Source organism: Nansenia antarctica, assembly GCF_963989245.1.
Source record: "Nansenia antarctica genome assembly, chromosome: 5".
Classification (NCBI taxonomy): domain Eukaryota; kingdom Metazoa; phylum Chordata; class Actinopteri; order Argentiniformes; family Microstomatidae; genus Nansenia; species Nansenia antarctica.
The window spans coordinates 56,302,689-56,361,984 of NC_137690.1; the positions used below are offsets into that span (position 1 = coordinate 56,302,689).

The window sequence follows — 59,296 nt, forward strand, 5'->3', positions numbered from 1 at the left end:
ACTTCCATAATGTCTGTTAACCTCTGATCTCTTTTTCCAGTTTGCTCTTCACCTGCGTTGTCTGTTGAGGGTGCAGATGTGGTCCTTGTGTGTTTCATCCTTGTGTGTTTTATCTTTGTCTCCGTCCTCCTGACCCCTTAAGTGCATTGGGTGGTATTGCATCTGTGTAAAACAGATGCAGAATGTTAACCCCATGTACAGTGGTCTTCTTTATTACTACTGTGGATCTGGATGTTGAATGCCCAGCTAGTTACTGCTGTGTTTTAGGGACCTCCGGGGGCTGCCAACTCAGAGGGGAGTGGGGAAACTGTGAGTTTTTCTTCTTCTTTTCTTTTTTACAATCTTTAAGTGGAAGGTGGTGAGAACGCATGGGGAAGATCAGTCACCTCAGCTCTTCAGTGGCAATGAGAAGTGATACCAGGGGGATGCAGTGAGGGTGTAGACTGATGAGCGCACGTCTGTCTGTGTTTATCCTCAGTGTCTTGCTGTCTGCCCAGCTGGACCACAGGGGGGTCCAGGACTGCCAGGGATGAAGGTGATGATTCTTAACAAGGGGCTCTGTCTGCACACCTGGCTTTGGCAACAGGACACTTGACCATCACAAGAGCTTTCACTCTACAGTAGTCATCTCAGTCTTAATTGGTTCGCTTTTTTGCAGGGACACAAAGGTTTAACAGGCAACTCTGGAGCGGCTGGGGAATTAGGAGTGAAGGTAATAGCAACATAAATAGACAGCTGATAAATGTCAATGATGTTTCGTATGCTCACATCTGAATACAAATTACCCTCTTCTATGTCAACCACTAATTCAGGGCTCCTTGAAGGATAATTATTTCAGCATATGAATAAATATGATTATGTTTGCTTTTATTTCTTTTCACCCAAAGGGAGAGTCAGGAACTGCAGGTGTAGCGGGCCTTCCAGGGCGGATGGGAGATGATGTAAGATTTCAACTTGCTCAGAAAATGACCTGCACCCATTAAGACCTGTTAGTCACTGCCTGATCATAATGATTCTAAAGCCTCTTGATTTGGTCATGCAACCATTTATGACAGATTATGGCTTTGCATCATTCTACCCATGACAAATCATTCTCAAAAATGAGTTTCATTAACAATGTATGTATTCCAGGGACAAAGAGGGCCTATTGGATTCCCTGGTACCATTGGAGAGAAGGGAGATAAGGTAAGTGTTAAAGCATTTCTACATGATAAGTATCCATATGCATCTGGAATCATGAAACATACTGTATCTCCATGGTGATGGTACAGGTTGTAATGATGTTATACTTAAGTCTCATTGTCTGTTGTCTGCTCCTGTTTAGGGTCCCCCTGGTTTCAATGGCATCCCTGGACCCACTGGCCCACCTGGATCTCCTGTAAGCACTCAGTCATTTTCCCTCTGCCATTTCCAATCAATGTCCATATGGGAATTCTGTTGAAATCTGCCTGACTATCCACATCCTGGTTTTTCTAAATGCCTGCATCAATACAGTATGATGTTATACCGCCATAGTGAACACTTGTCTCTGGCAGGGTGTCGAGGGCATTCGTGGACGTCAGGGTTTGGAAGGGCCCCAAGGCGAAGAGGTGAGTGGCCCTGTCATGGCCCTTGGTCATTGTGTTCTCTGGTGGTTCTGTGACTTTTTTCTCAAAACGTAGTTTGAAGTCGTTTCTACACCAGCAACTGTTTCATGTTTCATTACATGTGTATTTTATCAGGGAGCTATTGGTCCTCAAGGAGAGAAAGGCCCAACAGGCGCGAAGGGAGATACTGTAAGCCAACTTACAATACAACTTGAATTGACCTCCCTGTTGACCTCCCTAACCATTAAAATAGTCTTCTGCTTTGTTGTTATTATTATTGTATGTATGTATTAATGTTAGTATATTAGTATGCTTATATGCGTGTATCTAAGTGAAATCTTCTCAAGGGTTTAAGTGAGTGTGATGATGACGTTGTCCTGATGATTACAGGGAGATACAGGGAAAGACGGTATGGATGGACTCCCCGGGGTGGATGGCGCTAAGGTCAGTCGATGCTCAATGTTTTGGTATTTTCTTATTTTTGTCTTACTATACCTGTCCAATAACCACAAAGTAGCCTGCTCTGCACACTCATCTCTGTCATCTTTCCAACAGGGAGAAGCTGGGGTGTCTGGCAGTGTCGGTATCAGGGGTATTGTCGGAATTCCAGTGAGTCTAGCATTTTGGGGTATTTTTCATCTGGGAAAGATGACAAGATTTAGTCATAGCCACACTGTTGTTTAAAATGTAATAAGCTTTGTGCAGCATCCTTACACTCTGTAATGATGTAAAGGAAAATCACTATCAACTATCATCTATTCATCAATATTGATTCTATGTCTTGACTCAAATTATTGTTTGAGTCACTGTAAAGTAAATTCAATCAAAGCAATGAAATACAATGATTGTAGATTAGATTTCCTCACACAGCTTCACTGGTATTAAAAGGGAAGCCAAAAGCAACAGCTGAGGAAATCAATACAGCACTTGCCTTCCATTCCAACCACACTGCAGCCCAAGATTAATAAAACATTTACAGGCAAACAACCAAGAGGAGGGAAAAATCCAATATCAAAACCACAAACGTCCCATTACCTGCAATGTTATGCAGGGCAGAGGCCAAAGCTGGGAAAGTAGTATTGACAAGTAGCACAGAAAGGAAGCAGCCTATCCCCGTTATCTTACACTAAAACACAGGATAACCAGGATGAGATACTCAAGTCCATTTTTCCTCTGATAAATGATTAATGAACAGTCAAATCAATCAGCCCACAATATCTGCTACCTCTGATTTAAACCGAGAGAAAATGGAGCAGACTCTTACAACACAGATGGGTACTATTGACATGAAATTGTTTATTCCAGAGAAAACAAACTGTACAATGTATGATACGATAAAAACAGGATTAAAATGTTGTAATGCTTCTCCGTGTGATCTGTACACAATCCCCCCAACCCCTCAAACAGTTATACTGTTAGAATGCTGAATTATGTATATCCAGAACGCTGAATTATATATATCCAATATCATTATCAGTTTATAGATTTCCCATGTTGTCTTTGCTCAAGATACCTCCTGTATTGTTTCTATAGGGGCTGCCAGGGAAGCAGGGGCCACTTGGTCCTGCTGGTGCAACGGTAATGTCGTCAGTTTATTTACACAATTTCACACAAAGGTATTGAATACATATTGTGGATACATAAAGGTATCCACATATTAGGAAGCCTAACCCTAATGTGACAAATGGAAATACAGTATCAATTACTCAATAGCTCAATAACAGCATAACTGTGTGTGTTTGTGTTTATGTATGCATGTTTTGGGTTCTTTGTGTATTCCTGTGTATTCTGTATGTGTTATGTATGTGTGATGTGTTTTTGCACAGGGTGATACCGGAGCTGATGGAGCTGTAGGACCAGTTGGACTTCCTGGAAAAACTGTGAGAGACATACAGTATATCTCCCATGTTTCTGATACTACTGCATTTCTTGTCCTGTCCTCTGTAATCATCAATGTGGCAAACTGTTCAGTGTGTTTGTTCAGTTTGTCTATAGAGCAACTGACTCATTGAATCAATGAATGGAACGGAATGAGGAATGTCGTCGTCGTCCCATGTGCAGATCCATATCTACTGATGTTTCTACTGAAGGTGCTGCATAATAAGAATGTCATATTAATTATTTGTTTAGGGGGACACTGGACCAGCAGGAGAGGATGGCATAAATGGAGACAAGGGTGCAACTGTACGTTTGTAACGATTTATATGATGCATACACATATACATATACACACAAGTATATACATTTAATCATACTGTATGTAACATGCTGATTTTGATGCAGATACTCTAGCCTACAGCTAATCAATAATGAGCCTACTATGACCAAATATCTGACAGCTGTTACTGCATAGTAAACCTCAACTGTTTGTCAAAGAGTATCTGCAGTGATAATAACTATGAGTATTATGTATCCCCCAATGCCCGCTAGGGTGAGGCAGGAAAGCAGGGGCCACTGGGGGCTGAGGGGCCTGCAGGTATCCAGGTGAGCATCTCCCTAATCATTCAATCAGGTCATAAATGTGTATGTTCTGAGTAGTCACTGGAAGTCAGGTGAAACTGTGTAAGTTAGGTTGTACACTAGGTGCCATAGTGCAGTCATGCCATGCACTATACTCCAATTCTGACCTCATTAATTATGTATTGGGGGTATTTACAGGGTGATAAAGGAGACAAAGGTGACAGCGGTGACAAAGGACTCAAGGGTCACACAGGACACAAAGGAGACCAGGCGAGTCCAGATAGCCTAGTGGATTTGCTTCACCATTATTGTTACCAGTTTGTATAACGGTGTCTAATTCCTGGTGTCCTATTGCTTGTCTTTGTTTAGGGTCCCATTGGCCCAGTTGGCCCAAAAGGAAGTGAAGTATGTGTATTATTTCATATCCATCCATCCTTGTTTTGTGGTTTTACATACAGTATAATACAGTAATAATGCATGACTACATATTCAAACAACTTGATGTACTTTGACATCAATTGTACGTACCACTGTAAACCACTGTAATTTCTGAAGCCCTTGAAATATCTATATGATGAGAATCTTACTTCTGTACACAGGGTAATCCAGGTTCAACTGGGGATGCTGGAGTTAAGGGAGACCAGGTATGTGTTGACCATAACAATTCATTTGATCATCAGTATTCCCCCAAAGAGGTATGGTGCTGTGTATTAGAAGTGATTATGATTCCTTAAATACCCAGCCTATTTTATCAGTTATGTTTGATGTTTTTACAATGTAATGACTATGTTATTACTATGCAAGTATGCAGTATTTAGATTAGATTAGATTAGATTTGGTTAGATTAGATTACATTTTTGGGTCATTGCAGAGTATAAGTACCAGACAATGAAATACAGTTTAGCATCTAACCAGAAGTGCAAATAGTGATATAAAAACATGATATAAATACATGACAATGATATTGATAGGTAGGTTTAGAGGTATATATAGTTATGAGCTATGTACAGTTGAGGTAGTTTATGTACAGTATGTAACATACAGATACTGTATATAAAAAAGGCTATATCAAAGAGGTCATTGTACCCCAGTGTGGGGGGGGGGATACTGAGAGACATTGTCAATGTACCCCATGGGGGGTGGCGGCGGGTGGGATTGTTCAGTGGAGTGTGTATATTTATATATTATTTACTCAGCAGTATGAGATTCTTTCCCCTTAATGGTGCTGTTGTAATTAACAATGATGTTTATCTAATCTATAATACTGTTTTTCTAGGGACCTCCTGGTGTTCTCGGAATTAAAGGAGAGGTAAAGAATAAGTAACCGTTTCAGACAGCTGTTATGTTCCTGCAACACTTGCACGGCTAAGGCTGATTGAACCTAGCCTGAAGACTAATGATGGCTGTTGTGCTGTCCTCTCACTCCTAGGCTGGAGAGAAGGGACAGAGGGGAGCCTCGGGGGCTGATGGCAGACCAGGCCAGCCAGGTCACGAGGGTTTGACTGGCCCCATGGGCTCCACTGGACTGGAGGGCGAGAGAGGGCTTGGCGGACCACCAGGGCCTAGAGGCCTACCTGTAAATATCCTTTGCCAATATGCGAGCAGTAACAAAAAATAATACTGCATTGAGTTTGCATCGTTATATATATTATTTATTTTTTCTTCTTCATCCAAATCCAATAGGGTCCTAAAGTGAATGACATTAAGCTACGTGAACTATGCTCAGCAATTGTTGAAGGTAAGTGAATATTGTTTTCAGAACATTCAATAGTCAAATGGTCAGTGTGTTTAAGCATAAGGTAATAAGACAGTTCAAGGTGGACTGCCGTGATGTTGTTAAGTAACCTGTATTTAATTCCCATCTAGAACACTTAGAAGAGTTTAAAAAAGAGCTTCTTAAGAAGCCAGCGCCTCTTGCAGCCCCTGGTGCCCCAGGGCCAGCGGGCACAGCAGGTCCCCCCGGAGCAGCAGGGAAAGCAGGAGAACCTGGATCCAGAGGCCCGCTGGGACTGAAGGGACCACCTGGTTACTATGGGTTACCTGGCGCACCTGGCAAGAAAGGTACTGTAGGACTGACAAAGCTGCTCTGTATGCTTCAGGACTCAAATTGTATACTGTAATGGCTAGCAAGGTTATTGTGAAAGATAATGTTTTCTCAATTCATTTGTTTGACAGGACCAAACGAAAGTGAAATGAATGAAGGCATTTAAAAAGGTCCAAAGACAAGAGACTAGAACTCAAAATGACCATTTAATTTTGTAGTGCAGACAAACTCTCCTGATAGAGCACAGCACTGCACAGCACTGCTCACTGGTACAATAGCCTTAAACTTGTCCTTCTTGCATATTGTTGGAGAGCATCCAAAGCTGTTATGGTGGATGAAATCTGTTTCTTAATTAAACCTAGAGAAAACAGCATTGTCTGCCTGCCAATAGCTGGGACTATACAATTGCTCAGCGCTCTGAAAGAATTGCACTCTGTGTTCTCTGGATAGAAATGCGATGAGTCAAACATTCACAAAATAGGGTTGAATCAGGACACTACATAAAATCATCTCTGCTAAATCTGTTGACAATATTTTTAATTAATTTTATTTATATTTATAGTAAGCAAACATATTCTCTGTACTACTACCATAAACTATACTGTATAGTACAATGTTTTTCTGCTGAGTGAAATTCTTACAGTTTAATTACTGTTTGGTCATTTAAAATTAAAGCTGGCCAGCCTGCAATGCATATTGATGGTTATAGTTACAATTGGGTTATAGTTATAATTACACAATTACTGTGTCATTATGAAATTAATGATGGAATGATATTTTAATTACTAAGGATACTGTTTTGGTGAACTGATTTGCTCAAGGAATCAAGAAAAACTGTAATTGCAGTCCTGAGATAAAAGCCCATTTCATTGTACACAGTATACTGTAGTGTTTCTGGAAATGTGCCTTTTGTCTGCAGGTGATGGTGGCGAGAAGGGGGATAAGGGAGGCAAGGGAGAGGATGGAGTGGGCATCAAAGGAAGTGCAGGCGAGGCAGGCCCACAAGGTAACACACCTCCCATGTTCTCATGTGTCACCATTATGACCCTCATAACTGTCTGTCTCTCTTTCTAAGATGATCTCATTCAAATGTATCTGTGTACAACAAATGTGGTATTGTAGATGGTGGTGGGGCTGAACTTGTAGATGGTGGTGGGGCTGACTGTATGTCACCATCCTGACCCTCATCCGTTGTAATCCCTGTCTCAGGTGTGGCTGGGGCTCCTGGTGTTGGTAAGGATGGTAAAGATGGGGCCCCTGGCGATACAGGAGCTTCTGGCATTCCAGGTGCCGCAGGTCCCAGGGGGCCCACGGGAGCCCAGGGCCTTTGCGACCCCTCAAGCTGTATAGGAAGGCCCCCACCCCTCTATTTGATGAGTGGAAAGAAGTCCTCCAGCTACAAGGGCCCATGAGGAAAGAGAAGCTCAGCAGCACATTCCTATCTCCATAATCAGTCACAGCAACAACGAAATGAGGTCTTCAACCTCAATTGAGTGGTGATCCATCGGAGTCTTCAAATGTCTCAATTGGACCCCGGAACACAGAGAAACCAAAGGAACAGAAAGAGAGGCAAATACTGTAGAATACTGTATAGATCTTTCAAACTTTCATCTTTGGACTGATGCATCAGCTTGTAAATGGTTAGCTTATGTGATGGTGTTGATTCAAAGACAGCTGCTACTGTTCTATCTAAGAAATCTATCAAATGTTGTTCAATTAATGCTTTAGTCAATACCCACAGTGTCAAGCTTACTCTTTTACTCAAATACCTTCTGAATGTTTGGCAGAAAAACAGGGCAATCGTGTTGGCATCACAAATTTTATTTTTTATTTTATGCATGTACTAATGTCTAATTCCTTGTTAGAATAAGATCATAGCTCTATGTACAGTATGATGTCTGAAATACAGTATGTCAGAAACCAACCTTTTCTTTGATTCATTAAAAAGTCCACTACCATCATGAGTCATACACACAATTGGAAGTTCATGTTTTGATTCAATCTCTTCATCTTAAGAACATGAAACTATGTTTTACAGACGTTGTATGACGTGTATGAGGCCATGGCTTTGGAATACAGAAATGAACTAATATTTTCATTTTGGTATTAGACATTTGGCATTTTTGGCATTAGACACCTCTAACATTTAAGTGTTTTTCACAAATATTTCCCCCGTTCTTTTCTTAACAACGTAATAAACTGTTTTTGTTTTGGAAATATTTCATGGGTCCCATGATTGTTTTAACATGTAACAGTTCATGTTACCGACAGTTGATATGTCTTCTTATGAAACAGGTTGAAAAAGGCATTATTTAAAAGTGTACAGTAGTTATCACAGTAAGTACAGTATATTGATCTGTCATCAACAATAGATGATGTATACAGTATTACCACAGCAGCAGATACAGTACTGAACATTACCACACATCCCTGTTGTCATTACAGAGCTATCCTGCTTTGATTGGTCGAGGCTACAGATGTCTGCAGGGTCGTCCACAGTTGCCAAGTTACTAGAGGGAGAGTCAACATCCTCTGCACACCAGACATTCATTCATTGGACAAGTGTGACCTTTAGCATGCTGCTTGTTGGACCCAGTATTTTAATCCACTCAAGGGCATCCCTTTTTTACAACAGGTCCCTTCATGTTACAAAGGTTAGAGGTTGGCCATAAATACTTATTAAACAGTATATATTCAGCAAGAGCTGTTCGGTGGATTATCCCAGCAAAATATAAATCCTAATTAGCACTAAGATTGGTATGCTATTTTACTGAAGCACATACTGTATAGTGCTTGCTACAGTATGCTGATACTATGTCAGATACAGGATTCATACTTAAAGGGTGCATACTCACTGGTAAACACTACTGTAGTATCAGACTTTAGACGAATAAGGAACCTGCCAGCTGTGGCCAGCAACATCCCAATCCATAACCAAGCATGGTACCATAGAGTTATACCTTTTCTGTTCATTCATAAATGCCTTATTATTGAATAATACACACCACCTAACTGAAATAGCAAGTCATGTGTTAACAGTAAGCAATCTTTCTTTACAAGTGAATACAAGTAAACTACAAGAGAAATAGACAAAATAGATGTTGCACGTTTCAGGCAAGTATGAGCACTCACATGAGTACTCACAAATAAAAGGAAAAGCCTTTTGTATAAAATGGATCTGTTCCAGTCTTTATTACAACATACAGTACAGCATATACCTTTCCAATACTTACACATATACCACTAATTTAGTTTAAGCACCAATCTCTCCAGCACAAATCTATCCAGAATCCAGGATACACAGTTATGTTTTTACTAATTGCTCACATTGCATATACTCAAGGTATAGGTAGGTCAAAACTGTGAATAATTTAACAGTATAATTTAACAAAAACCCTCAATCAGTAACATACAGTTAGTTATTTTGAATAATAAAATGTAAAAATGTATATGTAACGAGCCAAACAAAATGAAATTATAAAGCCATATATATGTATTTATTATGTGGAGCACAGAAACCAAACCTCAGCCATGCTCCTACTAACGGGGTAAGAAGTGTTGTCAGTTACACAATAGGAATCTCCATTTTAGAAATTCATTCAGTCAGGTTATGATAAAACCTGCTCCTACTGCTCCTGCACTTTCCTATAGACCTGAAATGTGTCTACACTCATGATGCTTAGGTATGTACTGTTCTATACAGGTAAAAACACCGTAGCTGCTCTGTTGCTGCTCTTGGGCCTACTGGCTTCAATTGCACAATTATCAATAGTTATTATTGATGACAGTATAGTTCATACATCATCACTGTCGTGTGGGAGTCACTGTATGAAAGTCAGTGAAGATTACAGTACATCCGTTTGTCTGCAACAGATCCAAACAAGGGCACAATTTGGCAAATAAGGCACTGTCAAATTTTTTATTATGTCAAATATGTGAGAGAGTACCTTCGATAAAGTGACCTGAGTTGCAGATGGCAAAGTACATTTGCACTGTAGGTGTCTGCCTGTGTTCTATAACTCCAAGTTGGATTCCTGGAAGAGAGCCATTGTCAAGCATTGCACTCAAAATAATACTGTAATGCGAAAAATCCAGATTCATGTTGTGGCCCCTTTGAAGATCTCTTCTTAATGTTGATGCATTGCTTTTCCTTGCTCTATCAAACCAAACCTTTAAGTGAGCTATCCATGGTTTTGTTACAGGCTCCCAGCTCATGTGTTTTAGGAAAGCTTTAATTGGTCCACCAGGGACATAGGGAAGATGCCCTTCAAACAGTCTACTCGGCGACCAGAATACAGGAAGCATTCACACATTTGCAGTTCACAATATGGGCAAACAAAGCTAGACAGGCCGCAAAGGAATTGACACGTCGAGAGAAACTAGCATGAAACTAGCAGCTTTGGAGGAACTAGGGGAACAAAGGCTCTGATTTGACCACCTTCTCCCAGACGGTTTACTGACAAACTCCATCCAGGGGAAAAGAAACGGACGCAGAAATCACCAGAGTCATTAAAGCAAGAAGCAAGAAATGAGCCAAATTGCTACTCTGTCAACAACACTCAATCAATATATTCTCGGAAAAGATTCAGTCACATGCACCTATCGATTGGTCTGTGAGTTTCAGTTTGTTCTCACATCTTATCCTCAGTCATGTCTACTTGATGGCCTTTCAAGCCTAAATGAAGTTTGGTGTGCTAAGGAGGCGAGTCTTTAGGTATAGGGTATAATACACAACAAACAAACTGTACAAATGGCACTTAATGCCTAGCAAATGGCTTCCATTATTGAATCAGCACCTTTGTTTGTAGCTTTGGGACAAAGCTACAGCATAGTCACCATCTTTACATGGGCTACTGTATACTGATACACATAGAATCTGAGTGATCAGTATTCACCCTGAACAGTACTTAGGACAAGGCTGACTATTATCATTCCAGATAACTGCCCTACTAAAAACATACAGGTAAAGAAAATGTTTAACAACGATCCACATGCCTATCATCAATCAATGAAAGATCAATGAAGCTCTATAGATTTTTGCAATTGTGCTTCACACACTGTTTTCCACGCAGGCAAACCCTCCCTTCAATAAAGATAAAGTACATTATTCCCTGACTGGATAATAATGAGTTGACTCCAAAGGAGCTCCCCAGTAATGGATCAATTTGGTGAGCAGTGATTGAGTTGAAGTTAAATCTACAGTACCATTATCATGGCTTCATTTGGAGGCAGTGAATGGCCATTCTTTAACTGTCCTTGATCAAGCCTGACAGTTAGTCTTAGTTAGACTAATAATATAATCCTTGATGTAAAGTAATTATTGAGGATGACGTTATCAACCGCCCCCCTCCCCCCCCCCCCCCCCCATCCCCCCCCCCCACCCCCCACCCCTCCTAACCCACCTGCACCACCTAAAAAAACTCGCCCCCAAAACAACAAAGCAGAAATAAAAACGGCAATCTGACCGGCAGCACACATTGCTCGAACCCTCCAAACTGAGGTTATTACCACCTTTATAAAAAGGAAAAAATAAAGTTGATTCATTCTGACAAATCCGAGTTCATAAATAGCTGGACTTCAAGCTCTCTGCTGGGTGTCTTAAGCCCCCTTCACATTTTTAACGTGAGGTCTTGATGCCAGGCTGGCGTAGTAGGCACACTGGGAGGGATCACATTGACCGGTGGGTCCAGGGGGCCCAGGTTGACCGTGAGGTCCAGGGTTTCCTGGTTCACCCTGAGATCCACTTGCTCCTGGCATGCCGTCCTTCCCATAACCTGGCATACCGGCCGGACCTGGAGGGCAGAGTGGTAAACACTATCAAACTGGAGCCACTGCTTATGTTGCCAAACTGAATACTGAATACTATACTCCTAGACTTTGAATGCTGCTTTTATTATGGTTATATATATATGTTTTATTTTTTTTTACAATTTTTGTAATTGAACTTTTATGGGTTTTATGCACTTGAATAATGAAAAGCATTTAATAAATGTAAATATAATCAACTCAATTAGAATGCAGTTACAGTGAAACTTTACCTAAGGGACCAGTTGGACCAAGCTCTCCTCTCTGTCCAACACCAGCATCTCCTTTCTCTCCATGTGATCCTTTTTCACCTGGAGGGCACATGGGTATACAACAACAATTTTTTTTTATAAAAAGGTATATTATGATTTTATGTTTTATGTTGTGGCAGTGTGTGTATGATATGACCAATACAAATGGATGCCATGAATTAACTGAATTGTGGGTGAATTATACTGTAAACAGATACGCACCTTTAGGACCCGTAGGTCCTCTGATGCCTTCTCCTCCGTTCTGGCCGGGCATACCTGGCTCTCCAGGGGGACCAGGTCGACCAGAGTGACCGTCTTTACCTGAAGGGCCAGGTGCTCCTGGTCGACCCGCTGTGCTCTTCACATGGGCCGGCTGGAACTGAGCCATGAGGTAAGCCATTTTGGCTGTAAGGGAATACACAGACATACAGTTCATCATTGACTTAACCCGGCATGACCTATTCCATCGAAATACAAGTGTGCAGGGTTTATCCTACTGGTACTATTATTGATATTCAGGGTAGAAATCTTCATCACCATCTAATTGTTTTGCTAGTTCTTCCTGGATGAGCCTTCTCATTTGCTCCAGTGATGTTGACTCTCCCTGTGTTGGGGAAAATGTGCATGTTAAACTGATCCGTACATTTGGGTTACCATTTTTGAATACATGTTAAGCGTCAGTGGGGGGAACATAGTCCAGTACTCACCCTTGGGCCTGGAAGACCTGGGTTTCCTGTTGATCCTGTTGGCCCGGATGGTCCTACCTCACCTGGGGGCCCTGACATACCCATCATCCCTGTGTGGCCCTTACGGCCCGGAGTTCCAGGGTTGCCAGGCATACCTGGGTCTCCGTGGGGTCCTTTATCGCCCTTGGTACCCGAGCCACCCTAAGATAGGTTACAGTACTTGTTAGAGAGCACCATCATCAACATTTACCTGTTGCATCTCGAGTTCTCCCAATGAGTTGCACTTCCTGACGTGACATGGCATGGCTAGAGTTTGTATACTGAGTGTGGCTCGGGTTTGTCTGGCAGGGTGCTGTTGTACTCACTCTCTCTCCTTTGACACCACGGTCACCTGCTCTGCCCGTCATCCCCTGTAAAAGAGAAAGGAGGTTTCCATAACTACGGCATGGTGAATCTATGTCTTCAATAAAAAGGTTTTTAGAGCCAAGGGCTTAGTGTACCTGCTTCCCCTCAGGTCCAACAGGACCAGATGGACCCTAGAGAGAGAGACAGAAGGAAGAGAAATTCAATAAACTAATTTGACAAAATACATTGGAAAAAGCTTCAGCATCAAGTCTTATACAATCCTGTTATGAAAGAAAGTTAACTGGAACTATTGAGGCATGAGGGCTAGACATGGCTAAAGCCCTGGTGGGTGATAACTGATAACATTTACATCCAAGGAACTTAAATCCCAATTTACCGAAGGTCCTTTAGGGCCGCTAAACCCTGGTAATCCTGGGTTTCCAGCCTCTCCTTTGGCTCCCGAAAGGCCCTGTAGTACACAGGGAGAACATTGGAGACTTATCACATGGCGTTCACATGGCATGCTGTAGTTGAATACTCACAGCCCCGGACACATTAGAGGACTGGGTGAGATTAACGCTCAGCTGAAATTGTTACTGTATGAACATAGCACGGTCTGGATGTAAATCTCATTAAAAGATCTTGTGGCGGGACATGCCAGCTGGAACAGATTAATATTCATATGTAAAAAGGCCTGGTGTGCCTGGTGTCTTGCTGGCTATACCTGCCACAGGGCAGAATCATTCACTAAGCTTGCTAAATACAAACAGCATTTTACTGCATATGCATGTTTGACACTTTTCAAGTGTGAACGGTCAGGTGAGGTGAAATGATGAAGGTCAGTGACGACAGGACATCACTGTATGATCAACTCACTGGAGTTCCAGGAGCTCCTGATTTTCCTGATGGTCCTGGTTCGCCGGGTTTACCCTGGAGAGAGAGAGAGAGAGAGAGAGAGAAAAGGAGAGAGGGAGAGAGAGAGAGAGAGAGAGAGAGAGAGAGAGAGAAAAGGAAAACAGCTTGTGATTATTCCTCTCATGAGAGATTAGTGTCAATTTGAGTCCATATCTGCTTCACTGTGTCAAGTGTCAGGGTAAGGCTTCTCTAATGTCTACAGTAAATTGTCACTCACCGATTCTCCTCTTGGGCCACTGAGGCCCGGTGGTCCAGAGGGGCCTTTAATACCCTTAGAAAAAACACATAAAAAAAACACTTTAATACACGGTTGCATGTTGATGACATGGGGATTAATTACATGCAATCACGGCCTCACTTACATCCTTCCCAGACATGCCCATCCTCCCAGGAAGACCAGGCTTTCCATCTTCACCCTGTTTGGCACAATACAGGACACGTATCAATGCAACAAATCATTTTACGTCTACATTGCTCCAGTGCTAAGATAAAAAAAGATTTATTCATAAATCTCTTCAGTGGTGCAATCCAAAGCGATTAGGATAAATCCCACCCTTGACCCTTTTTGGTGTGGCTTCATAGAGACATAGTGGAGATGGGCCACACTCACACCCGATCCACCCGGTCTCCACGAGATTGATATTAAAGTTTGATGCCGCCTGAGCAGCATGATCCTCTCGTTCCAAGAGAGATTTGTTGGTGATGCACTTCACCGACGACGCCAGGAAGTAACTATAATGAGTCTCCTGCTGTCAGAGAACAAGTGGAGTGTGTGTAGTAGAGGAGTACAGGCTAGAGGACTGAGGCTGCCCTCCTGCCCGCCTGCCTGCCTGCCTGTCACCGTTACTGAGTGACTCAGTGGTGTACATGAGTCATGCTAATGGTCACGCCACTGGAGTAGAGCCGCTTCCCGAGGGACCGGGTCGGGTGTGAGACGAGTCAGCAGGTGAGACATGATTAGAGGAGGGACCACATGTGGAGGTGGCCATGTGTCACATTGTTATGGTGAGATGATTTCCTCCTGAAGTCGTGGAAGACACACTGTACAGGATAGGTCAAGCTTTTTGGATAATGATATGACGTGATGTCCTCTCTATGACACTGACCTTAGAACCTGGTTGTCCTGGCTCTCCTCGGTGGCCCTTAAAACCCTGTATGGATAGAGGAAAAATGTCAATAAGACTGATATCTCCATAGGCTTTGAGGACCACAAAAGATACAACAATTGTGTCTGCCCACACAGTTACTTACAGGAAGTCCTCTGAGTCCATCTCTGCCTGGTGGACCTGTCTCACCCTGCTTACCCTGAGAACACAGCAAAAAGTCAGTGTACAGTATGGCAGAAGTTTCATATTATGCCACAATCTTAAATAAGGTCTATTATGTGTTATGTAAATCATGTATATTACAGGATAAACAGTATGATCAGGTAATCAAATGAAACAGAGTATATACTCACAGGTTCTCCTGATTCCCCTGGTCTTCCATCCTTTCCAATTTTACCAGCCGTCCCCTGAAGAACAAACACATGCAAGGATTAACCGTTGTTTTAAAACTGTTCACATACAGTATGGTCCACAATGACAACCACTTACTCTCAACATATCTGAAATAGACTGAGGTGAAGGTTACAGTGCATGTCATTGTCCCGTACCGTTGTAATATGGCTATTCCAAAACGTTATGAACATAGTTTCCTTACCATCAAGCCCGGCAGACCTGGTGGTCCCTGGATTCCTTTGAGTCCCTCTTTTCCCTAGTGAAGACAAAAACAAACAAGGGACCATAGATTCAGAAGTGATTAATGTCGCTGCCACCACCATACACCTCAGCCCAGTTGACCTACATGCCAGTGGGAGGAAGGACGATAAATGATGACACAGGGGTAACAGTGTGCTGTTTTGTAAGCATATTGAGTACAGCTTCACCTTCTCTCCAGGGGATCCTGGTGGCCCAATGGGCCCAGGCTGTCCATCTGCACCCTGAACAGAGATAAGGGAGAGTCAATGCATCTCAAGAAACTGGGGTGAGAGACAGCACATGAAGCAAACATATTCTCAGTCGATTGAGGGAATAAGCCTGAGGTCCTTCTGATAGCATTTAATCTATTTACAATAAATGACAGCATACATGTAGAAAAGAAAATCACTGCGCAAATGCTCAGTTCATAACAACAATAAACCGCTGATAAACATGACTAAACGGACACAAGAGCCCAAATTCACTTCCTTGAGTCTACAGTAAACAGCAAGAGAGCAGAATGATGCATGATGGGATACGGTGGCACTAGATACTTACAGCTTGTCCCATGATGCCAGCAGCACCTGGGTGCCCAGGTGGTCCTTGGTGTCCCTGTAAATACACACAATGGCACAGTTCCGCTGAATCCCATTACTACGCAATTACTTATGTTTTATGTCTATGTATGTAGCGTCATGTAAATGCAATGTTGTGAGTATAGTAATTACAGAGTAACTACACAGGTATGTGTACTTAAAGTGTAAAGTTACTGTAAAGTGTGACCACCATTCAAAACAACTGAAGTATAGTGAGTTGTGAGAAGCTTACCTTTTCACCTTTGTCTCCAGGCCCCCCCTGGGGTCCTCTGTCACCTTTTACACCCTGTGGTACAAACATTACATGTCATCTGCAGCCTTGATAATAATTGCTTATGAATATGTGACCATTAAGTTGCAAATTAAAGATATATAGCCCTTGATTCTTGAAGAATATAACTTACAACTGTCTAGACGAATAGTTCAGCTTACACCATCAGAACCCAAAATATAAGCTTGTTTCAATCCATTGTTTGTAAATAACACAACTTTAAACAAACACTGTTTAGCTTAAAACATGGTTAAAACTATAATTTTTAACTCATGGACGGTCAGTCCTTGCATCCATCAACATCATCTATTAAATTGAAAGCGGTTACATTTCTCCAGCCCCATACTGTACTTCAGCTGTTTACCAAAACAAGGAGCCTGCTTTGTTGTTGTTTGAATGACAGATTGCACCTTTAAAGGTGTAGGACATGCATATTCCTGTTGCAGGGGTCTAAACCTGACCCAATGTAAGTTTTCATTGGAAACAAAAGGGTGGTTGCTTTTGATGTCATTCAAGGGTGTGGTGCAGGACTTGCCTTTCCTCCGTCAGCTCCTGGGGGTCCCGGGGGACCGGTTGGGCCTGCCTGCCCCTGTAATGACACAGCACAACCATCAGTCTCTAGCCAGCTAAAGGGTCCCTCCAAAAACACAATCAAGAATACTGTCACCAGATTCTAATCAATCACTCTTTACCCCCAAAGGAAGCCTGCCTCATGATGCAGACACCTTGTTACCTTTCTGTCACTCAAACCAAGTGTGATTGATTGCAGAGGTGCCTCACACTAGGCTATTATATGAGACATAGATACTACTTTCTACTTTTGAAATAGCTAAACTTAAAACTAGTCCATAATAGCAAGTAATGTGTGATTAAGAGAAGATCATGTAATCACATTAATGAATAGGCCGATCGATGATCAGTTAATAACATAAATAAATAGGCATGTTTCACTTCCAGAGAGGGATACTTTGTCATTGACTTTTGTCCTTACTTGGTAGCCGTCTTGTCCGTTTTTCCCGTGTGGTCCTGTGAGTCCCTTGTCTCCGGGTGACCCTGGCAGACCAGGTGATCCAGCAGGCCCTGCGGGGCAGTCTGAGCACACATCCTGAGGAAGAACAGCAAAACATTAAAGATCAATCTGTCTCGGGAGCGAACACAAAAGACAAAACTATACTATGAAATCTTACCTTGAGATCCAATAGAGACAAATCCGCTGCTTTCCCCTGAAAAAGATGATGTCCATTATTATCCAGTACTACAAAGATGATTTGGACTACACATTTCAAACAGATTATCAAGTGTTATTGGTTCAATCGTTTGAAATATATTTCCTGATACTTTCGACCAACATGACTGAAGACCCATTTCTTCAGGCTACATCTTCACTGTCCCTCCTAAAGACGTCTTCAACTTCCACTACCACTCTATACAGTTCCTCTACTGTTCTTTTTTAAAAATTATTATTCTGGCATTGTGACTACCAAGGGCACCTGGTCCTAGCAAAGATTTGCTCTTCTCTTATGATGACTGATGTATAGATGATTCACTTACTTTAGACAAATGTACTTTGGATAAAAGCATCTGTTAATGTCAAACATGTAATGTAAGTCAATGCAGTGAAACACATTTTTCTGTCTTCCCGACAGTGGATAGTGCCGATGTTCCAGAGGCCATGTAAAGGACTGTACTCACAGGCTCGCCTTGGGATCCTTTCTCTCCTGGTCTTCCTGGCATGCCCTGCCAACCAAGACAATAGAGAGGTGTCAATTACAGCTGTCACCATTTAACAGCCACACACAGTGAGTTTTTATTGGCTAGCTAGGTGATTTAGAATGGACGGATTGTATTGCCAATTTGGATACTTTCACCTAATTAGAGATGATTGCCACTAGGTCAGCAGAGAGTAACTGAGTGATAATGAAAACCCTTTGTGGAGCAACTGTCATGTGTATGGAGCCTAACAGTGGTTTATTTAAAATGTTTCACTCATATTTGTCATTTTATTGGACAGAGATAGTGAAGACAGACAGGAAAGTAAGGAGAAGAGGGCATGTCAGCAGGGCATGGGCCGGATCCGAACCCATGCCAACATGGGCATATGTGTGCACTGTAGACCGCGGTGCTAGACCGCCTCAGGCCACCAACAGTGTGTTTTAGCGTACTTACGTTGTGTCCAGCTGGACCCTGTGAACCAGCTACCCCTGCAGGACCTCTCATGCCCTGACATAGGACAAACATAGGACAATAATGTAGGTTGGCTCAAAACATTGTCACTGTCTAAATTGTCTCAAATGTACAAAGAAAAAATGTCATCACACAAATGCATACCACAGGTCCAACTTCACCATTGGGCCCAGGAATTCCCTGTAAAAGCCAAAGATGTTTTCAGACATGTGGAAAATATGCAGCAAGGAGGTTTAACAACAATGAGTGTGTGTGTGTGTGTGTGTGTGTGTGTGTGTGTGTGTGTGTGTGTGTGTGTGTGTGTGTGCGCGTGTGTGTGTGTGTGTGTGTGTGTGTGTGTATGTCCATACCGGGGGTCCGACTTTGCCCTCTCCTGAAGCACCCCTATCCCCTGGCACTCCCAGCAGTCCCTGTGGACCAGGCTGGCCCTGAAAAAGACCAATAACACATTATTGTGTCCTCTCAAAACAAAATCCGATACTTCTGTCATTACAATTATACCACTTGAATTATGTTTAGCTCAGAGTATTGCTGTGCAGGGCAATAGGAGCTAGTGAGCCAAGAAAAACAACATTTGTGTTTATTTCTATACAGAGAATCCAATCTAAAACTGTGTATGTAGAATGTAAAGGTGAAATACTAGAAATAGAAAATCAGCAAATTCCCATGCATAGCCTTTACTATGTCATACCCTCAATATCGCTTTCTCACCCACACAAAAAGCTATTGTTAAATCAGTGTGCTGGTCACAGTATAGTGGTCAGAGAAATTGCTTTTACGGCTTTCAACGAAAAATGGATTGCTTTTCTTCCCAAGCTCTAAAAACAGAGGCGGTTTTCACTGTCTGGAGTGCACCTGTGCATACAAAAGGACCACCTCCAGTGGTAAAGGTATTAATGTTTCTAGTGCTTCTTCAAGGTAAACAAATTTACCTTTGGCCCATGAGGTCCTTGAATTCCCTGTGGTCCAGCTTCCCCCTGAAACAGATGACATGATGATTAACCCCAAAGATTGGCGATATCACTTGGCCTTTAACATTATATCATTGCCCCCCTTCCCTGTAGGGTGAGAGGAATTGGTTTAACTGTAAAAGTGTCATAGCGTGTACATTGTACACGTATTCTATGCTGTAGTATTGTACTGCCACGTGCCTGAGGGCTATAGGTTATTGGCGTGCAGCTGACGGCAGTAAAACACAACTGCTATGAACCCAAACACCTGTACACAGGCCTGCTGTGGTCTCTCATTAGTTTAATGTGATATATTTAAACAGTTTTCTGTCTATTTGTGTTTTTGCTTCATCAGCACTGTCACCATATGGCTGGCAAAAAAAAAAACGTACAGTCAACATGTGCTGCTGAGAGAGCAAAGTATGCCCACTCAGGTAAAGTCTCTGGCAAGACTGGGGTGGGCACAACCAATAATTACAAACAGTATTATGGTTACATTTTAGAGTACATGTAGATATACAGTATTTTAACAGGGTGTTAAAGGGACACTTCAGCATTTTTCATATTCATTATCTCCAGAACCATATCACTGTATAAGTAGGTCTTAATTGCTTGAATTTCCTGTTTAGAGCGTGTCAAGGAACTCATGCTCATATTTCTAGAGTTTGGGTGGCATGTTAGATGTGTGCTGATTAAAACATACGTATGGAGAGAGTATATTGAGGTTTGGACAACTTGATTTGACATTATCTTACATTCTGTCCATCTTTCCCCTTCCCTGGTGGTCCTGGGGGTCCGGCTACACCACCATCTCCAGCACGTCCAGGAGGGCCAGGTCGCCCCTCCTTTCCGAATTCTCCCTGTAACAGATCACACAAAGGGAAGTTAGCACCAAAGAAATAAGAGTAATACTCAAATGCCCTTCTCAAATGTCCTCTCATCTCGTGGCTGCACTGATCTGAGACCAATCAGAAAGTTACAACCCGGTCACTTTATGAGCTGCTATTAGTTTGATCAATCACTGGAATGCAAGGTTACAGAAACACGCCTTAGGAACATCCTTTCCATAAAAAAAATGTTTTGCTCACTATCACATCCAACAGCATAATATGGTATCTAGGTTATATTTTAGTCCAGTCACAACACTTGGTGACTTGGCCCTGTTCTATCTTAACATATTCAACTTCCTTGTTTTGTTCATACAGGTGGATATAATGGATGCCGACGAGGATGATGGGAGAATTGCCAAGACTAGTGCATTACAAATTACACCCCACCCCCTCTCACTAGCTAGAAACTAGAAACCCAATTCAAAACACCTAGACATGAAAACCCTGTGTGACGCTTATTACAGATTCTATAACCATCATTAACCAGCTAATGCACCGAACTAATTGAGGACATATGCAAAGTGGCTAATCTATTATTCACTCTTGTGAGCTCTCTCTCAGTTGTCCATAACCTTTTTCGAATGCCCCATGAACCAAACATTCTAGGTGACATGTCTTTTGAGTCGTATAAGAAGACTAGGTTACTGACCTTGTCTCCTCTCTGTCCAGCTATTCCAGGTGGTCCAATGGTTCCGGGGATGCCCTTCATATTGTACGGGGAGAATTTTAGGCCACATACTGTATTGTTAAATTTCACATTGGTCACATTAACAAAATTGGCTGTAGACATTTTTCAAATAGCTGTAGGAAAATATATGTTGTCCATGTTTTAATGAAAATGTGATAATATAGTCATACCGTACTTCTTCTTACATAAAGTGAGCCAGACTGTCCCACTGTTCATGTTCTCCACTACTGACATTTAAACATATTTTCCATATGTTGCATTTGTTTTTGTTTTTCCTTTCCCACAAATGGACCTACCACATTGCCTGGTAATCCACGAGTACCCTGAGGACCAGTCAAACCTGGTGGTCCCTGTAAGCAAAACAACAGTCATTCGCAACTGTCTGTCATGACCAATCATAAGTTCAGAGCATAAACAAGACCTCAGAACTTACAGGGTCTCCAATCCGTCCAGTCTCTCCTTTAGGGCCAGTGTCACCTTTTGGGCCCTGATTTTAATAGGAAAAATAAGAGGAAAATCATCATAAACAGACTGACATGTGAGAGAAAGAAAACTGAAAACATGTAATGTTTTTCAAATCATGACAATGGGTAGATATTAAATCCTTACCTGTGGTCCAGGCAGTCCCCTAAAGCCTTGCTCACCTGGTAGTCCTCTTTGACCCTTCGCAGACAACACAGGGGTCAGTTACACTACAGAAATCCTCCGCAATTTAACTACAAATGAATCATACTATATTGTGTTTATTGTCTAAGTCCATGTGATTCCTTCATTCCTACATGTTCATTCCAAAAGAATGTTTTCAACGAGCAGTAGTGGTAATTTGATGGTGACACAATTTCTATTAGATTTTATTTAACCTTTATTTCACCAGGGGAACCCATTGAGACAAAAGTCTCATTTTCAATGGTGCCCTAGTTACAAAGCATTTTTAAGACAATACAAAAACGTCATACATGAATACAAAATCAATACAGAAACATCATACATTCACCCATTAAAACTAATAAACATTATGACATTGACAACACAACAAAAACATGCACAGACCGACCTCAACTTCACTCATCACTTTTGAACTTGCCCAAAGAGACTAAGGCATCACATTTGAGGGTCTCTTGACACCTATTCCAAGCTCTATGGGCACAGTAACAGCAGTTTTCCCCAGCTCAGTTCTGACTCGAGGGACCTCAAGAACTAATCTATCCTGAGATCTTACATGGTGATGGCTTGCTTGGTGATGAACAGGTAGCTAGGTAGCTTTTGTAAGATTGCTTTATAAACATACAGGAGCCAATGCTGTGTTCTCCTAGCAGCTGATTCCAGCTGATATGGATGTACCGTAATTAACAGAGGCAGTACATAATAATCACAATATGAGTGTACAACATCCCAATACTTTTCATTAATATATCAGCCATGATATGTTGGATGCTGTTACAAAGTGTCAGGAGCAGAGAGAAGGGAGGGATCATCTAAGCACCAGAGCAATTAACAAGGCCAGACATCAATTAAATTAAATGTAACACTGGACACATAAAAATAATTTCCTTGGAGACATTATCAAATTACATTGATAACACTGAAGTATCATAAAAAAAACACTGAGCACAATTAATACATTAGTTGCTGTGGGTTGCTCAGTTTCAACTGAAGGAAGTAGTTTACTTTTAGTTTAGAGTTTAGGTTCCAATCTCTTCTGACATCTAGTGGAGAGTTGAGTACATTGTTGTATTTCCAGCAGGAAAACTCACCAAATCCCCTGGTTTCCCTTGTTCTCCCCTTTCTCCCGGCTCTCCAGGTTTCCCCTAGGGAGAGACAAGAGGGTGATGATGCTTCTGGAAACAATTCATGTAATGTACAAATCAAACATTACTGCACATCACAAGCCATTTCTATAGGTGTTAGGTGCATTCGGCTGCCAGGGCGGTATTCCATCAACATCACTTAAGGAAAATCCAGGCTTATTTTTGATAACTCTCGTGAGATTTATCGAAATAAGCCTGGATTTATTGATAATTCTCACGAGACTTATGAGAATAAGCCTGGCATTTCCATTAGCGACATTGATGGAATACCCCCCTTGGACTAATGTAGTCATGTTAAAGATTTCACAGAGCAGTTGAGCAACAAAATACTTACTGGTTCACCAGGCTGAGGGATAACATTGGCCACCTAAGAGAAAAATAAAACACATATTTTAAAAACATGCACAATGTTTTAGATTTGAATAATTCCAGGAACAGTACATCATTTGGTTGTTTATGGACAATTTATGTTTTTGCTTTTATGCAGATTACAGACATCGCAGTGCTGCATCATGTACTTGTTGTGTGCAGCAGGGGAGGCTAGTGGAGGTAGGAATCGGAGGAGGGGCTCTTTGTAATGCATGGAACGGACTGAGGAATGGTGTTTGATACCATGTCTCATTCCATGCACTACAATGAGCCATCCTCCGATTTCTACCTCCACCAGGCTTCACTGGTGTCCAGTATTTCACAGGTGTAATTCTTATTCGCTCTTTTCAACGTGTCCCAACTTTACTCACATTTCCTGGTATTCCGGGAGCTCCCTTGGGTCCCTCGTCACCCTGAGGCAAGACAGAGACATAGTGCACTCTCACTGTCTGAATGCTAATGAGCTACTTACAGCTAATTTCCCCTGGTGGCCATTAATGTGACAAAGTGTTGAGGAAGAGTCCATGACCAACATGGTCTGGTACAAGCAGCTAATATGTCTTATGCAAATACCATATGCTTATCCAATCTCTATTAAAAAAAAAAAAAAAAAAAAAAGTGTGAAAATGTAATAGCTTTTTTGTTGACACCTGACTGACTATTGGTATTGCATTGTTACAGTGAGCATAATTAAAAGTAAAAGCACCCAAACACATGCTAAGAGTGGCCTAATAATGTTGTCTCCATCAGGATGCTTGGTTTCATATTTGAGTCTTACCTTGCCACCTTTATCACCCTTTGGCCCCAGAGCACCATCTTTTCCTCTTTCACCCTATAAATAAGATGATGCAAAACCAAAACATGAATCTTAAAAAGACATCAGCATAGTAAATGGCCATTGGCAGTTTTAATAATCTATTCAGCCAACTGTTTATGTTTCAACACCAGTACAGCAATGAGGGAAAAGTTGGCCATTACACCATAAACATCACTTAATCTCTCCCCAATGTCTTCTGCTTAGCTGTGATGGAGTACAAACCCACCGATACTCCTTTCTCTCCTCTGAGTCCAATAACACCTGGTTGTCCACGCAAGCCAGCTTCTCCCTGTAACACACCGGCACACACACACAAGATAGTGTGAAACATTTAGAGTAAACTTTTGATTTGAGTATAACCATAAAATGTGATTCAACTCACTCTGTCGCCGGCAGGTCCTCTTGGACCAGGAGGTCCATCCTCTCCCTAAGGGCGGCACATTTAGACTGTTCATCAGTTACTGAAATTCAATCCAATCCCCAAATTGAAACCTAATAAACTGTACCATTGATTTTGCTTTACTGGCCCCATCCCAATGTTAACGATCCCTCAAGCTCAGGAGGAATAGATACTTTAACAGTAACCTTTATAGACTCCATAAACTTGACAAATCGACTGCGTCACTTTTATTAACTGCTATTGGTGTGGAGTGTCCAGACACCAGTATCACTGTACCTTCACACCAGGTTTTCCAGGGAACCCATCTACTCCAGACTCGCCTCTAGGCCCCTATGGAGAGAAAAGAAAATGATGTCAGCCATAGATAAACATAACTACTTTGCATAAAACAAATCTATAATTGACTCAGTGCTACAATAGGAAGTACAACTAACCTTGGTTCCATCATTTCCAGGAATACCATCCAGCCCATCATTACCAGGGATACCCTTTCAATGATAAAAAAAAAAGAAGGATGATGAATTGACATAAGGCATAAGAAAAGAGAATGAACTGCTATGACACCTTATCGTTACATAACTGAATCAAACAACTTACAGATTTTCCTGACTCTCCCGGTTTGCCTGAAAATCCAATTTCACCAGGCAGACCCTGTGTAAAAACAGAAACATGTAAGATTTCATTTTCTGTCACTTCCATTTGCCCATTTTGTTTGATGTTTCCTTTGAATGAGCTTCATGAAATGTGTTGTTCTGCCTTCATTGTATATCACTCACTGGAGGTCCCGTTAGTCCAGGATTTCCATGTTGGCCAGCAGAACCCTGAGAACCCTTAACAAGTGATACAATATTGTCAATAAATGTCAGATAACCAGCATGCACTCACATACCTAGCTGTATTAACCACTAGAGGGGTGTATTGTAATGTGCAAGCGTTGGAAGGTCATTCAACCATTGCCTCAAGTCATAGAATTATCTTGAGGGCAGTAATCATTGTTTTAGGAGACATGTGGAATATTAATGGAAAGTGATTTGTAAAAATGTACTGTTTAGAGAGCAGTAAAGTCAGGTATGTGGTCCTGCATGGTATAAAGTTAACAACCTACACAGGATTGTTAAATCACGATTTTGTGAGTCTGCGGACCTGTTTGGAATATGATAAACCTATGCTTATGTATACTTTTTTGGTATCTTTATGTACATACATATAGATAAGTAAAATAATAATTAAAAAAACATGGCATAATAATCATTCTTACAGGTGATCCAGGTAGCCCGTCAACACCAGGTAATCCACTTTCACCTTTCTTGCCCTGAAGAAAACAAATGTGGAATCAATAATCACATATTATAATACAGAAAATAGCTCTTAAATGTGTCACTTAAAATCATAATCCACCAACGTGCCTGTCCTTGTGCCGGTCCTTGTTTTTTGTTTTGTTTTTTCATCCTATTGACTGCCCCCTGGAGGACTCTTAGAGATACTGCACTGTTTCACCTTAAATAGTCGTACAGTAGCTGTCATGTCAGGATAACAGTGGCTGGGCGGACAGCTCTCTGAGTCAGGGACACAGATGACTGAAGACTGATCAGCCATGAGACCGGCCCTGTCGCTGTGTAGACATCCCCATTATCACAGCAGCCACCCCTCAGTGACTTCACATCCTCCATACAGACTCACAACAGCCACATCCTGTCACAACTGGAGCGCACAGCAACAGCACACTGGAGGTACAGTGCTTCAGCTATGGCAAAACATCCAAAAAGATACTTGGGAAAATAGGTCAAGCACTCTATCTGTTTCCTTTGGACAGTATAGACTGAGGATCCACTCTGAACGCCCCCTGGGGGCTGGGGATGAGCCGCAGACCACCGGTGGAGTAAGCAGATGCTCGGAAGGCAAGGTAACAGTCCACAAACTAAGAGGTATGTTTCCCAAATCTCAACACAGTATAAACACCTGTATTTCATGTGAAAATTGAATGTCATTCATTTGTAGTGCCATATGCAAAAGGAGATTCCTCAACATGTTATGTGTTACTGTAGCTTGTGATGAACACCCTACTCATGCCTGGGTCCATGAAAACTGGACCCAGTGTTGTACAGAATCACTAATCCACATGAAGTGCAGCCAACTAGGGATAACTCTTACTAGGGGTCCTGGACACTGAGATGTGTCACTGCTGTTGAGAGCTTGATTCATATTTCCCATTTCTATGACAGGGACCTCTTGCATGACCTCTTGCATGATGTGACTGTTGGACGTTTAAAAACGTACAAACAATAAAGGGGGTCCCACAACAACATAAGGCAGGGAAGTAGCCAGCTTTGAGAGAGAACCACACACTCTTAGAAAAAAAGGTTCAGTTGTCCTTTTGAAGAAAATGTTTTGTTTCTATGTTGAACCCTCTGATAATGTCCAGTTCAGATGTGTGGTTCACAAGGCTTTGCCAATATCCCTGTTTCTTTAAACATGATCACTTTCTAAATGCATCCCCCTAGAAAACAAAGCCATTCTTAAGTAATCCACCATCTTTTTGACATAGATTACTGTGTATAGTAAACAAACTGTATCCATAACAACAAAGCTTTTTTTTTTTAGAAAGTTAACTACATATTTGTTTTTTAGATGATGGTAGGGACATATACTGTTTGGCCACTCCCAAAGTTCTTACTGTATGACCACAGTATAAGTAACATTGTCTGTGTACTGTAGCTGTGATCAAAGGCATGTAAAGCATGAATCTTCCACACACGTGAGATGCCGAGTCCTTACCCTTTGGCCAAACTCTCCAGGCTCTCCGGGTAACCCTAGCTGACCACGTGGACCCTGAGGGGAAAAGAATACACGAACTTCAGCTCCATCAGCTCTAACTACAACTGATTTATGTTAATCATTTATTAGAACAATATTCCAATAAAGAGCTGGTGCCTCCTTTATGCATTCAACAACAAAAACATGTTTTTAAGCTGATTAAAGGAAACTGTGTTGTCAAAAATGACATTATGACGGTCAAGTGGAGAGGCCAGAAGGAAGTAATAAATCACAAGGTATTTACAGGGGTTCCTGGGGGTCCGTCAGGCCCTGGGGGGCCGCGAGGTCCTGGGGTTCCCTGAAACAGTAACAGACTTAGTATAGGAGAGACATTCTTTGAATCACTTAGTAACCCTATTGGCATACTCTGCATAACAGGAACATTACACGAGTGTCCATGTTAATAACCATTACTGTGGAGTAACAGTGGAGTATTTTCTTCAAGTAGTGTGAAATGCACTTTTATCTAAGCCTGCATGACCTTACTTGACACAGTATTGCATTACAACAGGTAGGGCCTAAGAACTACGCATGCACGCACACACACACACACACACCTACCCACCCACCCACCTACACACACAGACACAGGCACAGACACAGACACAGACACACACACACACACACACACACACACACACACACATACACAGACATACACAGACACACACACACACACACACACACACACACACACACACACACACACACTTACAAATACAGACAATAAACAAGGGCATGAATGAGGATATCATGTATACAGAATACTACTCACAGCTTCTCCTTTTAAGCCTTCTTTTTGCGACTGGCAAAAGAAAGTGTTGTTAAAGCATATTCACACAGTAAGAAAACACTTTTCAACTTGATTTCAACCATGTGTTTTTCCAATCATATCAGCTTGGCACTTGCCATTCATAAGTAGAGTTACATGACAATTTAATTGCTCTTCTGATCTTACCACGTCCCCAGGCAGTCCAGCAGGACCCATTTCTCCCTGCAAAAAGAAATACAAATAAAGCAATTAAAATGTGTTTGAAAGTCAGATCTTTTTGTGATCTGATGATTGTGCACTTAAAATGCATTTTACTTAAAATTATATTTACAAGTGAGAGAGTAGTAAAGACACATACTGTGAAACAATACTCTGTAAACCCCCTAAGGTGCATGTGCATGTGTGTACTTTGTCTAAGAGCCTTTGTCTAAGAGTCTATGTGTTTGTATGTGTGTGTGCACATGTTAAAGCATGCTTCTGTAGAGATCAACACAGTCAGTAATTATAGACAGACAAATGAACTCTGCAATCGTTTAGTGTCAGACAAAAGGGTGGGTCGCCATTCGTGGGAAAAGCGGAGCACAGAGGAATGTCTAGAAAATAGAGACAGCAACTAAGGAGCTCATCCTAACAGAAGATACAGTATATCCATGCATATCACCTCAAGTTTCAAGTTTCAAGTTTATTGTTACATCACATTACACAAGTGTAACAGAGTAAAACTCTCAGGCTTCGGTTCCTGACATTGCATTGCAGCACAAGACATAGGGCATAATAGTTCAAGTATATTTCAAGATTTAAAACAAAGTATCAGTGGTACAGGGCATAGTAAAGTGACAAAAACAATAGAAATAATACAAGATAAGGTGGCAATAGTATAGGTAAGACAAGACAGGATACACTAGTGGTGCCACTAGTGATAATAGAGAGTTCAGTAGTAAAGTGGCTGATACAGTGGCTGACCTGATACCTATACTGTGTGCACTTTGAGCAACCTCTTTGGGGGGGCTCAACACTGTGTGAATTGTATTTGTCTTGATCATGTGCTATACATCTTCAAGAGAATACCATACCTTATCCCCTTTCACTCCACCGGGGCCAGGTGCACCAACCATTCCTTTCAAACCCTATTTAATAATACAAAAAAGAATTGCATTTAAAAACCGGCAGATAACTTCCAGTGACCATTCTTCCAAAATAAAGTGTGCAGTACCTGCAGAACCTTTGAAGAAAATGAAACTCACCTCCTTTCCACCAACACCAGGTTTTCCAGGAAATCCGTCCTGGCCTGACACTCCCTGGGAATGAGGGAAGCATCGTGTGCAATGAATTCAATGACTTTACATTACATTAAAAAAGATACCTGCCATGATGAACAAGGCCAGCAAGGTCACCTTGGCAAACCCTGTTGTGAAATATATGATATATTGCATTACAACTGAGACATCAGGGACATCGCTGCATTGTAATGGTCAATACCTTTGACGTGTTGAATGCCGACAGTCGCACACGTCTGTCAATCAGGTTCTGATGTTTCCGTCTGCCAACATCCCCTGACCCGGGTCTCACCCCCAGGTGTGTCCTCTAACCACCTCTATCTCTGTCACCTCAACTGAAACAAGTGTTTTTCCAGACTACAGGAAACTGACTGACTAGGTCACTGATGCCTATAACATTACAGCTCAATGTGCCACATTGGTCTAGCTTCAGCTGGGCAAATGGAGGACAGCCATATGGCAAACACATTTGTGTACAGTATATTACAGTAATTCTTTGAGTTGACAGCCTGGACTATGAATGCCATTCTGCAATCTCTCCTTGACATAGACATCATTGCTTTCCCCTATGGCCTATGTGATTGTTCTCTGTTGCGAATACCTAGGTACATAGGTACAATTTCCGTATAGTCATCAGCTACAATTACTTTCCCTGATATACTACAACTGGACTCTATATTGTATTTCAGTCCATTGTCATCACATAGTGAGAGTCTATATTTCAGGAAACTCTTAGAAGTGCAGAGGAAGCTGAAGCGTTGACACACACTCTGTAGTAGCAGCCATGAATGAGCTGCATTATAGCTAAACACCCCCACAGGTCCTAGACAGGACGTTTGGTGAGTGCATCCACATCTGTTTTCACCATTACACCCATCAGTTCTCCCTTCCTCTGGGCTGGATATGCTTTCTCAGAGACTGAGTTAACCCTGTCTACAGCCCTGTGATGATCGACACTGTGATGATTTAATCTGTGTGTGTGTGATGATTTAATTAACCAGCCTTAATAATTTTGATTAAGTGAGCATGGGACATCACACAATACTTACCCTCAAGCCTGAAGTTCCTTTATCCCCTTTAATGCCTTGGCCACCCTAACGCCACCCAGAATAACAGAGACATGATTAACAAATACACTATTAGGCACATTTAGAAAACACAGTGTATATTTATTTTGGCATATAGTATGTTTTATACATTTTATGGTTGGTTTTACTCACACCAACACCTTTGGGTCCAGGTGAACCGGGAGTTCCGGAATCTCCTTGAGTTCCCTGAGTGTTGAGACAACAAGAGGATCAGTCATAATGTTACAGTAATGAATTCCAGATCCATATAAAGACCCCTAACATTAAGTCATTTGGTCATTGTATTTTTCATATAGGTTGACAAGTTGTCAACCTTTATGAAAGCAGCAAATTCAAGTATTTTGAATGGGAGTTAACCCCAGATTGCTGTGTCAAGGTTGAACTAACTTGGGAGGTATATGGATCCTGTGGGCCAATAAACGTCCAAATTAACTCCAGCACCTGTTAGTGAATAGAGCCCTCACACTGGACACCCTCTGTGAGAACCCTGCTCCCTGACCTCTGACCTCTGTCCTCTTTCTCTCTCCCACTCTCACCACATTACAGATGCACCCCGTCATAACATCTGAACTAATGGTATTCATAGTAACAGATATATGTGCTTTCTTCAGGTTTGTGTATGTAGTCATTGAAGCATTTTATTTGTCCGTGTAAGAACATCAGTCTAAAAAAAAAAAAAACTGCTTGGTGAAGTATGTCGACATCATAAGCCATTTAAACTTTCTCATGTTCTGCCAACAGGGGGCAGTCATTTCCACAAGTCTGAGCTCTGACCTTCCCTTTGGCTGGGACTGTGGTGGTCACAGCCCATTGGTCAACCCTGAGTCAGTGTCTCACTTTTTCTCTCTCTGTTTATCTTTCTTTTTGTTTTGTCCGGTCTATATAGCTGTTGTGCTCTTTGTGTGACACAACAGTCTCTCTCTCTCTCTCTCTCTCTCTCTCTCTCTCTCTCTCTCTCTCTCTCTCTCTCTCTCTCTCTCTCTCTCTCTCTCTTCCATACAAGAGAAAGTCAACAAAGCAAGTAATTTTTACAGGAAATCAATAGCAAGCAGAGAGGTAATTGTCCGTCAAAAGTATGCACTGTACGCCCCCAAGAAGAACAAGAATGTCATTGATATCAGGGCAGCCAAACGGAATAGGCTGCCTATGGTACATTCTTACACTATGAAAAGGTGTATTAATCCTCCAATGTGGAGTCAAACACATGCTATACAGTAGTAGGCATATACTGAATCATAAATGGACAAACGGCCACCCACCGTTGGTCCCAATGGTCCTGGCAACCCAGCGTCTCCTGGGAGTCCTGCTTCACCCTGTTACATTAAACCACAGAAACACATGTTTGTACGAAATACATACATTTAGCAGATGTGGATCAACAGTATCTTGCACCAGGAGAGAGTTTGTAGTCATAAGGAATGTGTAGAAGAGGATATTCTGTTATATTAAGTTAAATATGTGTCTCTTACCTGCACTCCTCTATCTCCAGCTATCCCAGAAAGACCTGGTACTCCACCGGATCCCTGTTTAAACAATGATTAACACAACCATATTAAAGGTAAACGTATATTTTATCAGGTGGAATCTACGACAGAGCAATTCCCACCATTCAATTTAAGCAAAACTCCTCAAAAATGTCTCACCTTCTCCCCTTTCCGTCCTGATTCGCCTGATAAACCTTGCCTTCCGGTATCACCCTGTAGAAAGAACACAGGAATGTAGGGTGGTTGGTACGTGGAATTAAATTAAAGTGGAATTGTGGAGAATATGGGCCTGAACAACGACATGCTGCGAGAAAACATGGAATGGTTAGTTCACTGAACATGGTTTAGTAAACAATTGTTAGAGGATGGAGTACACACACTTGTTGAAACCGTGTTACACAATTATGGGCAGAATCAGACAATAACAGTGACATACAGATTACACATACATACGTGTACTTGTGTTACATCAAGAAACAAGGACAAATAAACACCAAACTTTTGAGCAATGACAAGAGGGCCAAAATATGGTAACAGTGGTCGGTCCAGGTCTCCAAGACCCAGAGGTTATTCCACACATGCAGCCAGACAACCGGACCACTCAAGGAACAATGGCTTTCTAAAGTCATTTAACATTGTAGTTTTGGTTTGTGTCTGATGTCATTTTTTAAGCCAAGGAATCCCTTGGAATGTAAAGCTTGAAAAAAAGAAAAGGGTTATGACTGTTGTGTTTAATTACACAGTACCACTGGGTTACTGTGCTTCATAAACCACTTTACAACTCAAAGAATCTTGCTCTTTAATTATTTTCAGAGCTTGTATCACTTTAACGCACGTCATTTCTTCATCAAAGAGAGCATCAACTATGTCTTCATAGCCTATAATGAAAGGACACTAAATACACAAGACGTCAAATTGGTTTAAAGGAAATTGGCTAGTCTCGTCTGCTGAGTATGCAATTAGAGCAGTATGAATTCACTTTCACCCCCTTCAACTCAACGTGCAAACATTCCTGGGTACACTTCCGTCATGTTTTGCGTTACGTTTGTTACCGAAGGTGACCCTAACAGAATTGCAAGCCCTTTAGTAACCTCTCTGATTTATAGAGACTGAGGAAAAATGGATATTGATAGATAAAAAAGATAGCAACAGCAATGCTCTACAAACATCAATGAGTTTGTAGCTTCATGCAGTTTCTTCAGTAAACTCCTCAAGCTCTATAAGCATCAACATTCACTTAAAAAACAGCATAGCAAGCCATAACAATCCTTGAATAATGTCATGTGTCATGAAACATACAGTGTGAATGTTTCATGAATATTTTGCCATGATCTGATGGAATGTATTATTATTATGCATATTGCTATTATTTAGAAAAGGTGTACTGTGGAAATGAGTGTGGCACTCCCTCTCGCTTTTTTAGCTACCACCGCGCCAACCCTGGATTCAGGCATTGGTCTTTTTTTAGCTGAGGCGGCTGCTTGTGCGTCAACATGGCGGGATTCCATGACATGACTGTAAACTTGATCCTTGTGCCTGAAGATAATATTTCCAAGTCAAAAGCAGGATGTTGGTTACACTGCATGATGCAATGATAGTACAATGTACAGTATATAGTGTCACCACTATAATGTTTGTTTCATCAACATGTTTGCACATCAAGCAGAGAAGTGAGAAGACTGTGGCCTTGCTCTCCAGCCCACTTGTGGCGATCCTAAGTATCCCTCTCTGGACTGCCAGTATGATACATGCCTGGGCTTTAGGCTAAGGGGAGAAATTATACGCTGGGGCTCCCAGCTAGCACTGCCAAGCAGCACAGAGTGTGTGTTTTTAACGGACCGGGTGGGCGTCTGCGTGGGTCTGCCCTCTGTGTAACACATCCTCTGTGGTGACCTGTCCTGTAATTCTGACTTAGCTATAAGAATTTTCCTGGCTACTCCCAGGGAGAGAAAGATATATGCTAGTCCAACCAAAAGGTACATTTTCAACAGTACTTCTGAAGACAGAATTATATACTATTCAGAAAGTTCACAGTATAGAGGTCTTTGCCAAACATGTGTGATAGCAGCATGAGGACATACTGTATGTGTTTGGCTCAAGAGGGTTAGGATGTGATACCCATGCATTATAATTACATTTGAGGAGTTTGACAGTCAAACCATGACCTTACCTTCTCACCTCTATCACCCTTGACAGAGATTACTTTGCCCTGCAAATAATTAATCAACATGGATTAATTATTATCGAGGCTAGAGAGAAAAAAAAGCAGCAGAATGGATAAAAGATGTGCATGCAATACTACTATTACCAATAATAAGAATAAGAATAAGAATAAGAATAAGAATAGTAATAAGACAACAGAAAGGTCACAACATTAAAATTATTTAGACCTAATATCTACGATTATGTGATAATAACTAATCATGTGACTAATCATTTTTACATTTACATCTACATTTCCAATGTGTGGAAATGTGTGTCTATACTATGACGTGCTGTTTTTACAACTTAACGATTTACTATCTTTCAAATAAGAGCACTGTAAGGACATTTGCACGGTAACGTTTTCATACAGTTTCTCCTTTTGGTCCCTTGAGGCCAGGAGGTCCAACTGCACCCTTACTGCCAGTGTCACCCTGAAAGAAGTAGGCAGGTGGCATTATGACAAAGCGCAATGAAGCGCTTCAGGAGAATGACTCCTGAGGCTGGAACATAGTTGTTATTTTGTCACACAAAATCTTGCTTAGGGGCATTAAATGACCTTGTCACCATTCAGACCGTCAACGCCAGGTACACCGATCTCTCCCTGCAGGAAATGAAAATACATACGTCTTTGGAAACAATTAAGATGTTTGCATTGATAGGTGGAGGATAACTGTCAGGCTTATGCATCCTATAGGATAGAGCCATGTATCTTACTCTTTCTCCTGCGGGACAAGAGCAGTTGACTGCCTCAGGGCCTCTCTTTTGTTCTCCACCTGCAGGGGTGGGGGTGGGAATCTCGATGGGGGGAGCCTCCGTCACAACCTTCTTAGGGCACTGGAGTAGTAAACATACCACACATCGACTCCACTTATTGTTCCCCGTAAACAACTTGACGGTAATGGAATGATCACTGGCTATGACATGAATGCCATAACGTGAAATTGTAAGTGATGCATAAGGAAGAGGTGGGTGAGTATGAAAAGCAGTATGCCATAGGCTTGTTCCTGTAGTAGATGGCCAACAACAGCAGTGGCAGGTGCACTCACCGGCCCTGTTGGCAGATCGCAGCATGTCTCCAGCTCTGCGTGCTTGGAGTCACAGTAGATCATCATCCTCTGAAGGTCGAACTGCAACATGGGAGTTTCACCAAGACAGAGAGACACAGAATGAAGCTCAAACATATGTGGGTCAGACAGAAATGTCAGAATTTGCACAATAATTTGCACTTCAAAGTGACTTACTGCAAAAAAATCTAAACTGATCACAAGAAATACAATGTACAGTCTGTTACTGGATCTACCAGGGATCTAAATCCACCATGGTATTTCATCATCTACTGCTACATATCCAATACACTACTGCTGCTCTATACCCTGATAGCAATTGCATCACAACTGGGTGCAATACATTTGCACTTGCAAAAGGAGTCACTCACATCAATTGGTACGCTGTCATAGAGCCTCTTTCCAATGACTGTCTTCCCTTGGATATCGATGTCCTCCCTGTCTTCAATGGGCAAAGTCTGAATGAACTTGCAGTCCAGGTACAGGGACACAGACTTAGCCTCCACACTGAGAGCTATCTTGTGCCAGTTGCGGTCAAAGAGGTTGTCCACCTCTTGGTTCTTGAAGACAGCCCTCACAGCATCCTGGGTCAATCCCACAGCATTGTATTCCACTGCCTTGTTCTCACCATCCAAACGGATGGACACCTGGTCAGGTTTGAGAGATTCAGTGAATAAAAGCAGCCGAAGTAGCTTAATTAGCGGATTTGCAGGCATTTTAGGGGACATTTTATCATGCTGCAGTATTCAATCTGGGAATCTTAGCTGGGAAGAAGCTATCTTCCCCTCATCCCTGTTTATTATGTGTACGTATGTTTTACAACAGTAGACCACAATGTGCAGTATTAAGTTGCAAACACTGTTCAGCTGGCAATACTGTAACAGTCTCCTTGTGCATATACATCAAAAATGATATTACACCTGTGGAATTCCATATTTGTCGAATATTTGCCAGAGGTACCAGTCCTCCCTTCTAGAGGTCTTCCTGAATTTGAACGTCGTCACAAACGCATATTCATCAGGCAGACCTTGTGGGAAAACGTCTCTAAAACACAACAAAGAGGGAGACAAGACAAACACATCCTTAATGTATTATCCCTCAATATGTTAATCACCATACCTATACCTATATGCAGGTGTATGTTACGCTTGCGGACTGATTTCACGCGTAGCCTACATAGTGTGCTCTCGTGGAAGGAGAATATTGCACAGCAAGGATGTACATTTGGCGTACTGTCTATTGAATGTTACTATCTCAAGTAATAACAAGAACATACGTTTACATATATTACTCTATATGGAACTACAGTAAAAGTTTGTTGCAAATGTTCCTGCCCATGGAAAGAGTTGATTCTGAAACAGGTGCAACAGGTAGGCTAATCTGTCTGTGGTTTTGGATCACAGACTTTTTATTTTGAGTTTATTATTTGATGGTGAATTGCTTTTCCAACCTTCGATGTTAATAACTAACCCTAGTCAAGAATCCACTGTTGTTTCATTGAGACAAGAGGCGACACGGTCAGTGTCGTGGCAACGTTTGCTGATGCCTTTTCACCTCTACTGCATAGCGCATTCAAGAGTCTTGAATTTTGCAGACTGAAATGATGGATCATTCACTTACTCTGTTTGTTGTACAATGGGCATGGTTCCAAGTCTAACGTAAGAGCTTTGGCCTTCATCCTCTTTTGTTCCCAAAATATCTTTCACATTGAAGTAGTCCATTAGGTCAAATCCTGCAGCAATAAGGATAGAAAAACAAACAATTATATAGTATAGTTAGTTGTAGATTAGTCCATATAAATAGCAATTGCCCATATACATTTTTACTGAACACCACTAGATGGGGCACGTGACAATTAGAGATCTCACACACACACACACACACACACACACACACACACACACACACACACACACAAACTGTTGTAAAGGACAGACAGATCAATCTACTACAGTAGCTTGTATGTTTCTTAGAATATGACATTTGACTGATATTGTGATGGTAATTTTAGTATATGCAGTTAGTTAGTACATCTTACTTAGAGATTTGTGATACTTAGTAATACTGACAATCCCACGCTGTCACATAGTGTTACTTTGATATAAACAACATCCCAGTGATGGATTGGCAGATGTGGGTTAATCCCACCACACCCCACCCTCCAAGACTGTATTTGTAGCTTTTCTATTGCAGCTGAAACTCACATTATTACTGAACACAGGAAGCGGAAAAACAGCCATACTTTGGAATTTGCAAGATATCAGGCCCACTAATTATGCTCATGTTTGCCCATGTTATAGATGTGCTACCAAAAGACATTAAACATCACTTGTTTAAGCAGAGGCCTAAAAAAAGCTCTCATATGCAATTATGTCATTGGTGCTCCCATGGAACAGTCAGTGGTGTGTGTGTACTGTGTTGCGCTGGGGCGCTGGGGCGGCTATTTAATTTAAAATTACTGAGGTTTCCAAGCTTAGCCACCCACCATATTAAGGTGGTTTAGAGTGGACACTCCCTTATACATCAAACAAGTAGCTATGGTGATGCTGGCAGGGACCAGGGCGTTTCATAATGCCGCAAGTTATCCACCTGATCTCACTGGCAACAGTTGTGTTTAACTGGAGCTCCCCTGGAAATACACAGGCTACATCGTTGATATACACTTTTCATACAGCTGCGTATCTTGTGTGTGTCAAGTACGGTATACAGGTATACTGGTATACATGTCAGCAGCACATACAATAATAATAATAATAATAATAATAATAATAATACGTTTTGTACTGTTGGACTATAAGATGAATATTCAAGGCATGAGATTACAAGATACATTTTTATCACATTTGGCTTTTTGAACATATTCAGAAGAAATCAGTATTTTGAGTGACCATGTCTGATGCTTAACATGATTCAGACAGATAGGAAGGAAACTGTTTCTTTGTGAAGGTGGTAATGTGAGAGTCCTGCAAAAGCTTACACGGGTCTGTGGAAATAGCCTTGAAACAGGTGGCAAAGCACACAGGCTGCCACTAGGCCATTAATGACTGAGTAAAAAATAACATTAAACAGGGGCCCCATAGCATACTGAATAACTGAGGGGGATAAACATTGTAGAGACGTGCCACAGTGTATTTTGAATATAATGTGAAAACAAGACCGTTGATATGGTGCCAATACTGAGTGTGCTGAAAAACCCTGTCATAGGGCTTTCACACCGCCACGGAGCCGTTCTGGAACCTCTGAACCTCGTCTTACTAGCCAGCTGCTCTGTTACTGGAATAGAAATGGCTTACGAAGTTCATCACTAATGATTAGATTCAGATTAGATTACATTTTGTCTTCTTCCTACTTGCTAGTCTTTAGACAGCTTAGAATATGACACACACACACACTGACGACGTCACAGTTCTACTTTTTGGTTCGCTCTGAGAACCACTATTTTCTGGTACCAGCTGCGAACCAACTTTTCAGGCTACGAACCAATTCATTTTCGGTCTGAACACACCGGCCGGTTCCAGACTTGGTTCACGAACCGGAATGGTCCCTTGGCGGTGTGAAAGCCCTATTAGTGCATCAGATTTTGTCAGATCAGGTTATGGTGCTCAATTGAATTTCCTGTATTTTTCGGCTATTGACAACTCTAAATATCAAACTTAAAACATAGTTTTCTGTTGTATTCCTCCGTCCTGATGCATCTTCTTAATCTCACAGCAAGTAGGCTAAGTGTCAACCTCCCAGCTACGCCTAGTCGCCTATTGATGTATGTTGGCTAACTGGTTTGCTGGTGTCTCCTGGGAGACAGTACTCATGTCATGCTGTTTCCACATGTCGTATGGGTGGGTCTAGATTGTGAGTTGAGGTACCCATCCAGCTGCAAGTTTTTTAATGGGTCTATTTTCCCTCTGTTACCATGCACCATGCAAATACACTCTGTGCACTGGTTCCGTGGCTTTTGGGACTGGCCGAGCTGAGCTCAGACCTGTAATTTGGATTGGCTGGGGAAAGTGTATAATCAACCCAAAAAGTTATTTTGAAAAACCAGAATAGACCATCGGGACGATCTCTGCGGGAAAAGCCAGATGATTACGCAGACTGGGAAAGGCAGCCATATACAGTGCATTCTTTTGATCCGGACAGATGGCAACATCTGAGCACACTGCCTGCACCTCTGGTCGCAATTTCCCACAGCGGGGACTGACATGGTCACGACACATTGGTTCTCTCTTCACTTTACTCTTTTCAGTATTCACAATGAGCCAGATGACCCATAATGAAGGCTAGTCTATTCATCACAATACACCGTTATGAATAAGGTAGTGATGATTATACATACATTGCAAGAACGATATGCTCATCAACCGAATAGTGCTGTTAATCAGTGATGTGAGTCATCTGGTCCAAAAGTATTAGGCAGTTATGGTATAGTATGCCTTAACCAGTCTTGGATGATTAAAGGCCAACCACACATTGCAGGGACTCCCTTGTGTCTGTAGCTTCTTTTTTCTCAAGTTGTATTGACATTCACTTCTTGGACCCAGGGTTCCAGAGTGTGACCTTTGGTTCCATTTTGTGATCTTGTGACTTTGCTTCGCGAGGGGAAAGAAATGCTGGTCGCATCAGGTGTGAGTGTCAAAGTGAAACATATGAATGTGTGTGTGAATGAGAGGCCATTGTAAATGCTTTGGAATAAGGGGCTATATAAGTGCAGTCCATACATCTGTCCAATCTTTGAAACTAAAATGCCTTGTCTTGACATATACTGTCATGTATACTGTTATGCATTCTGCTTGGAAGTGCAATGTCATGATCAAACAATGTTTTGGTTTTTTATTACTGTATTATCAAAGAATAGGCAAAGTAGCATGTAATGCATTTCTGTATGTGTTTGTGAATACTACTGTAAGACCAATGTAATGAGAAGAAGAATATTTAACACACAGAGCACAAATTGTCTCTGAATACAATGTCAAGTTAACTTCGGGATGATAAACCTACTCATTGTTTATATCGTGTAGCAAAATTTGGGTGCGACCAAATCATGTGCTGTTGCCACCAAAAGTCAGGAGCCCTGCATGGATCCCAAATGATAATCCTATGCCACCCCACAGCATGTTAGTTAGTTGAGTGGTTCTGAGGTTATTCATTTTCATTGTTGTTTGAAAAGAGAAAGAGAACAGTGTTTGAATGCTCTTGAATGTACAGTAACATCCACAACGGTCTTGTCAGGTAACATCCACAACAGATGTATTACAAATGAAACTACTCTACTTTACAATGACTTTTGTTCGGAAACTTTTTGAAACAACGTTGATGGGTTCTTGTGATTTATCTCGATTTCTCCCTCTTTCATTGCAGTTTACAGTAAAGCAATGACCACATAATTAGCACTGGGCATGTCTAGAGGATGTTAGGCTAGTCTAGTCAGTGGGAACCGGAGCTGTCGCTGCTGGTCGCCGGAGCAAGCACAAACACCATCTTTGCCAGAATACCTCAGGTTTAGGTTTGAGAAATAATGCCGCAAGTCCCCCTGTAACCCAGGAGACTGACAGCAGTGCATTAGACTCAGAGCATTATTCATCAAAACCTTGATTTGCAGAACGATTTGCTTTCTGGCAGGTTGATCTGTGATGGCCCTAACACCCAAAGAGGCAAAGGAGCATTTTGACCAGGCTCATGCAAACTCACAAGTGCTTTGAGTCTTTATAGGTTTGTTTTTCCTATGCACATGACTCATATCTCTTCTACTGTATTCTGCTAGTCTTATTCACAGGCTTAGGGTTATTTGGCAGTTTCCTTTCCCCAGGTAAAGACTTTGTAGCAGCAGTCAGACATCCCAGTGCGTGTCTGTTCTTTCTCTTAGCGTGATGAATGTGAGTGGGAGGCACAGACAGGAACTCAGATCCCCCATGGGCTGTAAGACAACATCCTAGCTATCTGGTTAAGCACTACTCTCCGTTTCTGAGAAACCCACTGGAAATGGAGACCAAGTAACACCCCCTGCCGGGCTCCTCCATAACTGGTACAGTCGATAGACTCATTCTTATTGACTAGTAAATAGCTTGTTATAGATAGCCGAAGACAGTCAGGCCTGTGTTCATTCTTTACACCCTCTTCAGCTCTTGTGGTTGGATGGAGAGTAAGTTGTGTTTGTCAATCCTAGGGGAGGTATATTATGAACTTTGTACTATTCTGGATGTTTAGTGGCTTTATTAACATTGTAACAATGGAAAACTGGCACACAAATGTATGAATGAATCTATGTAATGTATGAATGTAGGCTATTTGCTTGCCACAAAGATTTTCCTTTGGTCACCAGCATTAAACAGTACGGTAGAATAAGTAGGCCTAATTTACCATCTGGATACACAATTCATCACGGAGAACATTTGTACACAGTAGTATGACATCCATTCCCCATCTTTGCATAGATCATTGTGGTTAACACTGTTCTTGAGCAGTGAAAAAGAGGAAACCGTTATTGTACTGTACCTGGAACTTGCTCTAGTCCATGACTGGTGCTGTTGGGTTTAAATCGATCTGGTTGCACCTTCATATTTGGACACAGCACATCTGAGGGGAGAGCAGAAGAACTGGGTTAGCGTTTTTTAACTGAGAGGATCCATAGACAATAAAGATCATCTGTGATTAATTGTCCATAAAACAGTCATCGTCATTGTCAACAGGGGGAGGAAATTAGAATTGAATCATCAATTTGTAGGGTGAAATGTTGCATGTTTTTTAAATCTATTACTGTATGTCTCAAGTAAGTGCCCCTACTGAACGATTATCTAGATAGTATTCAACAATGTTTACCCTACCATTGCACTGTAGAAACAGGCCACCCTGACCCTGCTTAGCTATTTTGCCCGTTGCCTAATAACATTGGTTTTCTTAGGAGACTTTTGTGCCCTTCTGCCAAGAAAAAGTCTGTTAGGAAATGGACATTGCTTTATCAAATCCGGTGCCTGGTTTTCCAGGATACGCAGCATACAGTTTGTTGTGCCTTGCAGCACATTGGCATATTCATGTAGTTTACTCATCAATGTAAATCTATGTAAACTTACATTGTGAAACTAAAAGAAACAACTGCATAATAAGTGAAATAGGCCTATGCTGTGTTCTTCTGCTGACGTTGGTTGAAACAGAATGTGAGATCTGGCTGGCTCCACCAGGCTAGAACATTTGACCCGTTTTGATTGAAGGACCCATAGTGTTGGCTAACTGTAGAGGGAGTGTGTGTCCCATTTAAACTTGACCCTTGATTGGAATTCGATCTGAGAAGATGACAGAGGATTGTTGCCGTTGGCTCCAGAGGAGTAGGGGGCATAATATGCACAGTCCCCAGCGGTGACAGTTTTAGACTCTCAAACGCACATATTTCAGAGGCGTGGGCCGTCCAAGTGATGCCAGTGGTGACAGTGAGAAGGGCAACACCATAAGGCTTAGTTTACATTGGCAGAGGAGAATCTTCTATTAGTGCTTTTAATAGGTGCTGCTTAAGAACCACTGGGAGCTCAGGGGGTAAACACGTTGTGTTTTGACTTTGTGTTTTGACCACCTGGCTGACTTTTTTTTACTTCTTTTGAGGTACACACATGGTTTTATGCATGATGTTCATGGGCAAAGACAGCCTAATTAGATACATCATGTCACTCATTGTCATCCTTCATTTCATCCTTAGTTTCTTTCCCTGTTTATTACCTTTAGATTGTAATGGTGTACGTTACCATCGTTGGAAAAAAGGCAACATAACTACATGGACCTTATTGACCCACCTTGAGCTAATCCACCCTACAGTGACATGAACATATGTGCTGTCAGTCTTCATTTCAGTCACAATAGAGAGCACAGGGTCACAAGATGTTTGACTGATGGACTCTATATGATTGCAATTGATAGTGGAATCTGTTAGTTCAGTTTCGGATTGATATTGTAGGAATTTGGCTGTGTGCGTGTGCGTGTGCGTGTGCGTGTGCGTGTGCGTGTAAGAGGCAGGCAGACAACATTCCACTGTAGCAGATCGTGTCTCTGACAATCATACACTATCAAACCCTGTAATTTGTTTTAATCGCAGCTATAAAAAGTACTTTGTCGAGTTAAAGACACTGAACTTTACTATGGTATCCATTTTACGGGGATGTCTCTCTTGACATGTTGTTTTTTATTAAATGCAAATCCAAGGGCATATTTGTTCTGGGAAAATCCATTTCTTCTCAGGATAGAGGCTGTCAGTGTTCGTGTCTGCCATCTTTAAAACCTGTTTACTGCAAGTTAAAGGAAACCATCAAATGATCATTTTTACATTTGATGTTTTGTGTCTGAAGTGTGTCGGTGAAGAGGTGTTTCTGTGTCCCTGCTTGTTTAGTTTAGTTCTGAAACCAGTGGTGCCATTCTTTCTTCTCTTAGCATTTCTACCTTCCATTCAATTATTAGAGGCCTTGCCAGTGGTAATGGCAGAACTTAAGTTTTCTATAGAACAGAGATGTTTTTTGCTTTGAATGGACACTGTTTCAAAGTCACTGTTGAGTGTCACTGTTTCAAAGGGGAAGTTTATCCCAAATCCATTTTCATGTGTATTTCTAGTCAATCCAAGATGCATGCATCTCAAACTATCATCATTTTGCGTGCAGCTACATCATACCTATTGAAACGTGAGGTCTGTGTTTACTTCCTAAAAAATGGGAAGCCATAAAGATTCGTCACATGAGGGTTTTTGCACTCCGTTCCTGCTCTACTATGCCAGTAATTGTCAGCAACCAGCACTTGCTAGCTCTTGTGCTGTTAACTAGCAGAAGGACCGTGGGAGGGAGAGGGGAATCTTGGGAGTTGCTGGAATTGAATCAAAATGGGCAATTTGTAACATCAGGACTGATGAGGGCATTCAAAGTGAGATATCTTGACTCTGCGAATGTGTCTACTTTTTGAATAATGAAAACAACAAATCCACAGGATTACATGGTAACATTCCACTTTAAGATGGTGACGTAACTTAACCCGGAAACTGAGCTCATAGTAGAGCTACTCCCTGAGCTTGTGGCACAAAGGCTATAATTTAGAGATCCGCCTGTGAGTCTAAATGGAAGCAATGCAGGGGAGGGCCCTCAACGTTTGTGGCACAATAAGATCTGGCAGGTTAGGTCATACTAGCAGTAACTCATTCAGTGCAAAGTGCAAACAACCATAGCTATTCATTTGTACTAGATCTGCAGTTTAGGCCTCATTGACAATCAGATTAATTTGGACCTTTTGGAGATTTTCTGGATTTAGTTCTGGTACTCTTGATATTTTTATCAAAGCATTAACAACTCTGAAAAGAAGACCCCAGTCTGTCAAGCTAGACAATCACACCTCCTCCAGCCTGACCCTGAACACCGGTGCTGTGTGCTGAGCCCTCTCCTCTACTCCCTCTTCACCCACCACTGTGTTTCTGTGCATAACTCTAATAGCATCATCAAGTTTGCAGACGACACCACGATGGTAGGCCTGATAAGTAACGATGACGAGTCGGCCTACAGGGAGGAGGTTCAGCACCTGGCGGTGTGGTGTGCCGACAACAACCTGGCCCTCAACACCAAGAAGACTAAGGAGCTCATTGTGGACTACAGGAAAGCTAGACCCCCCCATCTACATCAATGGGATGGAGGTGGAGCATGTCTCCAGCTTCAAGTTCCTGGGTGTCCACATCTCCGAGGACCTCTTATTGGACCCTCATCTCCTCCACCCTGGTCACACACCTCAAGCCCTATTGCCCTTGTCCTGTATCATATCATAACTGTACATAATCATATTGATATTCCTATTCAGATATTCATCTCATGTATATTATTGTATTTATACTCACTGCAACACTTTATACTGTAACATTATCATGTCTCTTACACTACGCCACCTCTTGCGTATTACCTATTGCCCTTACTCTGTAGTCTGTACATATCATATTTATATTAATCTCTGTCATCATAACTGTACATATCTTTTTCATAACCGTATATGTATATATATATACTCATGTATATTCACTTTATATGTATTATTCATACTCGCTGTAATACCTATACTGTAGTGTTTGCACAATACTATTTGCACTTTCTGGTTAGATGCTACACTGTATTTTGTTGTCCAAGTACTTGTACTCTGTGCAATGACAATACAGTTTAATCTAATCTAAGAAGGAAGAAGAAAAAAAAACAGTAACTGGCAGAGTGCAAATGCTGTGTCATGCATGGAATTTAATTGGGGAAGGGGGGGGGTCATGCAAGGTCAAATGTCTATGCTAGTTTTGAAGCCAATCTAGAATATAGTCAAGCAGGTCCCGAGTATAATTAAAACAAAACATGATATGAAAACTGCAAAAAGTCCATTTAAAAAAACAAAATAAATAATAATAATTGTATCATAACTGACTGGCTAACAGTGAAAATATGTCCTAAACTTACCAGTTTACAATTATGGAGTTATTGCCTATAGTATACAGGTGTAATTCAGATTACATTTTCAGCTGAATAGTTTGTTATTTTATTTACTTTTACTGGCATTTTGTCTTGTTAAAAGGTTCCACGGCTGCAGTATTCTCTCAGAATTGTGTCTGTTTAAAAGTGGCAGATTAAAAGATGAATGAATTTGACGTGGACGTTTAACTATATTGTAGGATAAACTTGAAACATTAGAACTGTAATTTTAGGAGCAAAAATAACTTGGACCACTCACTGTGCTTGTTGTCCAGCCACTGATATTCTTAGATACATTCTCCTAGAGATATCCTAGAGATGCCCATAGTGTTTTTGATATTTTGATATCTAGATATGTTATGTATTAAAGCCTGGACCACAGTGACACATGGTAAAGAATGTGTGGACTCAAAGGTGGGTAGATGAGATGAACATTGGAATCTGTGGCCTCAAAGGGCAGGGTCACGGTTATGGGCTTTCCAATGAATCACCAAGTTCCCTGCCAAATGCAAATGGTTCAGTATCACTCCACAAGGCTGTCTGACTTTAAATAAAGAATAACAGCTCTAATTACAGGATCATATAACTAGCTAAACGCTTTGTGCAGTGTTCTGTGTCCTGATATGATCATTCCAGTATTTTGAGCATATATTGGAAATGACTGTCAACAATGCTTATCTCAGATGATACCCATATCTGAAGTTAGACTATAATCATGTCATGTCCTGTCAATTTACTGTTTGAGGTCAGGATTTCAGGCGTCGTTTGCTTTCTTGTCCAGCTAATTTTAGTGGGGAATGCAAACTCGAGTGCAAAGCATCTATCTTCCCCCTGAACATGCATACACTTCTCCACTTCCCCCCTAGAACTGTTCCAAGCCACACACCTCCAGTGTTATTGGCTTATTTATTTTTTTCTAACACAGATTTTTAGAGGCTACATAGTATATTTTTCCTGAAAATAGTGTCCCCTGTCAATTCATGTTTAGTGCTCTGGAAAAACCATTGAGGTTAGAGTGATCCAGGCTATCCAGTGTTCCACACCTCTTCACCAAACATTTACCCAGAAGTCAGTAGGGCAAGTGACCACAAAAATGTATTGGTTAGAAAATATTGTAAATTATAGTACAAGCCAGTACATTTCGGTATTACACCCACTTTGGAAATATCACACCCTGTTAGTGACAAGGAAGTCAGGAAAGTGAGGAGGAAGCCATGCCTATGGAAATGCATGAAGGGGTGGGGTTTGGAATTAGGGTCTTGGCTTGGGATATGGTTAAGGGGTAAAATTAGTTTAAAGGAGACATCAGAGGGAATCATATTTAGCTCTCTTCAAAGTGAAATGGTGTGTATAATGATAAGAGTACTATATGTAATTGATAGCTAGCTATAGTAACCTTAAGTTAATTCTCACATTCTCTGGGGTTCATGAAAATTCGTGAAAATACAATTTAGATGAAAGAAGAAATAAAATATTTGGTGTGTACATACTGTACTATAGGCATCCGGTTGGAATCGAATTATTTATAAATTAATTTAAAGACAACCAGTAAGAATAAGGTTATCGCTGAAAATGCCTAGATCTGATTGGTGACTTACTCTCGCAGAGCCTCCTCCTCAGCCTTCCCCTGATCTTGTCAATTGCGTTGAAGTCCTGCACAGCAAAGACATGGGCATTCTTGGGCTCAGCAGCGATCTCCTCCAACTCCACCTTAAGCGCCTCCCCGATGCCCACAGCAAACATCCTGATCCCTGCTTGACTGGCTTCCTTGGACGGCTCCAGCACATAATCCTGGCTCCTGCCGTCCGTTAGAAGAATGGCCACCTTCTGGAAGCCCTTAGCCGCAGGCCTGGCCCCATACCGCTCATTGAAGATGTTTTTGGTGGTGTAGCTGATAGCATCCCCTGTCATTGTATTTCCCCCCAGGTAGCGAATGTTACGGGAAGCTCTCTTCACCTCATCCATGGTGCTATACCTCGCCAGGTTGAACTCTGTGGTAGGCCGGTCACTGTAGCGGACCACAGCCACACGGGTCTTGTCAGGTCCTACGTCAAATGAGTCAACCAGGTTGGACACCCACTGTCTGATCTTCTCAAAGTTCTCCTTTCCCACGCTGGACGAGGTATCCAGGATGAACACCAGGTCATAGTGGACATTTTTACATCCTGAAACAAGTTGTTGTTTTTTTGTGTTAGATTTGAGACTGCAATTTTTTTGCAGTTTCCCAGTTTGTAAAAGCAGTATGAACTATTCAAAGCTTATTGTGATGTTTCAACTATGTAACAACAACAATGTCATTACTACTGTATATAACAATGAATAGCCTTACCTGCCCTCTGTGCATCAACTCTCTCTGTTGAGAGAGTCAGGGCCAGGATGACCAGGACAAGGGATATCCTTAATCCCATCCTTAATTCCATTTTGGCTTTGATTTGTTTCTTTTTTTTATCTTAGGGTTAGGGTTAGGGTTATCTTGTGATCACCATCAATGTTTCCAACCTGTGGGAATACCAACATAAACATCAATTCATTCACTATTCACAAACTGTCAAGAATGTCTTCCTATTTCTTTTGTAGTAGTCTGTTCAGAGACTAGATCAGAATGCAGACATGTCTTCTGGGAGTAGATTGAGGAATTTGCCGGCCACTCTATGGTTGGACTCATTGACACTTGACCCTATGACTGGGGATTAAAAGCCAGTAAGTTGTGTTTTAATTCGATTGAAATTAATGACTAAGCCCCTATAGAACCATGGTGTTTACGAAAGTGAGTCATATTCACAAATAGCTTTTCTTATACTCCCTGCACACTACTGGCCATGAGGCCTGGCAACAGGCTGTGTCATCATCCTCGCATGTAACATTTAGTCATCCTTACTTAAAGTGTGTGTCCTTGGTTGAACAGAACTGACTAGGCCCCAGGCTACACTGTCATCAGTGCTGTTTGGAAAAAGCCAAAGAGGTATGTGTGGTGTTGGTGTATGGAACCCTGATGATGTGGCAACTCCTTACCACAGTTCTTGAAGTTCAAATTGATATCTGTTCACGGTTATGATTACGTTAATAAAGGGGTGATCATAAAAGGAACACATAGCTAAGCAAGTTTTTTTTGTAAAGTGAAATTGGGCAAATGATGGAACCTTCAGTCAGGGAACTAAATGGAAATGTGAATTAGGGCCTGAATTCTTAATATTTGTACGGTGTTGTCTGAACTTGTCTATTATTCAACTTAAGTCATGTTTTCTAGCAGTGTATTGAGTGTATTGTCCTACATCATTTCCCTTGTTTTAATTCTTTCATCTGGACCTGATAGGGGAGTGCCTACTGTGAGATACAGTACAGTGCATGTAGGTGGATATTACTAATTACTTATCCCCCTGAGATGGAGAATATCAGTCAGCTTAGTATGCCATTTGAAAACATAGGCCTTGTACAGGTCTGGGAAATGGTGGAGGACCATTAACAATGATTTATTTTTTTAATAAATGTACTGTTAACCACTGTATGTAGTTTGGCAATTTATTTAATCAGATATTTCCCTGGGCTATTTTTTGTTTTGGATTGGCACTATTAATAAGCAGTAGGCCTACTTTGTGAAATTACTGCAATTGCTGCGATTAGTGTGTTTAAATCTGAGGAACTCACTATATTAAGCTTTTAGTGAAAGTATGTCTTTGCTCCCACTCAGGCTTCACTGGGAAATTGGATTAGTCCTTGTGGGAATATGCACATTATCTAACTGTTGAAGTCTTGAATACAACTATTCAACAGATGTCTCTCAACTCTGATAGTAAGATATGCCATGGGAGAATCAGTTGTTTTATATTTGTCTATAACTTGTTACCTGAAACTATCATGTGAACGTCCTAACCCTATACAAACATTTAAAAAATAATTTCATGGACTCAAACATGCTCATTTTAGTCCCTATTTTCCCTGTACCAACCATAGGTCTGTATGCTGTGGGGCCTGTTTCCAGTTCCTCTCTCAGTGGTAGACCTGGGATTACACTGTAGATGTATATTCCAGAAACATGCCGTCCATCATTCTCAAAATGTAAAAAACATAAGCAATCTTTCCATGTGCAACCCAAAGGACAAAAAAACCTGGACATGGATATGGTTTTCTTTCAACAAGGAGCATCTAGACAGCAGCATGTGGCTGAGAGCGTGTCTCACAAATAACTCAAAACAACAAAAGAATGCAAATACATTTCCATAAAACCACCTTCCAAGGAGAGAATGGTCACAAAAGAAATAAAACAATTTATATGGGACAGATTAATTTGCATTTTCCTACCAGGATTATCGATCATTTACTTTCACTGGAGGTTGGTCTCTGTTGCTCCCTGCATCCAGGCTTAACGTGTGCACTTGTCCCCAAGCATTAAGGCAGCATCCTCCTCTGATGATAAAAAACCCAAATTACCTCCTTTACAGGTGTGACAAATTAGGTTCAGGTAATCCTAATATCCAGGGTGGCAATCCAGTGTACAGTGTTGTTAAAAAGTGAGGTGAGCTTCAGCAACAACCTTTTGGATGGGTGGATTGAGTGGGAGGAACTGCAAGGGAAAGTGTAGGGTTTCACTGGGGGACGATGGCTTGTGCTGTGTGCCTTGCTGTGCTCTGCTCAGACATAAAAAAAAAAAAAAAGAAAGGCTGACAGGCCCAGCCAATTATAGACCCAACTTCTGGATATTTTGGTCTTTTTCTTTTCCTTAAAGGCTGCGCCCATCTGAAGTGCCCTCAAGGACAGGCACAGCTTCTTGGCGACAGTCTCGACTGTCCAACCCTGCCACTGAGATAGCCACAACGAAGCAACCCCGCTGGGCTGGGCTGGGCTGGGCTGGGCTCGGTCTGCTCAACCAGCCAGTGGCTTATGGAGGGTGTATTTAAGTCAGGGAAATGATTAGGGAACACTGGTGCATTTGAAGCTTTATTGTGTCTTGTGTGTTCCTTGTGCTGTCTTTTGCCTCATATTTTAGAAGATTTGGACAATGTTGTTGACTGTTGGCCTCTTATATTTTCATCCCATTGTTTATTGTTTTTGTTGTTGTTGATGTTGTGCCTACAATATGAGTTCAACCCAACCTATTCTAAGCAACATTCATAGTGATATTCATACTCAAGTTACCTTGCTGTAAAGCTGAGTTGTCTCAGGATTCTGTACAGTACATTCTGAAATGTGCTGTAGTAAAACATTTGATGAACAACAGAAACCTCCGTTAACCTCACTGGAAAATAATATTATTGATTATTATGTGTTTTCAGGCCATGTTCCCCACAGGAGGGTAGCAGTGGTCATGTTCTCCAATGCTTTGGTTTCTCTGTCTACCCTTCTCCTTTTCTCTGACTGAACTTACCAGATTTCCTGTCAGAATGGCATTTCTCCCCAGACCCTTTTTGCGTATCTGACATCTCAAATCGAGGTGTCTTGGTTGAACTTCACTAACCCCCCCTGCTGAAGGAAGAATGCAACAACATCTGCATAAACATTGAAACCTAGCCTACATAAGAATACATATTTTGGATTAGGGAAGCCTCATGTTACTCTAAGCTGTGCATGTCATTGACAAATGTATGTGTATTAGATTCAACAGCGACATTTTTTCTTTGGTCCTATTTGCAGTGCCTGACCCACCCATTCTCTACCTTTTGTAGTCAGGGCAAGTGAGCACAGGCCAAGCTATGTATAGACCCAGTGAGAAGTGGATGGGAAGTCTGCTGATGATTTGGGGCAGATGCATGTTATGAGCAATGGAGACAGTGTGAGGAGCTGTCTGTCGCCTTATGTGAAAGGGCTCGGGAGGTGATCAGAACGCCTCAGGACTTGAGCAGTGTGTAGGAAGCCTCTTGTCATCTGCAACCCAAGTTTTGAGAGTGAGAGTAAGAGGGGAGTGAGACACTCGTCTACAAACTTGACCAGATGGTTTCAACATGTGTTGAATGTGAGATTTTTGTGTTGTGTTAAGATATGTATTTTTTCCACACAATCAGTTCATTTTGATTTAGTTGTTTTGCTTCATGATGTTGTACTGGGCTTATTCAAGGGTTAAATGATGTATGACCTACAGTTATACCTATAGTAACTACTGTCAAGAGACTGCTTTTCCTGTACCTGTTTGCTGTTTCACCTAAATCAGTCTAAATGTAGATTTAGGGAATTGCTTTTGGAAATGGATCAACTCGAGGCTTAGATGTCCAGCTTTCACCTCATTGGATTCTGAGTGAAAATGGGTCTTTCATATGATTGTATCTTTTCTTTTTTCAGAACAGGGGATATCTGGAGAATCAATTTATGAAGTGAGGGATTGGTCTGTTCAATTGTCAAGAACATGTAGTACAAAGCTGTTTTGATGCTGAAAGCTTTTGCATGAATAATATACTCTTGTCTTATTGTTTTATTACAGCCGTCAGCATTACCCAATGCCGTCATACATACCCAATGTCCCCAAAAAACGAAATAACTTGTTGTGTTTACTGAGGAAATAAATACAAATGGGATATTTCAATTATCATGGACTTTATTAGCTGTTACTGTAAACATCGTGTTACTGCTGTCTGCTCTGTTTGAGTTGTGTGATGAAACAATCTGTTTGGGTTGTCAAGATTGAACTGTATCAGTGGTAATTGATGAATATTCATTAGGCATTATAATTCCTGAATGCAGGTTAATTTGGCACAACTTCAAATAGCATGTAAATATTCAAATAATATTTAGTGAGCTTTAGAGGCAGAATATTAACAACTAGGCAGAATATTCTGCCTAGTTGTTAATATTCTGCCTCTAAAGTTGTCTCAAGTGTTGTGTGCAAAAAAAACAATTGTCAGTACATAATTCAACTTGTTACACTATGAAACCTGGGCCTACTATACATAAGAGATGATCCCTGTATTTTAACTGAATTTCTATGCCTTATCTCCAAAAATAAGCATCAGTAAACACACTAGGCTTAACAATGTCACGTCTGTTTTCATTACTTAGACGCTGAGCTGGTTGAAGGGTCAGAGAACTGCACCCTGGAGTTTGCTCACACCAGTCATCCTGATGGCGGTTCCTGACACCGCAATATTCCCAGGGAGCTGCAACGGCCCTTCGCTCCTCCTTGATGCCTTCTCAAGCATGCGACTGGCCTCCCTCAGTACTTTCTCTGCTCGCTGCCCTTTGCACTGGACACCTGGGGTCAGCTTGCCCTCTTCTGGAGATAATCCCCCCGTTGACGTATTTGATTTGCTCTGATCCTCTTCTAGGTGCTCGGCTCTCTGCAGTCGTAGCCGCCTCCTGCCAGTCACCTGTAACGTGCCAGGGCTTTGGCAGGCGCCGTGTGCTCCCTTAGTTTTGCTGCAGGGAGCTGGAGAGGGAGGGGCTGGTTTACTGCTCACAGGGGGAGGGAGGGTGCCCTTAGTGGCTGCTTCATCAGGGTGCCTGTCACCATTCTGATGGATGTGGCTGGCGCAGAGAGTTTGGGCCTTCGCAGCACTCTGCTGCTGGCCTTTAACTGGCTCAGTCAGGGCTCTCCGGGGAGGGGCACACTCTGCTTTGGCTAGCTCCACTCTCACACATGCTTTCACCTTCCTGGGGCAGGCCTTGTGCTCTCCTGTGTCCAGTTTGCGGGCTGCCGCTTTGGCCTCCAGCTGAATTGCCCTGATTTTCTGCCTCTGGGACTCTTTCACCTCCTTGGGCAACTCCAGGGGAGCCAGCTTCAGAGGGCGCCTGGGCAGTGTATTTGCATCCTCCCTCTTTAAGTCAGGTATGGGCGACCTGAGCAGTAGTGTGTCCCTCTGCACAGGGCCCTCTTGCGTCTGCATGGCAGGCGTAAGCCGACCCACTGCCTCTTTCCCATGTGTGGCTGACAGATGGAGGCCAGGTGTTTTTGAATTCCGGCCATTTTTAGCTGCCAGTCTGAGGTTTTGGCCATTGAGTTGCATCATGGTATTTTTAGCCTGTGTGGTCGACAGTTCTTCTCGCCTGGGCCCCTCCTGAACAAAAGAGACATCACTCACTTATCAGAGAATTACTTTATTGCCCACCATCAACACTGGAAAGCAATCAGACAGAAACATAGCAAAGCAGAGCTTTAGAGCAGACCCATCAGTACACTGTGTATGATGGCCTTCTGCACATTCCCAAAGGTATGCTTTTCCATCTATTCAAATATGTTTTCAGTGGACATTTTCATGGTGACACAAAAATGCTAATTCAGTAAAAGAAATCTCCATATAAAGTATGACATTTCTCCCTTCAATATGTTAACACAGCTCTGCTCTGTGTTCTGCAATTGTCAGTTTTTATGGTGTATGATAAGTTCATTACCTACCATCTCATCTCTCTGTTCATAAATTGGTTTCACTGTGGTCCTTTTGTATGTAGCTTAACATTGATTTGATAAGAGGAGAAGCAATTGTGATTTGAATTCAAAGATGCAATACACTTTTGTCCTGTGGTATATTCCAGTCAAAGATGCAAGCATTGCACGCATTTACTCCCATCATTTCTACTTTCATTGTGTCTTACTCAAATAAGCTTGAACTGTGTCCTGCACAACACAACAAGTCGTACAGTTTCTGAGGAAGAGGATAATGAGGTGATGATGACATACTCTACTTACAGGTTTGGTGAATATCTCTTGCTTGACTTTTTGCGGAACCATTTCTTCTTTTTTCTGGGAGCAGAGGAGGAGGACGATGTTGTTGTGGTCTCAGTGCTTGCTGTCAATGCCACTGTAGCAGAGGCTGGTTTTAGCAGCCTTAAAGTAAGGTAATTAAGGAGATTAGGGTCAGTGTGCAGGGTGAACTCTGAGGATCTCAAATCCAGCTCAGTGCCACCTCGATTGCACTCACTCCCTGTACTGCCGGTTAGTTTTCATTCTAAACGAGCGTCTTGACCTTAATAGCTAGCTAAAGTACTCATTTAGAGTAAATGGCGTGACTTTTTGTGAAAATCACTTTAACACACCTAAATTTAGAACTGGGACTGGTAGGTTTGTTGTTTCCACTAGATGGCGCCAGAGTTTGTTTTTGAATGGGCAAGTCTGTATCAAACGTTTCACAGACAAGGCTTAAGCCTAGTCCTGGACTAAATCACACTTTCAATGTAAAATCTCCATTGAAGATGCTTTTTAGTCCAGGATTAGGCTTAAGCCTTGTCTGTGAAACTGGCCCTTGTTGGAGTTGTATCATGGCCTAAACATACCACAGTCTGTTGTTGAGGTGCAGGAAGAGAAGGACACAATGACAACAGAGCTTTTTGTTGAAGCCTCTGAAATTGATTTAATAGGGCCACTGTTTGACTATTACTCTGCTCCTTCAGTTTGTCCTGAACTGATATCATGCTTATCCGACAAGTTCCAGCCTGAGGCAAACACAACCATCTAAAAATTCAGAGCTCAATCCATCCTTTTCTTAATTTTAGTTTTAGTTGTTCGTTTTTTTGTGTATGTTTTGCAATGTGTTCTCTGGGATGTTAGGCTTGGATCACTACAGCAAAAACATGGGATTTGTAACATCTGAATTTGATCTGTATTGCATATCGGTTCCTTTGAAAGTCGTTTCTGCACTCTAGCTCTCACATTACCAGATAGTGATATATTTTTACCCTAATTTATATACAGTACCTGCTAGTCTCATTCTTCATCAATTATTGCAGAATGTTGCAGAAGAGTTGAACAGTCATCAATCAAGGCAGTGTTGCCTCCCAGACCTCTTCTCATTTGTCATTAAGCTGTGATTAACTCTGCCAAGTCACTCATCTCTGTCATTTCTCCAAAGACTCCTGGTCTCAGTGGCATCATCTCTCCTATCCTCAGACTCGATGGCATGTCTTAAAATGGAGCGCATCAACACCTGCTTACTGAACAGCTTGTTCATATTGTTGGTTTACAACAACAACAAAAAAGTCCTTCAGCAGCAGAGCAACTTGGCTCTGCTTCCATGATCATTTGAGATGTGGTGAAATTACAGGCTTAATGCAGAGAGAGGGCCCCAACGCCCCTCCACCACTGTTCTTATTGTGTCGCCCTCCTCCATCCCTGACGTCCGAGGCTGACAGTATAATTACAGAGGTGTGGGAAGGGATAAATAGGGATGCTGTGCTCATGGTCCCACCTACCAAAGAGCTGGCAGCCATGGGAAGATCCAGCTGCACGACCACTCTGAAAGAAGACATATTTTCTGTCAGCGTCTGTCGAAGTCCACTTTCCTACTCTCTATTGCGCCTACGTCTCGTATGAAATGTCTCTCCATCAGCAGTGGAAAGTGTTTACCTGACATGAAAGAAAATACAATTACAGGCTGAGCTTGTTGTGTTATACTGATCACTAGCTAAGAATGGATGGAAGGTGCTTCTGTCATTGTGAAGAATTGTATTTTGGGCTTATTATTCAGACTCTATGAGAAGAGGCTGTAGCAGAATACATCACACATTACATACACGCTACGCTCACCCTACCCCCAGGCCTTGCCAGTTTCCACAAATAGACCCACAGTACAATTTACAAGCTATGTCTAGATGTCATCATCCTTCCACAGAGCCAACATGAGAGCTGAGTCTGTCACTGGGGTTCATTTACATTTCACACAGAGCTTAGGGGAGCTTATTTATTTGTGTGTAATAGGGTGGTATTGTCATACTTCTCCATCAGCCTTCTCAATATGAAATATTCATATGTCATTTCAGCTACACTGTTTTAACTTTTTTATTTTTTTAAAATCTATTATTACTTGTTGCTAAATATGATTTTTGTTGATTCCCATAATTAAGGGCACAAACAGGTTAATCTTTCTAATTACAGAGAGGACAGTGGATAGTCTTTCTGCGTTTTTCATAACATCTAAATCATCAGTATCCTCTCTGGGATGCGTGCCTTTAGGTCTGAATCTAAGGAATTATATCCAATTTGGCTCACAGTGTCTCTTTTCTATTTTGATCAGCGGAGACATGGAGGTCACTCTCTAGGGTAGAAATGTTCTATCTCCAGATTTCCTTGAGCCAGCAGTAAAATGACTTTTTAAGCTTCAGTGTCTGGGAATCTTAAACAAACATGAGCTGGAGCTGCCATTGTGTTTGAGTTGTAAATGAGATGCTCTGTGTTCTGTTCTGTTCTTTTAGAAGTAGAACTGTCTTACATAGCTAGCTCCCAATGTCACACTGTAGTCAAGACAACCCTGAAGGTTATTGTACAATATTACAATAGTTCAGCATGACTGAGGTAAACCCAATTTAAATTCTGTGAATTTAGGAAATGAGTTGAAATTCAATTCAGGAGTTAAAAATGTAAAAAATAATGTTTTGTGGCCTTACCAATTCATGAATTCATCCCCTGAATTAACTAAATTAATAAATTGACTCCAATTCTATAGTTCAGTGATATGCAAACTGATACAGTGAGTGGAGAGTGAGACTACACACAGACCAGAGTCAGAAGTCAGAGGGTTTGGGGCGCGTGTGAGAAGGAGGCTCATAGTTTTTATTCAAGTGTGTTTCGGCTTCACCTTGGTCATGTGACCGGGTGAGTCACCCACACCAAATCATGCACACACAGACAAAAAAAACATACAAACGTAAATGGTCATTTACTCTCTCAACAATTTGCTCTTCTTTCCCATTTATTGAAATAAGAAAAACCCATTACCACTTTATGTATTGACATCAGGAGTTAGAATCAGTTTCAAAACCGTGACACAAAATATCAATTCGGTCAGCATAATCTTTGAACCAAATTGATGCAACATTGTCATATAAGATGGGATGCAAACATTAGAATCTATTTAAAGAAATATATAGTATGTAATTTGTTCGTCAAACCTAAGGAGACTATTCTATTGCAAAGGATATATTTTAAATAGACAAATGAAGAACATGAACATTAAATTATACAAGTAACCCAACAGATTTCTAAACTTTTGTGTGACACAGATAGTGCAATTTGTGTCTCTTCATCCCTGTTATAGGACAACATGGCACTGTTGACAGAGAAATGGACAACAATGGAGAATTCTTCCACTTTCGCCTGAAGGCAGGACATATCAAAATGAGGAATGCAGAAAGAGTGCCAATCACCATCTGAATCCACTTCCACCTGTCATGCAGGTACTGTAGCTGCTGTACAGCATGGAGGTAAGACGCCAAATGTGTTATCAATAGATATCAATGTTATCCATAGATATCAATGTTATCAATAGATACTCTAAGTGTTGAACAAAGTGGACAATGCACCAGTTGATATTGCAGGCTGAGAGCACAGATTGAAATGTAATCTGTATATTCTCTCTCTGCCATTAATGTCCAGTACGAACATTCAGTCCACACAGATTGATGTGGTACCTTTCATGACAAACCAACCCCCTGCTGTTTTGTGAAGAAGAGTAGTTTTGTTTGCAGCTCATGTGGAGCCTATGAGTTAATGTGTTTGTTAGTTGAAAAATGTAGACCATGAAATAGCCAGGAGTTTGTTGATATTGATAGCCACCACATTGGTACAATCAGCCATTGACATGCTGGTACTATATGGATGTTTTACAAAAAGCAAAAAAAACTACATGTGTTAAGAAAAATTCAAATGGCCAAACACTCAATCATACAGCAGGGTATTGTTGAAAAATATAACTTTCATGTCATTAATGGAATTTAGCCATTATGCTATTGAGAAAATAATGTCTGTACTGATCGGGGTAGTGAGTGACACAGTAAATCTGCTGGATTATGGGCCTAGGGTACATTTCTGCTTTGGCTTGGGATGTGTACAATGTGTTAGGTGTTGAATTTGCGCCATACTCTCAGGTGTAAAATGTGCCTACAAGTGTCGAAACATTGAAATGTTGTTTCGTAAAGGCACATATGCTAAACTGTGTAAAAATGCTTATGCATCTGAGCGTTGGAAAGGCATTTTTATTCCAAAGGATATTTTGAATATTCATTTTGTACAGTATATAAATTAGTCAGTATTTACACACTTATTTCCATGCCTGCAGGGAGCATTCACGAACCTTGGACTGAGGGTCATCTGAGGATGTTCATGTTGAAAGATCTTAGACAACTTATTCCTGTCAATACAACAATAAATCCATGGCACATACAGCGGAAAATGGTATGTAAATGACTTGGAAAAGGCTTTGGTTTAATTAGCCTTGAATATCATTTGATAACAACTAGCTTCAGGATGCATATAGGAGGTAATGGACAATCATTGTCACCCTCATTTGGCACATATTGTTCTTTACAAATCAATGCCCAAAGTCCATAATGTTCTAGTCATTCTTTTTTAAATGATAATATTTAAAGGAGTTATAGTGTTCCAGTATGACAGCTTCATTATTGTATAGGCCTAACTTCAATGCAGGTCT

General features: G+C 41.5%; 2 protein-coding genes across 2 annotated transcripts in view; one reads left to right on the forward strand and one right to left on the reverse strand.

Annotated features, from left to right (window-relative positions):
* The window catches only part of col9a1c (collagen, type IX, alpha 1c), a gene marked incomplete at its 3' end in the record, with an annotated part of 16,894 nt that extends 9,392 nt beyond the window's left edge, over nucleotides 1-7,502 (forward strand). Inside the window, exons 15-37 of the mRNA XM_080531766.1 lie at nucleotides 268-309; nucleotides 479-535; nucleotides 659-712; nucleotides 888-941; nucleotides 1,132-1,185; nucleotides 1,325-1,378; nucleotides 1,536-1,589; nucleotides 1,722-1,775; nucleotides 1,977-2,030; nucleotides 2,142-2,195; nucleotides 3,120-3,164; nucleotides 3,413-3,466; nucleotides 3,717-3,770; nucleotides 4,017-4,070; nucleotides 4,245-4,316; nucleotides 4,416-4,451; nucleotides 4,646-4,690; nucleotides 5,323-5,355; nucleotides 5,476-5,622; nucleotides 5,730-5,784; nucleotides 5,913-6,107; nucleotides 7,010-7,096; nucleotides 7,300-7,502. Of these exons, the coding sequence (XP_080387892.1) occupies nucleotides 268-309; nucleotides 479-535; nucleotides 659-712; nucleotides 888-941; nucleotides 1,132-1,185; nucleotides 1,325-1,378; nucleotides 1,536-1,589; nucleotides 1,722-1,775; nucleotides 1,977-2,030; nucleotides 2,142-2,195; nucleotides 3,120-3,164; nucleotides 3,413-3,466; nucleotides 3,717-3,770; nucleotides 4,017-4,070; nucleotides 4,245-4,316; nucleotides 4,416-4,451; nucleotides 4,646-4,690; nucleotides 5,323-5,355; nucleotides 5,476-5,622; nucleotides 5,730-5,784; nucleotides 5,913-6,107; nucleotides 7,010-7,096; nucleotides 7,300-7,502 (1,611 nt within the window). The remainder of the gene's footprint in view (nucleotides 1-267; nucleotides 310-478; nucleotides 536-658; nucleotides 713-887; nucleotides 942-1,131; nucleotides 1,186-1,324; nucleotides 1,379-1,535; nucleotides 1,590-1,721; nucleotides 1,776-1,976; nucleotides 2,031-2,141; nucleotides 2,196-3,119; nucleotides 3,165-3,412; nucleotides 3,467-3,716; nucleotides 3,771-4,016; nucleotides 4,071-4,244; nucleotides 4,317-4,415; nucleotides 4,452-4,645; nucleotides 4,691-5,322; nucleotides 5,356-5,475; nucleotides 5,623-5,729; nucleotides 5,785-5,912; nucleotides 6,108-7,009; nucleotides 7,097-7,299) is intronic.
* Nucleotides 7,503-11,688: 4,186 nt separating this feature from the next.
* Nucleotides 11,689-48,376, reverse strand: col22a1 (collagen, type XXII, alpha 1; the record flags this gene model as incomplete). Its single annotated transcript, XM_080531767.1, has 62 exons — nucleotides 11,689-11,882; nucleotides 12,129-12,206; nucleotides 12,369-12,551; nucleotides 12,684-12,750; nucleotides 12,854-13,033; nucleotides 13,198-13,242; nucleotides 13,333-13,368; nucleotides 13,575-13,646; nucleotides 14,054-14,107; nucleotides 14,310-14,363; nucleotides 14,455-14,508; nucleotides 15,199-15,243; nucleotides 15,344-15,397; nucleotides 15,552-15,605; nucleotides 15,794-15,847; nucleotides 16,020-16,073; nucleotides 16,390-16,443; nucleotides 16,660-16,713; nucleotides 17,234-17,287; nucleotides 17,690-17,803; nucleotides 17,886-17,921; nucleotides 18,391-18,435; nucleotides 18,865-18,918; nucleotides 19,027-19,062; nucleotides 19,233-19,310; nucleotides 19,815-19,859; nucleotides 20,588-20,692; nucleotides 21,372-21,425; nucleotides 21,707-21,760; nucleotides 21,844-21,897; nucleotides 22,020-22,073; nucleotides 23,165-23,218; nucleotides 23,553-23,585; nucleotides 23,959-24,000; nucleotides 24,366-24,419; nucleotides 24,787-24,831; nucleotides 25,081-25,134; nucleotides 25,239-25,292; nucleotides 25,402-25,455; nucleotides 25,581-25,634; nucleotides 26,063-26,116; nucleotides 27,580-27,633; nucleotides 27,863-27,916; nucleotides 28,394-28,423; nucleotides 28,577-28,612; nucleotides 29,635-29,688; nucleotides 30,717-30,761; nucleotides 30,888-30,941; nucleotides 32,015-32,068; nucleotides 32,225-32,278; nucleotides 32,399-32,452; nucleotides 34,410-34,448; nucleotides 34,813-34,875; nucleotides 35,001-35,045; nucleotides 35,159-35,278; nucleotides 35,491-35,571; nucleotides 35,880-36,155; nucleotides 36,429-36,552; nucleotides 37,129-37,240; nucleotides 41,998-42,078; nucleotides 47,555-48,121; nucleotides 48,286-48,376. 62 exons carry the CDS (start codon nucleotides 48,374-48,376, stop codon nucleotides 11,689-11,691), a joined length of 4,755 nt encoding a protein of 1,584 aa, XP_080387893.1.
* Nucleotides 48,377-59,296: the final 10,920 nt, after the last annotated feature.